Source organism: Anser brachyrhynchus, assembly GCF_964034855.1.
Source record: "Anser brachyrhynchus genome assembly, chromosome: 1".
Taxonomy (NCBI): Eukaryota; Metazoa; Chordata; class Aves; order Anseriformes; family Anatidae; genus Anser; species Anser brachyrhynchus.
In genome coordinates, this window is record NC_137694.1 from 145047037 (window position 1) to 145119125 (window position 72089).

At 37.2% G+C, this 72089-nt stretch overlaps 1 long non-coding RNA gene across 1 annotated transcript; it reads left to right on the plus strand.

Annotated features, from left to right (window-relative positions):
- The first annotated feature begins 6815 nt into the window (after positions 1-6815).
- LOC308198949 lies at positions 6816-49681 on the plus strand. The gene is made up of 5 exons (XR_013954295.1): positions 6816-9074; positions 9403-9440; positions 25520-25559; positions 41571-41815; positions 49216-49681. It is a non-coding gene; the product is annotated as an uncharacterized lncRNA (long non-coding RNA).
- Positions 49682-72089: the final 22408 nt, after the last annotated feature.

A 72089-nucleotide genomic window follows, 5' to 3' on the forward strand; every position in this document is an offset into this window, starting at 1 on the left:
AGCTCAGTGATCTTGTGATTACCATGGTGCTCATGATGCTCAGTGACTATTTGGATCTTTCTTTTACAATATGGCTGACAACCAACACTGAAAAAATACAAATAATAAATAATAATAATTAAAAAAAACCACAGTGATCTATTGGCCGGCTAATAGCTTTCAAGAAGGTTATGTATAAAAAAAAAGACAAATAAAACTGCAATTGGTCATGCAAGGGAAATTTTTACAAATACCTTGTTTACTACAGAATTCAAATTTCTGGCTTGGGGGAACATATTATTCTCTACTACCAAAGTCCTTACTAGTAATTTCAGAATTATAAACAATAAATACCTATCAGTTCAGTTCATACCATAAATATGTATGGATGCATGAAGCATAAAGAGATTTGATGAAGTCCTCTGCTCTGTAGCATCCCTGGTCTGATAGTATCTTGTTTATGTTATGACAGGAAAACTAGAGTGGCTCCATGAAAATTTACCAGTCCCAGAAGACTTCATATAATTTCAGTAGTGACTATACAATAAAATAAAAGTTATTGTGAACCTCAAAAGGGTTTGTTGCCTCAAAGTAAAAAAGTAAACAGCAGAGAACTTTGAAAGTTTTTATTTCAAAAAGCAAGTAGATTTAGGATTAAGCTTCTCTGCCCTGTGTTCAGATGTTACAGTTCCTGCATTTCACAAGCTGGTTGTGGTGCAGTCATTCAGAACAAAAGCTTGGGCTTGACTGTCAGTCCCTATCCTTATAAATAACAGCCTTTTTTAAGATAATGTTCTCTCAGAAGTGCTTCTTTGCGATGTTTCCTATTACATTGGATTATTTGCATGTTTATAAACAATGCAAATGTTGTAATATGAATATGTTAAAAAAAAACTTCAATATCATATCAGGTGAGGTTCAAGAAAGTGTCTTCCTTTTAGATTTTCTGTGTGCGGTAATGCTTTTTTTCTACATTTGCTGGTAAATAGGGTAATAGAAGTCCAGTGTTTGTTTCCTACCTGAAATTTACTTGGGCAACTTGCCTTTCTATTGGAGGCTGTATTTCAAGTTAGATTTTGTCAGAAAGCCCAGAGCCTTTAGGCTTGGTCACTTGCCACATGTTAAGTAACCATCAGTTTTTATGAGATGTCTTTTTATCTTTGGATTTGTTTTTGTTTGTTTATTTCCTTCCTGTATTTTCTGCATCTTTATCTTAACATCATTAATATAGTTAATTAAATTTAAGGTATTGGTCATTATAATAAAACCAACAAAGAAGAAAGAGAGAGAAAAGATGGTTGATCATGGACCGGAAGTTGGATTCTGTAAAGAAAATAAAGCATGAATTTTCATGGCTTTATCTCTGCAATGTGATGTTAGAGCAGCACTAATGAGAGCTTGTAACTGTATGGGTCTCCTTTACACAGTTTCAGTGTGTTCTTGAGGATACTGAAGCATCAGTCCATCAGGGAAGGTTCTCCTTCTTAGGTAGCTTTAAAATGTGGCACAGCTAGTCATTGAGTTATGGGCATGTCACAGGTGGGCTAGAAAGGATAGGAAGGGACTACCCCTGATTTCTGCTGCAATGGCTTTCTTAGAAATCCAAGGGCGTAAATGTAATGCTCCAATAATTTACATTGGCTGTTAACTCCAGACTGCAGGAGGACAAATACAGCTTCTGGCTATCTTTGCTCTAACTTCCCTGCTCTTAATAGATAATAATATTTCTTTGCTTCAAAGTGTTTACTCCTAGGAGTAAATTCTGCGGAACAGAGAGCATTTGAAGGATAGGGTTTTGAGAAGAAAAGGTGTTCATTAGGGCAGAAGCTATGTACTTAGCTTGTCTTTTATAGGAACCTTGCACATCAAAATACCTCTGAGTAGAAAATAAATATGATCTATGCCGTATATTGTTCACATACTTGTTTTTATACATGTAGACACACCTGCAAATGTATGCACATATGAGTAGGAGAGAAAGATAGAGAAAAATAAAAGACAGGATCATCCAGATATTTTGAACCGATGGGTGGGTCAGGCACTTTTACACTTGGTATTTCAATTATTAAACTTTGGGTGACACCGTCTTAGAAAGAGATCATTTCAGTATGCATTTTCTTTATTTGCACTACACAGCACACCTGGTAGAAAGGATATTTAAGTAGTGAAGGACTCGCAGCATTAGTAATTAATAGGTCCCATTATGCTAACTCTCATGCAAGTTTAGGACATCTTAGATGCTAGATAAGAGATGAATAATTTGAAGTAATTTTCCTGTAATCATGCCAATCACTTCAGCAAAGTAGTTATTAAATGAAACAGTATTATGATGAATTATAGGACATCTATTGAATATCTTTTCTTATCATCTACTTATACTGCCTGATGCTGAAAAGAGGCAAACAAGTGAATGCTCTTTCTTAGTAAAATATGCACACTTCTGACTGTAAATAATAGTTTGTTTAGCAAACCTTGTTTTTTTAATGAGGCCTAGAGACAGATTTGTACTAGTCTCACACTCTTTGCAGCTCCAGAAGATCATGTAGTTTTACCTTTTCTTTAAAGGTAGACATTAGCAAGAATGAGTCACCACTGATGACAAGGAATTTTTCTAGTTCAAATTTGCTGAAGTGATTAAATATTATTTATCTAATTAAATGCTCAAAACAGATCATTATTGAAAGGAATAAATTTAGTGGATTTGTTGAGCAGTGTTAGCTGAAATGTAACTGCACATCATTTGACTTTTTAACATTTTATTATATCTAATAAGTCTTTCTGTGCTTAATTAAATCAACTTCTTTTTTACAGCTAATTTAACATGATTTCATTTTAGTTACAGCTTTTGCATCAGATATGCAGAAAGCCAACTGTATATCCAAATTAAGCTTGTGCTACTCAGGTGCTCTGCTGTACTTCTTACCTCTCTAGCTGTTGCTGAGGTCTCTGCTATTTTTTAGCATTTTCTTATCTTTTGCTGGAGGAAGGTTACTCATTTTTTAATTACAATCTATTTCAAATACTACAGTAAAAAAAAATACCATATGGTCATAAAACATTTAATAATTCTGTCATATGTAACAGGCTCTGAATATCAACTTTTTTCTTGGCATAAGACTTCGCCTTGTGTCAGAAAATGCCAAACAGGAATGTAAGATTAATTCCACTCATGGCTACCCCAGCAACTTAATCTGCATGTATTTGGGTGAAGGTAGGGGTGGACCTGCTAGAGTACATAAAGCTTTCATTTTTCCCCAGGTACACCCTGTCTTCATAGTTTGTGTGTGTTGTTCCAAGTCTTTTGAATCTGGATTTGTTGTTCTTAAGACTAAAAACATTAACAACTATTCAGTGTCTTCTGCCCTTTAAAACACCTGAGAGCTTTTGCCTCTTTTCTGAACAGTATCCTACCATGGGGGTAGGGTAGGGTGGGAGGTGAGAAATTCAGTTAGCCTGCCAGTGATTGCAGTTTGTTTGAATCGATGTCACTGCTTTGACTTCAGTAGGATTATGCCTGGACCACACTAGCATGTATGAGATCAGAACCAGGCTGAGGACATCTTTATATTGGTCAAAAAAGGCATTTTATGGATTTTGGTCAGCCTGTTCACTGACTAGCTGTTTCCACTGAGTTGTTTTAAATGACACTATCCATCCACCATCTAAATGAAGAGAGTGAAGTTCACTGAGTGAGTAGATGGGAGCTTTTGGTAGATCATTTTCTGAATACCCATTTTTTTTTCCTCCCAAATATCTGAAAATTTTTCAGAAAAGCTCATAGATATCTTTCAATCTAGCCCTGTAGCAGAATGGATTTCATTACCAGTTTTCAGCAGTGATATCAGCTTTTAACCTACATAAGAATAAAACTGCACACAGTTTTAAACTCCAGTGTGAGGGACTGTGCAAAGACACATTTTTGCATGCAAACATGTAGCACATAATTATTCTTACAGTCGCCATCAATAACCATTTCTGCATATAGAGAAAGCTGCCTAACACTTTGCCTTAAATTCCCCGGAGTAACTGTTCATGATCACAAATTTGGCTAAAGGATTTTTCCCATTACCCTCAAACATTTCCTTTCACCTCCAACCTCTAGGCAGAGCCACCGCTTTCCCTTTAGAGCAGGGAACATAAAGCCATGGGGCCATCGGGGCCGGCTGTGCCTGACCCCGAGGGCCCTTCTGTCAATCACTGCCTCCCCATCCCTTGCTCTCTTTCACACCAGGCAGCTGTACCCATCGCTGTCAACCAGGTAACAACCAGCAAACAATAGAGGCCTGAATGCCTGGTCTAGACACTCTTTTAGCCACTTATTTGCTGCTCTTGGCAGCTGTTGAAGCATAAATAAGCAGTTTGTAATCAGAAAGCTGACATCATTGCAGCTCAGCTGAGAGGGGGAATTGTTGCTGTGCACTGAGCTGCTTTCCCCTTCTCCCCCCCCCCCCCCCCCGCCCCGGCCCCCTCCCTCCTTCATTTTGTGACAACGGATTCTGGGGTGGGGACGCAGATTTCTGCCGTGCTAAGCTGGCTTTTCTGTTTCTTTCTAGGCTACAATGATGTAGGGAGCGGAAAACGACATACATGAGGCTGTGTAGTGTGCTACTACCAAAATTGAAAAATACAAAAAATCAAACAAAAACAAAAACAAAAAAAAAAACATACAAGCATGAGAGACCTCACCTACAGATACATGGTTGAGTTCTTTCCTACACATTCAAGAGAGCCTTTGGAGTCTTGCTCATATTTTAAATTTTAAGGGTGGTAGTTTAATAGACTGACCATAAAGTGGGCAGATGGACAGAGAATGATTCCTGTTCCAACCAATATTTTTGCCCTTTCCCTTTCTTTTTCACCCTCTGGAACAAGAGAGGAGTTAAAAACAGTCTTACCAGAGACTTTCTGACAAACTCTGTTTTGTGCCAGTGTGCCTCTGTTCCTGCCTCTGAAATGCCCAGCCACACATCTCAAATCAACATTTGTTGTTCAAGTACATTTCATACACTTTTAACACTTTTTTTTTTTTTTTTCCTACTTTACAGCTTGATCATAAACAAGTTCACTGGGCAAATCTGACACAAGATTTGAAACTCAAGCTGGGTCCCTCAGATGTGATTGGCCCAGTGAGGCACGTGGAAGTGCTTCTGCTCACTGACTGGGTGAGCAGGGCAGCATACCCAGTGCAAATATTTGCACATGCAAATTTAGAATTCATTTTCCACAAACACTTGCACGTATGACTTTCAAATTAGCTTTCTGTGAGCCTTCATGCTGCTAAGAAACTCTAGTTCAAATATTCATGGAAAACGAACATAAAAGGGCCACAGGTTTAGGTGTTTTCATTTTAAAAGACAAAAAAAATAAAATAAAATATAAATAAAAATCGAGGGAATAGTCATGCCAATGTCCTTGCAATATTTGTCCAGTTCAATTGTTTTCTGGCTGTCCTCCTTTAACTTTGAGAACCAATAAGTGTTTGTGTGGTACTGAATAGCAACGGCGAACTACACATCCTTGAATATATAGTTAAAACATAAACTTTACAATCTGCGTACATTTGCTGCTGTTTATCAGTGGGAAAGTAAAGCACAGCATGTAACCTTTAAAATACATAATCCATACCAGGTCCCAAATCTTTCCCTTGTGTTTCATTCAGCTCATACTGTTGATGGCTGTGGCAATAATGGGAATGAGATGAAGGACTTTGGTGGGGGCTTTTTTTCCCCAAAGTTGTTTATGTATTTATCTGTATGCACTTTGTGCATGTGGTTGCTGAGGGATGTCAGCTTCCTTGCTGTAGTGGAACGGAGCGCATGTTCAGTCTGCCATGTGCCCAAGCTTGCAAGAAGCCTGACTCAGCTGCCTCCTGGTACGTGGAGGCAAATGGAGCACCACAGCATCCATGGGGTTGGCTAACTATCTGAAATATCTTCAGGTACTTAGTCCATCTCCCATTTCAACAAGGAAGAAGGACGGTTCAACAAAAATACTGACTTCATATCTCCCAAAGGCTTTCTAGTATTAGTTTGCTATAAGTAGCTCATGATTTAGAGTACAAAGGCATTTCCAGAATGCATGTTTAACAAAATGACATAGCAGATAATTGAAATTTATTTGCAATTTTCAAACTACAATAAACACAATTCTCCTTTTCTTTCATTAATAATCGCACGGCTAATGCATAACAATCCCTCTGCAGCTTTTACAAGCAAACTTGAGCTGCTGTGTTGTAATAGCTGGAAAAGTTAATGTAGCTTGAACAAGGTTCCTAATTGTCCCTGTCTCTGTCATATTTGTCTACTTGAATGGTCCTAAATACCACAGCGATTAATTACTACAGAGCAGGTATTACAAGATGTTATCATCCTTCCCCAACTGTCTGGGTGAATGGAGAGAGGCAGTAGATTGTTGCAGTGTTTCATCTTTGCACTTCCTGTAAGGCACTTTAACCAGAAGATTTAATGTGTCAAAGTTAACTGCGTTCTCTCGCAGATATTCACATTCTAATTAAAGATTAAGAACGTAGTACATTACACTGTGATTTGTCATACATGGCTTGTTAAATAGGAAACCTACCGGGATTCCCTAACATTTTATAAACATTATTCAGGGCTTTTAATGTGGGCAAAGGAAAAGATTATTCAGCTGCTCGGCAGAGGAGGAGGCAGGTCATTTCTTCCCACCCTCCCCTTCCCAAGCTTCCCCCCTCCAAATAAATAAATAAGAAAATTCAGGTACTTTTGAAACTGGAATTCTGCTGATATCTCTTGAAACTGTTTATCTTCCCAGCATGGTATACATGCACATGAATATATTTATAATATATATATATGTGTGTCTTAATTATTTTTTGGCATTTTTCAACTTTTCCTGTCAGCTATGTAAACTGAGGTGGGAAGCCTTTGTTTGAATCAGAGTGGCAAAGGAAGGAAGAAAGATGAAACAGTTTTTCAATATGCAGAATGTGCTTTCAGCTGATTCTCGCAATGCTGAACAGCATACCACTTCCAGTATTAGTAGCAGAGGACTGGTTCACATTCTTTGATTGCCTGAGGAATAAATTAATGAGGTTACTGGAGACATTGAACATTTGCATATTCACGGATGCTTATTAGGTATAAAGTGAATGCCAGGTGCATTGAATTTTGGGAATACTAGCTTTGGTTTTGGTCTTCTATTTTTAAAGCAATCACATATTTCTTTTTCCCTGAAGTGGGAAGTTCTGTGAGAAAAAAAAAAAAAAAAAAAAAAGCACTTATAAAAATAATAACACACACACACAAAAAAAAATCGAATTAATTCAATGTAGACAAAGCTTTACTAAGAGATATACATCAGAATAAATATGATACAGCATGAGGCTGGGGACTATCTGAATATCTTGTTTGGAACAACAGTTAGGATGACTACAAATATAAAAACAGTTGTTCCAAGACATAAGGAGAACAAATGTTATATTTTTCACTGTGCTCCTTATGGATTTCTAGCTTTAAATAGCAATAGGAAAACTCGTTATGAAGTTACCTTCCATAATGCCCAATGCTTAATTTTAAAGCACCAGTATTCTAGCACGTTTCGTTACACAGTCACAAACTCAGCCTGCAAAGCACAGAAGATAGAATTACAAAATTTGCTCGACTGTTTCTCCAAGGAGTATCTGCACATGGTTGCATTGTTGTCAGTGACTTCCGTCATTGCTGTGTGAAAGCACATTGTGTGAATGATTTGCACTGTATCTCATTATTCTTGGAAGTTTTTATCTGTATTGTTTATTTGGGATAGTTATCCCCTTTACATTCTTAAAGATTTTATGGTGCCTTTTTTTTTTTCCTTCCCATTCTTTGGTTGCCCATATGCTATAGAGTACAGTATTAGCACTGCTTGTTTTAGCATAGAAATATCTGTCAATTGAAAACGTGCATTGTTTGTTCTGCCTTTGGCTTTCTTTTACAGTGTAACCATCAAACATGGATATGTACACAGACTACAGCCTTACATGCACTGCACACAGATAAATACAAACACCCATGCCCACACAGACGTGCACATACAAAATTACTGGTATCACCTATTCCAAGTGGCTCGCGTGGCAAAATCAAGCAGTGATAAGTGTTTTCTTTGGATAATAATAGGTATTTACAAACAGACTCCATTCTGCCCCCTTGTCTTACAGAACACTGTGCTCAACTTCTCTTTCCTGGATGTTGCACTGTGTTGATCACTGTCCTGCCTATTCTATTTCAAATCCTATTTGAAAATCTCATTTGCAGCATAACTGACAACAAAGGCATTACATGGTGTATGCCCTGCATATTCTGTAGACTACTCCTTGCCTTTTTTCTAACTTCTGCTGAAAATGCTATTAGTTGATGATCTTTTTTATTTATTAACAGCCTGGAAAATTAAATGTGTAATCAAAGAATGGATCCTTTCCTAAAAGTGCAAGGTGGGATGAATTAGATCAGTGGTACAAAAAAAAAAAAAAAAAAAAAAAACGTTCTTTACTGCAGTAGGCCATTGGATACTCTGGGAAGAAGGGAAGAAGGGACTTAAACAAAACATTAAATTGAAGAGGATTCAGAGGTTCAATCACTAACAGCCACTGCAAGACAGAGAAATCCTCTTTAGATAGATATTTTCTCTGCATTTGTTTCCAAACTGTAATTCTGCTCCGTGATTAAAAAAAAAAAAAAAAAAAAAAGATTTTATATTTCAGTCTCTCAGGGCAGATTCCAAATAATTACATGCAAAATGATCTATAATATATTTATTGCAAATAGTATTGCAGAACACAAATGTGCATTTTATTCAGAAAGGTCATTTTTTAAAACATCCATTGTAGCTGATTCACTAACGTCCAGGGGTTTTTGCTATACACACAGCACAGATTTTTTTGATTATGTAGATTTTTTTTTCTATTGCAGTTTCATATGCAAAGCATGCATCAGCCACATCCATGCTATCTCCTAAAGCAGTCATTCTGAAACCCAATCTGGGGACAGTGCAGACTAAATAAAATTTCATTTTGATTTGGCCTCCCGCTGAGAATGGGACTGCTTTGTTTCAGCCGACAGAACCAGCAAGCCAGAAAGGTATGTCCTGTTTTGCATGGCTGATGGTGTGACTTGAGGATCACAATCAGGCCGTTCATGCTCTCAGGGCTCGGCATCTCATCCACATCCTGTACTGTCTTTCTCTTTTCCTTTCCATTTGCTTTCCTTCTGTGCCGCCTGCCGTCTACCTGCAGGGCAAAGCTATGGCAGACCCTAACACTATTGTTTACTTTGGCATATGTTTAATAGCTGCATGGCTGTTGGAGGGTAGGGTTTTTCTTTTTCTTTTTCTTTTTTTTTTTTTTTTCCGTTTCCTCCTCTGCCTTTTTTTCCTTCCCTATCCACATTCACTTTCCTTATTTTCTAGGTGTTGAATACACAAATACTGACTTAATGGACAATTATGTAAGTACTGCTTGCAATGCTTCAAAGATTTTACTAGGAGATTTGTAATGAAGAATTTTATTGTAAATCCGAGGAAACCTTTAACAGCTTTGAAGGACTTCAGTTTTCATAGCCCTTTAGAGCTGTTTAGGCAGAAAAGCAGTCACCCATTCTAGTTAGCAGAGGGAAAAAAGAAAAGGAAAAAAAAAAAAAACACCCTTAGGAAGGGGTCTGGCTGCTTTGCCATCTTCAGATGCAGCTTTGCCATCTACACTTACAGCTGCAGCATTTGGCTAGGGGAATATCCGTAAATATTCCTCTGTCTAAATATTAGTATTTATCCTAAAGCCTAAAGCATTCCAGGAGAGACTGTGCAGCACACTCCTTGCTGCTGCTGCCCCATCTATCAGAGGAGGGCTGGTATTTGGGGAAATGACCACTGTTTTATCCTCTGAAGCAGCTTTTGGACAGGGCAACAGGATGCCTGCAAGACTCCTCTCGATGTGAACTTTCTCTTCTAAGTGTGTTTCTTTGCCAAAGAAACTATCTGTTGTCTGTGATTTTTGATTTTTTTTTGGGGGGGAGGGGTTGTCACATGAAACAAAATTAGCATCAAATTTACTTGAAACAAAAGGCAAAAGTTTTTTTTTTATTATTTTGTTTTAATTTTGATTATTATGCATTTTTATATGTATTATTCTCTTTCCTTACTGAGTTAGAATACAATTGTAACACCATAGACAAATTCAATCTTTCTACCTCCAGAATTTAACCAAAATATATATATATATATATATACCATATTATATAGAGTGCTGACACTTTGTGGGAATTTATGTCTTCAAGGTGACTTACAAACACAAAATTACTATTGTATGCAACATCCCTTTGTGGCAGGTAAAATTAATAAAAGCAACTTGTTCAGCAAAATCTTAAAGAAATACATGGTCAGTTATAACACTTTCTGTTCAGTTTAGCAATTTTTGATTCCAGATTTTATATGTTACTCCAGCTTTCGTCTTACAACCCAATTCATATTTCAGTTTCTGACTTTCTGAATTGTCCTGTCGCACAAGCCCTTGGCATAACCATGTGGGTCTTCATGGAGCAGAGGTCTGGGACTTGAAAATTCATTTTCTTCTCATATCCCTTAAATTAAGTAATAACAATAATAGTAGTAACGAAAAAGAAATGTGGCAGCTGGAGGGGCAAAGGCTTGTCCAAGAAAAGTTTGGAGAAAAGAGAAGTAAAAAGAAGATTCCCCACTGGCCTTCCTGTAAATCAGGGTAGGCCAAAGCTTAGTTTCAACTGCATGCATTAACCAGAGTGAACTCCAGCAGAGTTCTCTGAATGTGGGAGGGGGCAAGATCTAGCCCTGCATACTGAGTTGTTTTGAGATGCTTACAAAGTGAAATGCAGCTTGAGGAGACTTTAAAGAAACTATTTGTAGTGGCGTCACATTCCTTTTAACAAATTTGAGGCAGTAAGAAAATTGCAAAGAGGCTACATTTGGAAGAAACAAGAACTACAGCTTTTTAAATGGATACAGTGGGAAAATGATCACTTCTGTGTGTTTTTTCCTCAGTATATCTAATCCTCTCTCTACACCCCTCAGGTATCATTGGGATGTTTTCCAAGTCACCAACTCTGTAATGTAATCAAAGTTTATAAAAATGAGTTTTAAGTTCGAATTTACCATAATTCCATTTTATCAGTTAAATATAAGTTTTAAAAGAAACTAAACTCTAGGTATTGTACTACAGTGTACCCAGAGTATCCTGATTCCTTTATAAAATTCACAGTCCTAGCAGTCTTTTTGTTGCACAAAGTGTGTTCTACATTATGTCAATAACTGTATTAAATATATATATATATATATACACCCATGAATCACTTGAAAATAAGCAACAGTTTTATATAAAATACTCAAGGAAATTAATAGAAGCACTGTTTCTTTATTTCCAGGAATTAAATATTTTTTGAAAAGAAAGATATTCACTCCAGTAAAGGAAAATAATGTAAACTCAAGAATACACTCCCAGTTCTTGATATAGTCTATTAATTACATACTTGCTATTACAACCAGAAATTAATGCAAACATTATTTCAGTGGACTTAGGAGATCAGAGTTCCTTTTTTAGATTGGTTTATTAGAGCTATGTCTTGCGGTCATTTTCTGGATCAGTAAAAGAACAGGCAATGGATTTTGGAAGTTTGGTTTGCATTTATCACTCCAACAGAAAGAAAACTATAAAAATATTAGTCCAAAGTCCAGGAAGAAAGACCTCATTCTTAGATAGTTTTAATAAGACTGCACTCACTGGACTTAGCAGTGTTTCTTCTTATTTATATTTGTGTGTTTAAGAAAAGAAACAGAACCCAAATCCTAAATCAGCTACTTCTTGCACTTTATAATTGTAAAAAAGCCCAAGGTACTCATTAATCTAGCATATTTATATATGTATTCTTCTTATTTTTTTTTAATGGAAAGTTCGTTATTATTCTCAGTTCTTTGACCTTGCTCTTACTTTTTATGCTTTACCTGAATGAGGTGACATGATTGAGACAAGTCAGACCTGTGTCCAGAATCCTATGGGAGAAAACAGATTATCTCCAACACAGAATATATGGAACCGGACGAATGCACTCAGGAGACCTATATTTAATTTTATATATATAAATACATATTTGTATGTATATTTGTGCAAATATACTATATGATGACAGTATATATACATATGCAGATATAACTGTGTCTATATGGGGAGATATATATATATATATTTGGAGAACACTGTCACCAGGGTCCCTGGGGTGTACAAGTGATACATGGACAGATACAGTTATTGTGACCATATAGAAGATGAGGACCTGTATGATTGGTGTATTTGCTCATCTCCAGATATTTGGAAATTCTCATCAACTCAGCAACCGGTAGAAACAGATAGAAACATTCCTGGAACAAATGTATAGTTGTCTGCCTAAAAACTTGCTGAGGTCAGTGTCATCCCAGATATGAAGATTTGACTGCAAGATCAGGGCCTACAGATTTGGCAGTAGCCCCTTGCCCAAGCCAGGTCAGACTAATCAGCAAAATTTTGGAAAAAGGGGCAGAAATCTTTCATAAGGCTAGACTTGGGACCAATCAGCAGAATTAGTGGACAACTGATTGTTGTTCCACTCAAACTCCTCATACTGATGCATTATACACCTGATTTAGCCAGCACCAATAAAAAGGGTCTGAGAAACTGGTAGCAAATATTATAAAATTACATATCAAAGGGCAGTTGACTATAAGCAGATACTGTAAAATTACATATCAAAGGAAAGCAATAATATCCTGTCAATAAGTAAGCATATGAACCAATTGTGTTCAAAGTCCAAAAGAGGTGAAGTGTAGCATTGGTTTGGTTTGGGATATTTTTACCCAGTAGTCTCCTTAGAAACTATATTAAAAAAAAAAAAAAAAAAGAGAGAGAGAGAGATTAAGAGAGAAATATTAATCACAGACTTGCTGTTCAAGTTCACTGGAGCAACAGTATGTTGTAAAAATAAATGCCATCACATAAACTTTCATTTGATAATGTTTCAGGCTTTCAGAAAGTTGTCTTTCTTGACCACAAAAATAAATTTATATTTTTCTCAGCTTTAGGTATTTAAGAGGTATTCTCCACTCTAAAGAGATGTTCTTCCTACAATTCATTTCTAAAGAAAATCTAATAAAATGATATAAGTAACTGATCAAATAGCTGAGTGTAAACAGAAAACTGGCTTTGGACCAAAGCTAAAGAAGCAGAGCTAATAGGCAGGCATTAATTTGTTTAGGAGTAGAGGTAGAACCAAAGAGCTTAGCCCAGCAACTATATCAATAATCTACTATTTCCTGAGCAGGGAGAGGAGAAGAGAGTTTGGATACTGAAAAAAAAAAAAAAAAAAAGGAAAAAAAAAGTGACCAGAAAATCAAAAATCATGTTATTTGTGACATATACACAGTAGTGGAAAATACACCACTGAGATGACTTTATTGAAATTAAGATACACCCAGGGAATCCACAGTTTTAGATATGTTCAAGGAACAGAAGTTTTGAGTCTTGATAATCCACAAGTTGAAAGATTTTCTCAAAACAAAATATAAGATGACCTCCTATGTGTTGGGGCATATACATTTGTTAAGACTTCAATGATTATATTGCAAAAATAAATAATGTGTGTTAGTTAACTAATGGTCTTTCCTTACCAAATGTTGGAAAAAGAATTTCATCTACAAAATAAGGGGTGGGTGGAAGAAATTACTAGTCTAATGAATATTATATAGCACAGAAATGGACTACAGATTAATAAAAGCATCCTCTCCTTCATTAAATGTTCTTTACCCTATAGGGGTGGGGAAGGTTAGGTTATAGCAGCATTATGTCCTCACAATAAAAATATGTTTAGTTTCCTAGCATCTACTGCAATTGGTTATTCATTATATATAATTTTCTTTATTTTTGCAACCCTTTCCCTCTACCAGCTGTCTAACAAAGAAACGCATGAGACATTCTGAATATAAACTTTTGGAATCATTTGCATTCAGTGGGAAAATTCCACTAGTAAAATAGTATTCATTAAATTTCTCTAGTGATGGACACATCTGAGAAGATTCTGATGAGTGTTTCATAGAAGTATAAAAATGTAAATGTTTGTCTACAGCGTTTTGAAAAATCTTCTCTACTGCCATCATACCAAGGAACCTCCAAATGATCACATACTTTTGATTTTTTTTTCTTTTATGACTTCTAACTTTTCTACTGTCCCCTTCTGAGATTCCTTTACTTTACCAGACAACGTAATGTCTCCTCATGGGTGACAGATTACATTTCAGAGGAAATTAATTCCCTTTACCTTCTCTAACCTACGTTACTTTCAGGAGTAACCCAGAAAATCTTCTTGTTGCAAAGAGCAGCCACAGGAGGTATTAGGAAATATTTTCTTCCACATATTTCTTTCCCCTTCTTCTCTGTCATCTGAATTAAAATTTTCCTGGATATATGCATTGTTCTTTGGTGGGGAGGTAATAAAAGGAGATTCCTACACCTTCAAATAGGGACAAGAGAGAAAACGTTGTGGGAAGATTTATGGTGTCTTCTCAATCTCTTCTTATATTTACATGAGAAACCCAAAGTGAATAGAAATAAGTAAATTTAAAGGATAAGGAAAAAGAAAAAAAAAGTCTAAATGAGGTCCACCAGTACACCCATACTCTTATCCATACTTTAAAGAGCATACAGATTTTCATCTAATGGAACTGAAAACTTAGAGCTACTTTTTAGTAGGTTAGTGGCAAAAAGGGAGAAGAGGATCTAATTTTGAGATTCTTTCTCTCTCTCTCTCTCTCTCTCTCAATTCAGTTAAGATCCCAATTTGCACTTTAGGAACGTAGGATGAAAAGACTAAAAGCTGCTTCAGTAGGATCAGCTAAAAGAGCAAAGTAGATCTGGGTGTTATCAGGTTAGCAACGATAGCTCACGTTAAGGTCCCTAAAAATAGAAGTGAAAAAAGCAAAGAAGCACATCGAAGAGCAAGGGGGACAGAACAAAATTCTGAAGATCCCCATAATTAACTGGCAGAGGGTCAGGTGAACACTTATTAAAATGCAACAAAGCACAACAGGGTGTCTCAAAGATGGAGTTTCAATCTTAATGGTGAAATTCTTGGTTTTGTCAGTTCCAGACCAGCCTGTTATGTAATTTTAATGAGTTCTTTTCCTATTTCCTTTGAGAATTTGGGGAAAACATTTACGGGGAGAGTTAAGATGCTGGTTTATAGACAATTCAGGGGACAGGCCTCCTTAGAAAATACACAAAGAATGATATTATTGTGATGTCTGAAGATATTTATGTATGTGATATTTGAATTCTGTGAGATAAATGCATCAATTTACCCTCCAGTTTCAAAGGCAATGGTAAGTCTTTATTAAGAAATAGTGTTCTCTCAGTGCAATATTCCTACACCACCCTAATGCTGCTAAATACTCTATATTGTCAACCCTACTTTTAACAATATCAGTATGATACTCTTAAGCTGCCTCCATCAGATAATTTTGATGAGAATCAATATTTCACTTCACAATTTACCCATACCAACTCTCATCTCACCGTAATGCAAAACCAAATGTCCAGGCAGCAAATGTAGAAAAACTGTCTTGAGAGAAGGATTTTACAGCTTTCTTGGCCATAAATTTTGTCAGCACAAAAAGAAGTCTGTTTTAAACCATATATTCTACCTAATTCCACCTTGTTTAAACACCATTCTAATTTGGATGATGTCTTCTGTTTCCAGGTTAAAATTTATTTTCCGAATTGATTGATTAAAGATAACTGAAAATTAAGGGGAGCTGTGGGTACCTCTGACAGGGTCATAAGATTTAGAGGAGTCAGAAGAAAGGTAGGATAGATGAATACTTCCTCAGCTTCAACAGCAGATGGAAAGCTGAACCCCATTTCCTAACACTTAGATATGTTGTATGCTATGTATTTACATATTGTTTATTGAAAGCACAGGAAGTTTTCTGAATGGAATTTAATCCAAAGTAAGTTATTACATCAGGATTTACAGATGTTCTCTCATAGAGTAATGTGTTGGCAAAACAAGAGACTATTACAAGTAGCTTATCTTGCTGAAGTCCTCGAGTACATTGTTTTATGGTGGTGTAAGTTTGTTAGTGCAATTTTATTTATTTATTTTTTTTCCCACAGTTGTATTTTCAAGTAGACTAATGTTTAGCTGTTAACATGTGGGAGGAGTTTTTGGTTTCTTTTGTACTTTAGTAAGCAAGATTATGGCATATTGGATTTTGTAATTCCTTCATAAATTATTTTAAGTTTTCTTTGCATATGTGCATACCCACACACACATATTTACCACTTGGAGGACAAGTTGGATAAAACTGAAGTGTAATATCACACCTTCCCTCTCCCAAATAAAGGACTGGCCGTCAGCAGGTTCCCAAAGTGGTGTGTGTTCTCCAGAACACAAAGAACAAAATGCTCTAAAAGGCAACTGTCAATAACATGGCCTTAAATCTTCATTGCTGGGTGACTCATTGTTCTCCTGCAGTAGTCATTCAAGTAAGCATCAACACTGTGGTGCACTGACAAACAGAACCCAAGTCTTCTGAAATCCTGTGTTCCCAATTTATTATACTGAAAGGCATTCAAAAAAACTCTGCCTGCAAATGTGTAACCATAACCCATGATGAATGCAGTGTGTGGTTTTGTAGTGAGAAAAACAGTGGCTGTAGGTTGTTTGCTAAAACTGACTGTTTTTTCTTCAGTGAAAGAGGGAGAGAATTAAGACAATAGGAGCAAAGACAGAAACAGTTGTGCGAAGGACACCAAGACAAAGAAGAGACAAAAGTTCTTGGCACCAGGAATTGATTACGTGGGTAAACTAAGAGAGCTGATGAAGGGAAACCCTTAGATCCAGTTTCTCATGTGATCAAGGAACATAATTTTCTGCAGCCTCTTCAAAAGGATTACAGCAAAGGTTATACCATATTCGTGCTAGCCACAGGCCAATGGCTGTAGTTCTACAAGGCCACAAGTATTTGAGGATTCATTTGAACAAGAAGTATAAAAAATATAAACACCTGTCTGAATTTCACCTCTTCTCTGTATTGCTCCTGCCTTTTCTGTTCAAAATATAAATCTTCTCATCCTTATTCTGTCTGTGAGCCCTGCTCATCTTCCAGTCTGAGGTCACTAAGAAGGGAATGATAAAGAAGCAAGTCCTTGTTGTGGTTCTGCTAAGAGCACAGGAGTGGTTATAGCATGGGTCTGTGAAACCAACAGTCATTACTTTGTGTGGAGGCACTGGCTCTTATGTCAGTTTGCTCTTTGACCTTCCAAAAGCACATCAGATCTTCCTTTTCTTACCCAAGCAGAACTCATAGACAGCAATCATTTGCTTGATATTTCCAGGCATTCAACAATTCAGTGAGAGCAATGAGCTACCATCTAGATATTCTGGATAAATAACCACTCTCAGTGTACAGGCTAACTGTACACTAATCTAATGATCCTGGATCCACTGGTTATGCGGTGACATCCAGTATCCTTACAACTCCCCAAAAACCAACTACCTGTCCATCCTCAGATGGGACCCTTTCCCACACAGAAAAATATGACAGAACCACCTCCTGTGAGGCTTCATACTCCTCCTGGAGCATGAGTTCACCACCATCTTGACCCTTCTACCATCTGTGCAGTCTTCAGAGAGCTCCTTTCCAACAGCTGTGTGTAAGTGGAGGGAGAACAATTCTGGGAAAGTTATCCTGCAGGCTTGGCTACCACACAGAAGGAAATTTCCAAGGAGAATTCATTTCCTCGTCCTCTTCCTGTCGGTAGACCAGGATTCCTTCAGCAATAGGTTATTGCCTTCCCACATTGAAATGCAGGTGAATATTTTTGGAAGATTCTTTAAGCTTGTTTTTCATTAATGGCTTCCACACATTAAGTGTCTGGTCTCTGTAGCTCACCAAAAAATAAAAAATAAAAAAATAAATCATTTTTCACTGTCTGTGCAGACTGGATGGTGAAACTTAGAATCACAGGAAACAGGACTCTCTTCATCAGTGAGTCCAAGAAAATGGCAGGACCTTGGACACATCTGACAGTTATCTGCCTAACTTGTTCTTGAAGTCTCCCAGCAGTGGAGATCCCACAGTCTCACCAGGTGAGGTAAGTGTTCTTCTCAAGTGCTTAGCTTTTCCCACAATTAGACTTTTTTTTTTTTTTTTCATAATGTCTAACCTGAATCCCTCTTGCTGTGATTCAAGATTTACTTCTTGTGCTATCCACATTGGGCTTGTCATACAGATAATTCTCCTTCTCTTACATATCTCTCAGCTGCTATCATTTCTCTCCCAGTCTTCTTTACTTTTAGACAGAACAGCTGTATTGCCTTCATCATTCTTTCATAGGTCTTATTTTCTGATCGGTTTCATTGTTCTCTTCTCACCTCTGCTCTTGGTCCATATTTGTTTTTAAGGACAGTGGTGAAAAAGTGGACGCAATACATTACTGGAAGCCTTACTACCACCAAGCAGAACTCAGATCATGTGTTTTTTGTTTCTTCCCTAAGAAAATTGTGAATTATTGGTTTGTGGTATTTTGTTTGTTTGTTTGTTTGCTTGGTGTCTTTTTGTTTGTTTTTTTTTTGTTTGTTTGTTTGTTTCCTTTTTTGGGGGGGTGAGAGGGAGAGGGAGAAGAACTTGTTTTAATCCAGGGTGCATCTGCTTTTCTGGCTGTAAAGGGTTGCTACATAATAGCAGTTAGATTTTTAATGTACTGCTTAGGAAACTAAGGAATTACTTTTTAGCATTTCTAGCATTTTAAATACTCTCCAAGCATTTCTTGCAGAACATTGTCATCATTAGTTTTTGCAATACAATTGCAAGGCAGAGAAAAATGATTGTCACCATTTTTTTCCAATGAAGAGGCTGAAGGACTGCAAAATGTGCTTTGCAAAGGGATATTCTGTCATGTCTTGTGAACAGAAAAAAAGAAACACTGCTTCAGTCTTCTGTACAGGATTCTGCAATGTATTTGAAATCTCCTTCCACAAAACATGATTATTCAATGAGTGTGTTCATATTGCAGGTTTCCAAGCCAAGTCTCTCTTCTTAAGGACTCTCAAAGGTGCTTAACTGTAAGCTCAAATGATTAATATTTTGTTCATTTCTGCATTTTCCATTTAAGTACCTAAGTTTTGGTCTTTCCTGTGCTCCAGAGCACTTTGCCAAATGCTTTTATCCCTCTTGGGACAGTTGGTCAAGGAGAAAGGGAGGATGGCATTTGTAGAAGATGATAGGACCAGAAAAGAACTGGGGGGAGAGGTTTCAAGTGACAGGAGAGAAACTATTACTCTGAGTAGAGATGAGGAAGAAGCATTCATCTCAACACTCTATACCCACAGAATATGGATTTTTTCCAAGTTTTTGTATTTTATGATGTTCCTCTTAATGGTGGCAAACAGATGAAACTCACTTAAAAATGTGTCTTACTCCCCCCTTGTGGCTGCTCCACTACAAAAAGACGCCAATCTACAATTGCTACTAAATTCTCAATAGTTCAAGGAGCAGTCTTCATTGCTCAGAAGAGGTTTTCATACCCCAGAAGACATATGTAGAAATAAGAATGGTTTTACATAACCTCATTCATGTCATATCTATTTTATTTTCCCTTGTTTTTAGAACTTTAAATAGCCCTCTTGTTTCTATGTATAGAAACATATATGTTATATGTACAGATATCCATTATAAAATGTGATATAGCATCAGTTTCCAAAACTTCTCGAGTTTTGTGCATGACACAGTCTGATGCTCCAGTGACGTTCTCATATGGCATAAATTGAAATCACAGGTGGGTCATAATGCAGCGCAACAGGTGCACCAAAAGATTTTAAATGATTCTTTTCTGGATTAATAATAATAATAATAATAATAATATCATCAAGAAAAAATGTTAGCCATTAAATTAGTTCTGCAAATCCTTGCAGGCAGAGCAGCTGGAAAGAGGACTTTTTTACTATGTGCAAGGAAGATGCAAATTCAGTTGTGCAGTGTAAACCACAAATATTTTTTGTCTTTCATGTATGGTGATAAAAGTAGTTTTCTTACCAGTATACCATGTTTCATTAATACAATGTTTAAATAATTAAGTACAGTAACTCTGGAGGCGATGGCTAAGATAAAAGTTTGTAGGCAATCCATTATTCTGATCAGACAGTACTTCTTAAAACCCATGGAGATACAATTTAGTAATTTAACTTCCAAAGTCAGTTGTTTAATAAACTATTACATTTTAATATAGTTTTGTTCTCGTCAAAGGGAATGATTCATTTCCCCTCTGTCAATTGTTCCAGCTGAAGTTATTAATGGTTCCAGGGTTGAGGGGGTGCTGGTTCCTGTTTGAATATCATTACCATGCTGCTCCCACTCTCTAGATGTTGTCACTGTAATGTTACGTGTGTGATCTTTACTGGTTATAATTTTTTTGTAGGGAAAATGACCGCCATCATTTGAGTCTTCAACATTGATATATTTCATTAGGTCTAATTCTGTAGGCAGAAAGTAAGAGACTTGTTAAGGGGGACATTTAATTAGTTGTAGTAGGATTAAGTGAATATTAGCATACTGTAATAATGGATGTCCCAGAAAGAAACCTGGCAAATACATTAAACAAAAAGAATATAATAGCAGACAAACTAAACATTACTTCTGCTTATATCCAAGTTTGTCATATTTTTAAATAAATTCTCTTGCTGAAGTTTCAAAATACTCTTCTTGTTCATTTTCCTTTATTAAAAAATCTTTTATTAGAAATATATTCTCAGAAATCAAGACCGTGTTTCTCTGTATTTGTCTGATTATGTAACGTTGGGTTGGAAGTTTGATACTGTTCAGCTCTTTTTTTTCTTTTTTTTTTTTTGAAAGTTGCTGCCATCTGATAAAATACTGTTAAAAACAGTTTTGATAATCACTTAAATCATTCTCCATATGCCCATATCGATTACTGGTAGCAGTCGAGGGTGGTGAAGATTTCCATGCTATTTCCATACAGCAATGCAAAGGGATCAAAGACTGGGATGGCCATACCCATTGTACCTTCATGTGGTCACTGCAACTCACCTGCTGTGGAGACTGTCTCAGTGTGACGTGATGGGTCTGTGAAGATTAGGGAGCAGGGCTTTTCCGCAAGCATTTGCTTATCACCAGCTTTGGTGACACATGAGATTATTTATGGCTGAGTCCTTTACCACAGCACTTACAATTCTGAGATAAAAAGCACGCACCAGAGTCCCCACTGCCTCTCCAGCTGAAGGAATGGAAATTGGCATTATTTGAAATTCAAGGAGTTTTTACCGTACACAGGAATAATCCAAATGTGGAACAGGATTTGTTATTAACTGTAAATCCCCTTTCCCCTAAGAAAACCAGAGTAAATGCAGGAAATAAGCTCCCATTTATATACTATAGAGACAATGCTTCATTGTCACTTATATTTTAAAGTCACAAGTGAAAAGTAAATGGGAGCAAATAAAATAAAAAATAAAAAAAAAGGTAAGTGGGAGCAAATATCAAGATGTTAGTGGGATTGACCCTTCTTCAGTGAAGTCAATAGGAAATTTTGTAGCTTACTTGCAACCAATGAGAAAAGCTTTACGCACACTGAGTATTTGACGGTTTATTCTTTAAAGCATGCTATTCTGCACCCAATCAAGCAGAGAGGAAATGTCTTCATCTTTTTATTACTATTAGTTCTGCACACTTCAGATTTATTTACTTTTTACATTATAGTATTTGAATAAACTTTTAAATTCTCTTTTAAACATACACAGACAAAAACTCTGCTAAAACAATTGCAAGTAAGCATTTTCATAATGCCTAAAAGTTATTGTTATTAGGTACTTGCAAGGCATGTCAGATTTAATAATCTAAAGGTGTCCAGAATTTATTTATACATGCTTTATAAATTTTGGTCACTCTGGCTTACCTCCATCTTCAACTTTCCTCTCACAGAGGAGCACTCCCTACAAGATTATTCTTCTGTAACAGTTATGTGCAAACCCTAACAAAAATGCTAACTTTCCTTCCTTGAGTGTATTTTTTTTCTTTTAATTACACGTAGGATGACCTGTGCCATAACCTGTCTGGGGTCCCAACTGTTTAAAGCCAGTCTGGCTATCTCTGCATTCCAGCACAGAATCCATTGTAGACATGTTGTGCTTTACCAAACCCACACAGCAGTTCAGATTTCCTTAAATATGGTCCCCAGCATTGCCTGTTCCACTCTTCTGTCATTTGCATTCAAATGATTTTCCATTTTCATGGACAGTAGGCAGAATGCTCGTGCTGTACAATTTTTGCTCCAGGCTAAGTGGCATCTTTTCTGCAAGAATATGCACTAGTTACTGAACAGCACCTTTCCCACACTAATATTATTTTCTCTCTCTGTCTTGGTCATGATCTCACAAACTGTTTCACCCAGATAGATATTTCCTTCCAGCCTCTAAAGTACCTGCACTAGAATCATAACCACATTGAGAGTTTCTCTTCCAGGACTATTTGCCAATACCATATTTACTGTGTTTTGCAGTTTTATCTTTCTTCTTGCTCCTGAGATTCTGCAGTGGAGAGCTACATGCAACCTGTTGCGTGTTGCAAAGAATGAAAACCTAGACTGATTTAGATGTTCTCTATTAGCATTTTTTTGTTTGTAATACACTGTGAGCTCTATGAAGATAGTTTTTCTACAGGAAAGTAGGTAGAGGGGAAGGCTAATATGCTAGCAATATGGTAGTCTTATTATAAATGTCTTCCAAATTGGATCTCTCTTTTTTTCAAATTCACTTTGGATATATACACATAAATCTTCTCAAACTAATATATCTTGCGTGTGTAATGGTGGACGTATTGGTTCTGTATATAACAACAAAAGCTTCCTTCTTTTCCATGAGTAGATGTGTTAAAAAAAGTGGTGTTCTTGATACCTATACATCACTTTTAGCATTGTGGTAGCTTAGGCGCAAGCATAATAGAGGCATCAAATAAAATAATAATTCTCAAATGATGTTTGCAAAGTTGAGCTCGTAAATGTCAAAGGTGATTTGAAGTGGACAAGAGTGAATCTTAACAAATCAACTAGGGACTGCTGGCAATTGTTTCTGTTCTCGGTTCTTATTGAAACTAATATTGGACAAATTGAAAGAGTGATTGCCTTAGAGCCTTCACAATGTCTTCACCAATCTGTTGCCCATTTCCATAAAAAATGGTAGTGAAAATGGCAGCTGACTTCTTTTGACCTCTCCCAATTTCACTGTGGCTCCTGTCAGAGGACTGAAAAAACAGATTTTCAGGCAGACCATTATCTGCCATAGCAAGTTAGTTTGCAAAGAAATTGAAAAATAATAATCAAATAATCTAGTTAAGTCTGCTTTTTCTGCACGTTATGTTTTGAAAGGTAGCAAACCAATAAAAAAAAAAAGAAAAAAAAAACTTAATTTGCAAGAAGATGAAAAAGTGAAGATAGCTCCTTCACTAGATGTTTTATTCTGTTATTTCAAATTCTTCTGCCTCTCTGTCCTCATGATCTGACTGTCAGTGTCACTGTAAGATAAGAAGCTACCCAAAGTGCCTGAATCCTAGTCCTCTGCAACTTTTAACTTACTTTTTTTTTTTTTTAACTTACTGTAATTCCTTATGGATCAGGAGCTGTTTAGATCCACTTGCCGTACCAACTCATTCTTTTCCTGTCTGGTGTCTTTCCTTAGATTCTCCAAAGTGTCATCATTTTGTTTCCATAAACTAGTTGCAGAAACCCCTCCTTCTTCTAAGATTTACTTTCCTACTTAGAAACCTGCAATCTCAGTGAACATGTTTTTCTCAGCCAAGACCTGTCCTCTATGCATATCAGAGGTATACTGATATTTCATTTCCCTCAACTTCCTCTGTTCCTCAGTGTCAGAGAGCTTCATATCCCGTGAAAACAGACCAACCTACCTGGTACAGTATTTACACTTAGGAATTGTGCTTCTCTTCCAGCAATAGTTTTGGAGAACTACTCTCCTAACTTGCATTATCTTTTAAATATTTTAAATCAGGTAGAAGAACTGGAAGTCCCATGGTTTTGGGAAGCCATTAAAAAAAGTGTCTCAGGACCCTAGTCTATGCTGGATATAGCTTGGCCTAACGGTACTGGGATTACCCATTAAACACCTGACTGAATCAGGTGAACAGTTTGGACTCTATTTCCATCTCAGCTGTTTTCTATCAATCAAGCTGATTCTTTTTACTGCCTAAACCCTGTGTTGCTAGAAAGTGTCAAGATAATTACAGGCCTTTCTTCCTTCCCACATCTTCCAGGATACAACTCCTTTAGCTTTTCCAAAGTTATCTGTGGGTTTCAAATGTTCTCTCACAACTGCTTTTAGCTATTGTTCTTTTGGGGTATCTAGTCATAGTTTTTCCTGCCTGTCGCCTGGTCACCAGCGTCTTCTTAGCTTGGAGAAATAGATATCTTTCACTCTCCTCTCTCACAGAATCTAGGCACTTTGTAGAAACAATCATGATTTCATCTAGAAAAATAATTAAACCATTTTGATTAACCTAGGCAGTCACAGAGGATGCTTCTTGTCTTAGTTTCATGGCTAGGAGAGCCAAGATGCCCTTTCTTAAAATTTAATTTGTCCCTGAACATAACCCTTCCAAATTTTCCTGCTGTGAGAATTAAAAAAAAAGACATATTATTTACTTTTGGAATATCTTACCTAAAGAATTCAGCTGAAATTTCAAGGTTAGTTTGCTGTTATTAAAATTAAGTTTCTCTTGTGCTGAGTTCTGGGCTATTTCATGTAAAATGTGATTACTGTATCAGAAGCAGATGCACAGTTTTTCAATAACAAGAAGAAAAAAAATCTTGTTTCCTTTTGTATGAAAAAATAGAAAGAATACAATTATGAATAGAAAGAAACAATTTAAACTTCAGAAAATTCTTCTCACTTCTCACCATCTTCCATTGTGAAGAGCCACTGTATTAATTAAGGGCAAAATTACCAGATATATTCAGGTAAAGAGTGTCAGAGCCTTTGGTTCCTCTCAGCAATCATGAGACGATTCTAGGGAAGAAACTGCATGAATAATAAAGACACTGATGTAGCAAATACACAAACAGTTATAACTGCCGTTCTGAGACCCATTGGACATAAGTTACTGACTGACCACGTTTTAAAGTTACAATGCCATAGCAGTAGGTCAGGCTTGTTGCAGAGCTATCCTAGTTTCCAGTGGAGTTAGCATATAGCTACCATCTTACTGGAAAATGCTCTCCTGTAATTGGCAACTCATTAGATGATGTGCTGTAGCATCTGATGCAGTATCATTCATCTGTTTTGTGATTTCAGAAAAGATTGTTTTTATGTAGGTGTAGAGTTTAAAGGTACATAACTTTGATTACTAGGTTCAAACTTTGACAAGTTTTTACCAGTTTGTCATTACTGCATAACTTTTCATTAACTGATAATTTTCATTTTGTAACATTTATTTTTATTTTGGTTTGTAGGACTTTAGGACTCCAGGGCAACTACTCATAATATTACCAGGTAAGTGTAGGTTCCAACTAACAGTGCCTTGGTGTTGTTCTACAGAGCTTTTAGACTGATTATCATTACTTTGCTTACAGACTCCCTCTTAATCATATGAGGCTATTATGTTAACGTCCACTTATTCTCTTATTCTGTCTGTCCTTTTTCAATTTTGATTTTCTATTTTTGTTGTTGTTTTGTTTTGCTTTGCTTTTTTTCTTCTCTACTGATGCTGAGAATCATCCATTTCTGATCAGATGTTCTCAGTAGTCAGGATCTAGCTGTGGCACCATTAACATGTGTCAGAACCTAAATGTGACTGTGGCTTGGTCAAATTCCAGAGGAATGACCAAAACAAAATGTATCTTTTTTTTTTTTTTTTTGCCAGTCCTTCATCTTGTGCAGGATTTAAATATCAGTGATATGCAAATCCCTTATTAAAGATCTACCTTGATATTCAAAGCAAAAATTTGGGATGCAACTCAGTCACTTTGGAATTACAGAATCATAGAATTATCTAGGGTAGAAAAGACCTTCAAGATCACCAAATCCTACAACATTTAGGAGATTCCAAAATATCAAAGGAGACTTTATGTCCTCAGAAAGATGTTGAAGGAATCAAGAGTGCAGGTAGTGTTTTTCTCTATCCTCCCAGATGAACAAATCAGGTGAATGATTGGCTGCATGGCTGGTGCCACACTCAGGGTCTGGGATTCTACAATCTTGGATGCACCTTCAAGAGACTGGGCATGCTGTTACCAGATGGGGAACACCTTACTAGATGAGGCAACACTGTTCTGGGCAACAAGCTGGTTGGATTTATTAGTAGAGCTTTAAACTAGGTTCAGAGGGGGAAGGGAATGCACTTCTGAGTAACAAAAAAGAAACAAGGAACTCTGACACCTTAGGAAGCAACAGGGGAATACCTGTGAATTGTCCCAAAGGAATGAGGGAGGGCTCCTCTAAAAAGGTGGTGCAGCTCATAGCCCAGATGAGGTACCTCTACACCAGTATATGCAGCATGGGAAGTAATCTGGATGAGTTGGAAACCACAGTGCAATTAGAAATCTATGAACTAATTGCTATCACAGAAACATGGTGGGTTGAATTACCCAAGTGGAACAGAATTGAGGGCTACAAGCTTTTCAGAAGAGACAGACAGAGAAGGAGGGTTGGGGGTGTTGCTCTCTGTTAAGAAATTGATAGGTTGCAAAGAACTGTCTCTAAGAAAAGAAAAAAAAAAAGAAGAAAAAGGAAAGGAAAAAAAAAAAAACAGGATCAGCTTGAGAGCTTGTGGGTAAAAATTAAGGATCAGACCAAATACAGACACCTTGTGGTTGGGTTTTACTAAAGGCTGTGTGATGACAGGGAGCATGTTTATGAGACCTCCTTGCTTCAGCTACAAGAAGCATCACACTTGTAGGCTTTCATCCTGATGGGGGATTTCGACCACCCAGATATCTGCTGGAAAAGCTACACAGCAGGCTGTAATAAATCCAGTACACTCCTGGAGTGCATCAAGGGTAAATTCCTGGTCCAGTTATTAGACAAAACAACCAGAGAAGAAGCGTTGCTGGACCTGGTGCTCACTAGTGAAGATGAACTCATTAAAGAGATCAGAGACAGTCTGAGCTGCACAGACTACATCCTGGTTGAGTTCAGGATCTGGAGGAATATGGGCCCGGCAAAAATCAAAGTTGAGACCCTGAATTTTAGAAAACTGAACTTCCAGGTGTTTAAAGAACTAGTGGTATGATCCCCTGGGACACTGTCTTTAGGAACAGAGGAACTGATTGGAACAGGCAGCTCTTTAAGGGCACTTTCCTTAGAGCACAAGAGCTCTCTCCATTCCTATAGGTAAGAAAGCAAGCAGGGAAGACAGGAGACAAGCATGGCTGAGCAAGGACCTGATGGTCAAACCAAGAGGCAAGAAGGAAATACACAGTCAGTGGATGTAGGAACATGTGGCCTGGGAAGAGTACAGGGATGCTGTCTGGATGTGCAGGGATGGGATCAGGAAAGCCAAGGCACAGATGGAGATGAGCTTGGTAAGGGAAGCAAAGAACAAGAAGGGATTCTATAGGTACCTTGGCTAGAAAAGAAAGGCCATGGAGAGTGCACCCCCTCTGATAAATGAGAAGGGAGATCTAGTAATGTCAGACTCTTTAGAAGGCTGAGGTACCCAAGTTTTTTGCCTCATTCTTCACTTCCAGTCAGTCTTCCCACATCTCTCAAGTCCCTAAATCTTTAGACAGGGTTTGGGGAAGTAAAGTCCCTCCCATTGTAAGTGAAAAGCAGGTTCAAGACCAAGACCACCTGATGAATGAAATGAACAGGTACAAGTCGATGGGACCCCATGACATGCATCCCAGGGTCCTGAGGGAACTGGCTGATGGAGTTGTCAAATCTCTCTCTATCATATTTGAAAAGTTCTGGCAGTCAGGTGAAGTCCCTGGTGACTGGAAAAAGGGAAATATCATTCCAATTTCTAAAAATGGTAGAAAGGATCATGTAACAGATCCTCCTGGAAGCAATATTAAGACACATACAAGACAAAGACGTGATCCAAGACAGCCAGCATGACTTCATCGAGTACAAACCGTGCCTGACCAATCTGGTGACAAATGACGGAGTAACTGCCTGATCAATCAGGCATTGGAATAACTATATCAAACAACAAGGGAAGACCAGCTGATATCATCTACCTGTAAGGCCAACTGATATCATCTACCTGTAAGGCCTTTGACATAATCCCATACAACTTCCTTATCTCTGCATTGTAGAGAAATGGATTTGAAGGGCATCCAGAGATTTGTGGTCGATGTCTCTATATCTAGGTGGAGTCTGGTGAAGAGTGGTGTCCTTCAGGGGTCCACCTTGGGACTGGTGTTGTTTAATATCTTTATCAATGACACATGCCATGGATTTGAGTGCACCTTCAACAAGTTTGACACTAAGCTGAGTGGTGCAGTTGATACAACAGAAGGAAGAGATGCCATCCAAAGGAACCTGGACAAGCTTGAGAAGTTGTCCAACATGAACTTGATGAGCTTCAATAAGTCCAATAAGAATGAAAGTGCAGGGGTTGTTCAGGCTGGAGAAGAGAAGGCTCTGGGGAGACCTCATTGCAGATTTTGAGTGCTTAAAAGAGACCTATAAAAAAGAGAGAGGAGAGACTTTCTAGACGGGCAGATAGAGATGGGACAAGGGAGAACAGCTTTAAACTAAAAGAGGGGAGATTTAGATTAGATGTTAGGAGGAAAGTCTTCATTCAGAGGGTGGTGAGGCACTGGAACATGTTGCCCAGAGAAGTTGTGGATGTCCCAACCCAACCTTGGAGGTGTTCAAGGTCAGATTGGACGGGGCTTTGAGTAACCTGGTCTGGTGGGTGGCATCCCTGCCCACAGTGGGGGGGGGAGGTGGGGGTGGGGGTGGAAGTAGATGGTCTTTATGGTCCCTTCCAATCCAAAGTATTCTATGATTCTATGAAGTCCAACTGTCAACCTGACCAACAGAGTCCCATTACTAGGTTCATGTCCCTTAGTGCCACATACACTCATCTCTTTCATGGCTTAGGAGATGCGGACTCCACTACTTCCCTGGGCTGCCCATTTCAATGACTGCCCACCCTATCCATGAAGAAATTCTTCCTAATGTCCAATTCTAAGCTCCCCTGGCACAACTTGAGACCTTTTCCTCGCATTTACTTTGGGGCCAAGTTTTTGATCTCGGTGCTTTTTTTTTCCCCTCCAGATATTTCTTTGCATTCACAAAAAAAAAAAAAAAAAAAAAGACAAAAGATATTTCTGTAAGACATAATGTGATTAACTGTGAGAATAAAACTGGACTCTGTTAGCTACTGAGCTACTGCAGGCAGCTGGGCTGACTGAATTGCTCACCTTCCAGGACAGTTGCATTCTGTGTCTTTGCAGGTGCTGGGAAGCTAAAAATAGCATGGTTCACTTCTTGGGCAGACATGGCATTAGATTTCAAAATCCTCATCCTTAGCATGAAACCAGAATAAAAGGGCATTGTGGTAGACAGCAGCACAGGAGGTAGAGCTCAGACTGGTTGGAAAGTGAGCCACCTCTGTGAAAGTATTAACCATGACCTACTGTCCTCTTCTTCCATTTGCAATGCTTTGGTCCAGCAGTTTTGCAGTCTCCAATGTCATAAATTGATGCATGGATATATTTCCTCCATCTGAGCAGTCCACTTTCTGTGAAACTCAATTTTTGCAGTTCCTCCATTGATCTGAGGGAAGTGGCTGATACTGAGCAGTAGCAAACTGTGACCACTGACCTGATGCAGTAGTGGGTGCTCAGGGGCAAAGCAAGTCTGTGTGCTTCTTCTCATGTGCTTGTGAAAGGGTCAGTGCACAGTATTCTGTCCACACCACTTATGGGCACCAGTAGTGACGACATGGGCCTTCTTTCCTGTCTGCTTGCAGAAGTCATGACTTGCCTCAGACACAGTTTTGATTACTTTATTCTGGAGCACTTTGTGGGCGACAGGCTCTTTTCCAAAATGCCTTTCTCACGCAGACATCTCGCCTTTCCAGACATGCCACCCTTCCTTTTTCTATTTTCAGAATATTCCTTTTCAGGGGTTCAGTGGCAGTGCAGCAATCCCCTGAACCTGGCCTATATAAAAGAGCGGAAAAGGGTAAAAATTACTCCTTTTTGCTCTGTCCTTTACTGTGCCTTTGTGAATTATAAAGAAAAAACAGCCACTGAGTTTTCTCACTTTTATCTTTGCTTTATTTTTGACTTTGGCAGCATCAAATCTTGGTACACTTCCCCCCTTTTTCATGAAGACTTTCTAGAGAACTTTGCAACTGGCAGTATTCAGAGCCCTTTCCTAAAGGGCCGACTGAGCCTTTTTCCCATGTGTTTGTCGGGAATTTAAGTCCTAGAAGTGCTAATAGAAATAAAATGACAACTTTTAAATAGTATAATGTAAATGTCCCATCCTTCTGTTATTAAACAGCTTTCAATCTGTTGTCCCTTTTGATGTCATCATCTTACCAGTTCTCCAGACTACTGAGGATTTATCTAGGGAAAAAGTGGAAAGCAGTACCTGGAAAACAAATGGTTCTAAAGAACAGGAAATAATTTTTGATGGTTTATTTATATGTTTAGAAAAGAGACAGAAAATGAGTGCATTATAAATGTATATACATAAAAAATCACTGTTAACTTCTATACTTTGCTGTTTGCAAATAGGAATGAAGAGGTTGTTTTATTATTGTGTTTAGCAAGAAATGGTTATCAGAATTCCAAGGTGTTTTGTTTTTTTATATATATATTTTTTTTCTGTACTTATGCATGTTTATCTGGCACAATATCAAATGCTGTGTAAAATTACATAGATCTGAATTGCACTTCCAACTTACGAGTCATGTCAACTTTGAATATGACAACTTTTCCCTGCAAAGTCTTACTTTTAAAATTTGTATATAAAATAGCAATTATAGCACTATGTCAATCAGTGACCACTATTTCAACCTGCTACATTCACTTAGAGCAGCTTATACATTACACTCTATTCAGGCTGTGGAACCACCATGTCCTAGAATGAATACAAACTAGGGATAAAAAGCTTTTTGTTTCAAGGCTACACAAATGTGGAATCAGTTACCAGTCGATTTAAGAACAATTGGGAGCTTTTCCTGTTTTAAGATGGAACTGAAACAATACTTCGTGATGACTAGAAGTTGTTGTAATTGTTTTAATTGATGTTATTCTAGTGTTATCTTGGTTTATTGTTTATTTATATGCATTTGTTTATCACAGGTCATGCTTGAAAATGGGCTTTCATCTCAATTTACATAGTCAGCTAACAAATATATGTGTGTATGTGTATCAGATACACTTGTTTATATCTGACAGCAAAACCATATGTATTCTATGTATATTTCTTGCCTTTATGTTTGTGCTATCGATTAAGACATCTGAGTTTGATTTCAGCTTGACTTTTAAGTTTGCAGGACAAACCATGCAAGTATGTATCTAATAATATCAGTCAAATTATTGTTCGGCTCCCAAAGCACAAATCAAGTTAAAGCATTGGCTAAGCATATGTTACTGTGCTTTTTAAAGCAGTTCACTCTTTACTTGTAGGGTTTTACTCCTGCATTGTGTTGGCTTTAAGCAGCATTAGCATTCAGAAATTATTTCTGTATCTCTAAAGGCAAATGAGGTATTAAAAACAATGATAGCATCACTAGTAGGGAAATATAGTCTGGCATCAAGCATTTGTTATCATAGCTGATAAAGGAATGGCATGTTTAATTTACACTCTGTGAATGGTAAATATCTACATAAGTATTCCTACCTGTCTTTACATACCCAGCAAGTAAACTAACCTATATGTAAGAGGAATAGAGAGGAAGAGCGAGTCATTATTTCATCTGTTCCATTTACAAACTCAGAAGTCACAAATGTGCAGCTGGGAAATGTGTTTGTCTCAAAGCTTCAAATCTGTGACATGTTAATTCATAAATAATTGCAGTCACATGGTCTTCCTCGAGGGCATTAGCTCTGTATTCCCAGTACAGTACACTTACTTGTAATAGAAAAGAGTAGAGTGGACAAAAGTGGCTTTCATAAATCAGATAAAATTGCTCAATAAATCCTAAACATCTTTCATTATTTCTATCAGAAAAAGAGCTTACTTAAGTAAGCAACATTTTTTACATGTGAGTGGTCTTTGTAAACAGGCAGGTGAGGAAATAAAGGGCCAGGATGCATTATTTTTGGTTATGGAATCTGGCAACTAAAGGTCTCACAGCCCTGGCCCAAATCCTGCTCTGACTTGCATCCCATTCTAATCCATGGACCACCTTATATCCAGATACTAAATACTTCAGATAAACAAGAGCACTTCTCTATTGGGACAGTCATATGATAACATCGCCTGTGTCATTGTCTACATGCAGCTGCTTGCAAAAATATAGGCTTTTTCCCCCAAAAATTGTTTTTGCTACTCTGACTGCAGAGTGAATAACAGAGTATGAAAGGAACCTGAAGGAGCCGTTAGGGTCCATTGTGTCAATCCAGCTGCTACACACACATATTAAGTCCACATTTAAAAATGCTTGTGAAGCTTTTTCTATTTGTTTTGTTTTGCAGTCCATTTTTAAACAGTCGTACTTCTTCTGTTTTCATTGTCAGAATACCTAAACCATTCTGAACTAGTTCTCGGACAAATTCCAATTTAAATTGAAAACAATTTTAGTTATGCAAGAGATTTGTGGTTTTGTGTTTTTTGTTTGTTTGTTTGTATTGTTCTGTTTTTTAAATCAGGTGAACTTCAGGAAAAAAAAAAAAGATATTTAATACCAAAAAAAAAATAGTATTTTCATTGGTTACAAAAAAAGCAGCTTGCCTCATCTGAGAGCTCGTTTTCGGGCTCCAGTAAGCCTTAGGTTTAGTTTCCTGAAAGTATGAATTAGAACGGAAAGCTGACTGACCCTGACTGTAGCTATTATGATCCAAACCACCACAAATTTCTCTTGTTAAGAATAGTGTTCTGTTCAAATATCAAATTAATTTGCTGTAGACATATGGTTGTCATCAAAATTTTCATATTTCTAATAATTCATTTGCTAGGATACTTTGAATTCAGAGAATCAATTTTGTGAGTATAGCATAAGTACAGCATCACAAATGAGAATGCCAAATTTAAACTGTTTAGTCTGGGAATTTATTGCTGGCATTGGAATGGTTGTTGGCAGGAGATGTCCATATAGGGGGTTCTTTCAGCTACTTCATTTCCAGTCTATGTCATTAAGCAGTGGTTTGAGGACACTTAGTATTTCAATGCAGTAGACAACAAAAAAGAAAAAACAACCCACCCCACTACTTGTTTAATGGTGTATTGGTACCTCAGAATTTTGGCTTAAATATTAACCTGATTTGCATTTACAAATCAGTGATTTCTTAGAGTAATTGAATAAGCATGTCAATAATATAAGTTGTTTGTGTTCTTGATTTTTATACTCATCCTAATGCTCCTTTTGACGATGTTGTCCCGGTTTCAGGATGTGCAATGTTTTTATCTTGAGTTTTAACATCCCAATCTACATAAAGGATGTTGAGTGATAGGTAAGCACAGGGTTAGGGATACTGTGTTGTTCAGGAAAGATAATTGCTTTAGCAATTGGCATACTCCAAGCAGAGAACATATAGGTTTATGGTGTGAATTGTGCTGTTACTAGTTAATGGAAAGTGTGAGGATGAAGGTTTGAAGAGGTTTCAAAGACAAAGACCAAACAAAACCTTGTCCTTACCTGCAGGAAGGTGTCAGACACAGCTTAGACCCAAGAGTTACCCGGTGGCTGCAAGGCATAAAAGCTTCTGTTTCCAGCTGACAGTCTAAAGGCACCCCATTGACCAGCTGGCCTGAGGATGGGAAATGTGGTCACATCTCTGAATGCATAAGGTGGATAACTATAAGGATTAATTTAGGACTGGAAAACGTGTCTACATGTTCTCTTTCAGATGAAGACAACGATTATAGACAGGGAAAAAATAACAATAGCAAATAAACCTCTGATTGTACTGCATGAGGTCAGAGATTCATAGAGCTACTTACCAGTAAACACATGCCATGAAGGCCATTTAGTCCAGTCCTTTTTCTCCTTCCCTCATGTATTGTGTCAGGATATATTTCATTAAACTTAAACTATTGCTGTTAGACTGACATTAAGTCTGGCCTTAAATTCCTCCAGAGGAGAAGATTTTGGAAAACTGCTTGACTGTTTGTTCCACAATCTAACCATTCCTGCAGTTGTAAACTTTTTCTTAATGTTAACCATATTATTTATGCTGCAGCTAAAATCCATTACTTTTTGTTTTCTCCCCATTGACTAATGAGAATAATTGGTCCCTGTCCTGTTTGCAACACCTTTATATAGTTATAGAAAAATACTGTGTGTCCCTTTTGCTTCGCTTCTCTAGACCAAACATACCCCAGTCAAGCTTTCTTCTTGGGGCTTATTTTTAATACCTTTTACTATACTTTATATTATTAAGTCTTTCTAATTTGTCTGTATCTTCTGAAAAATGTGGTACCCCACACTAAATTCAGCTCTCTGGTTGAGGCCTCTGCAGTGTCAAACACAGCGGAAAAACTGCCTTCCTTGTGTTATATACAATACTCCAGTTAACAACACCTAGTGTAGCATATGTCTTTGCTGTGACAGCATTGTCTTTTTTACTTGTTATCATTAATATTACCTTCTCTGGAGTTTTCTAGTCTGACCGGTTATATCTGTAACTTCATATTTTACTCTTAAGTGGTTCCATCATCTGCTTTGAGTTTCTGTATGGCCACATATGTTTCCAATCTTCGTACTTTCCAATCTTTGAATCTTTTGAATCTTCCAATCTTACTTTTCCAATCTTTGTACTTTCTAATTTGTATGTGGCTTTACCTTATCTGAGTTTTTGTCCTACCGTCATTAATCTACCCTTAGCCACTGGGGCAAGTTTACAATATTGTCAGTTCCATAGACCTTTTCGACCAACTGAATACTCTCAATAGCAATGCCAAAACCCCATCAGAAGTTTATCTCCACAGCATTTCAACTATTGCTACTGTGCATGCAGGGATTAATAGATTATATAACCTTATATACTTGCTATTTCCTTGGAATAGGAATATCTTTCTTTGTAATTAATCAATGATCTATGAAAAAGGCAAGAAGGCTGGACTAGAACTCTCCAAACTCTCCAAATTTTCTTATTTGCATGGACTTATGGTATTTTGATATGGCATTTCCTTCCATCTTAATTATGAAATCAAATATTCAGCAATTTCCCACGTGCTAGAATTTCAAAACCTCATTTCAGAAACCCAGACACATGATTTTCCATAACTGGGATATGCATCCATCCCCAGCCCACATGGGTGGCAAGCAGGAGAGAACGCAGCTACTACTGAATCCCAACCCAGTGCCACTGCTTTTGCAGGACTAGGCTGGAGGTGTGCAAACTCAAGATGGCAAAAAAAAAACCTACTGAAACCCAGGTACAGGAAGCTGCAGCTCAGGATTTTGAGGCTTCTCCTTCTTCAGCAGTAAATATGGAAGACAGAGCCCCAAGATGGGCCAAACAAGTGTTCTTTAAATAGTGAAGTCTCCCTCTTTGGAGATCTCCAAGAGCTGCCTGGTTATGGTATGGTAGCCTGCTCTGGGTGGCCCTGCTTGAGCAAGGATTGGACAAGATGTCCTCCAGAGGGCCCTGCCAACCTCAGCCATTCTGCCTGTGTAATTTTGTGATTCTGTGAAATTAGATCAGTATATAGCAATCTTTAACAAATTTGAGGAAAACTTTCATGTTCAGTAAACTGCTATTTTCTCATAATACTGTTTTGTTAGGAACTCTGTGCATGCACTAGCAACGATTCTTGAAGAACTTTGGTTTAGCTACATGGAAATAAGTATTTCTAGGGGTTTTCATGGGATTCTTGCTGCCGGGGAGAGCTCAAGAACTCCTTTTACTCTTACTTACCTTTTATTTCTTTTACTCTTTATTGTACATGAAAGAATGCTCTTCTCTCTCACTGGGCTAACGAAGATTTATAATGTTTATTCATTTCCTTTTTCCTCTTAACCTGAACCGGAACAGTTTGCCTTACTCAGATTTCCAGAGGCATGTCTACCTCACTTGCTCAAAATGCATTCCCACAGGGGCAGACAAGGGTGCATTGTGTCGCCAGGCAATCCACGCCAGGGCCTTGCGTGCAGTCTGTGGGCAGCCTGCCCAAACATGCCTGGCAGGGTCCTAACCACCTACTTACATATTAACACCACCTAAGAATGCCTGATGTGTTTGGGCCCACAAGGATATTGCAAGTGCTACAGAAGAGTGTTTTCTGCTCATGCATTCACTGAGCACAGAGGCAGATCTAGCCCAGGGGGCAATCATGGGACACCCCTGGGAGGAAGATTTATTCATCCTCTCAGGGGTGAAAGGACATTTCCAGCATGGCAAATCTCAGGCATTTGACAGTGAGGAGGTAGGTTATCCAAAATATGAGATTTTACAAAATATTAATAATTGTATATAAAAGAGAAGGAGTGCTTTTACTTCCACATGAATTTGAATCCTTATATATAACTTGATTTATATTGGGCAGGGGCGGGGGGGGGGGGGGGGGAATTTCTAGGGACAGAGAGAAACCTTTACATTTTTATTTCTTTTTGAAACGAGAAAAGGAGAAAACAAACCTTCTCCTGCTGTATTCTCACTCTAGGAATCACAGAGCAGCACTAAGTACTATGATTTTTGCAGTACAATCATGATAATTCCATATGGTAGAATGTCCATGTAAACAGTGACTTTGAACAGGCCACACGTTGAGACAGTGACACAGGGTTAGTGTAGCTACCCCCTCCAGCGCAGCTGTAGCTTATATCAGCAATAAGGGCTTTCTGATGGTATGTTATTGACCAATTCAAAAAGCAAAAGAATTTTTATTAATGACAACATTTTTAAATTAATATAGTTGCTGAAGCATTAAAGCTTCTGCAGCATAGCTTTTAACAGCATAATTAAAACTAAAAACATGAATAAACACCCCATCTCAGATTGACATTATTTTATGAGCCATTCCTAACACAGATCTAACCATTATCTTGCATCTGTCTATGCCAGTAGTATTGTCTGTACAAATAAAATGTTTGGTTTTGCAGTTGGTCTGTATTTCAGTGCTGAACCTTGCAAAGGAGCGGGACCTAAACTCAACTTACTGAGTCATGGCAAAATTCTTGTCAAGGCCAAGGGAAATGTAACTCGTAGAATAAATTACCGTACACAACATTTTCTTTGGGGCCAGCTACCACTTTGTAAGAATCATTCAAGTGCTCTTATCTCCTGTTCTAAAAGGCTTGCTTTGACATGTTCAAACGTTAGTTCCTTGTTACAGGAAGACTTACTTTCCAAGAATACAAAGATTCAGTCTTTCATCAAACCCTACGTAGCGGTACATTTACTCTCCCTGAAGAAATTGTTTCTGTTGATATAGTTCAACTACACTGAAGAAAAAGAAAAAGTTCAGTTCTGAGCAGATGGTTAGGATGACTGACTGCGAGCCAGGGCTAAGAAATTACTAAATATTGCTTGTGTTAAGAGCAGTGTAATTTCTCAATATATCTCACTTCCAATTCTTTAGCTGTTCTCTTCTTCCTGAAGAAAAATAGGAGTTAGGAACTATTTCAAGATGTTTTCTATCCTTTTACCATGTTTTTACAATCTTCTATTTATTATTGGATTTTTCAGCAACAGGGGAGCCACAAAAATATGTGGGAAGTATTTCTTCAGAAGCAGGAGCAAGATAGGAATTTCCCCTTTTTTTTCCCCTTACAAGGCTCTTTCCCCCTATAAGGCTCTCAAGATATAAATGATACTCCTCATTCTCTAACCTTTCCTCTGACTCATTTTAGACAGCTAAGGCTATAAGTCTTCAGCAATGTCACTGTTTGGAAGTTTTGATCTTAATGTATTAGCACTGATGAATAAGGCATGGGACATTCCACAAGATCCCAGCTGGGGGATTATGCAGCTGGACAAAATTATCTCTATTAGTTTTGTTGTTTTGTTGTGATTTTTTTTTTTAATTATGATATATCTTTTGATAAACCTTCTTGTTATAGATGAATACTAGAGACATTATAGGACATAAATAGAGACATAATAGGACAAAATAATTCCATGGAAATAAGGATGTTTTAATTTTGAACAACTGTGTCTTTAACCAGAATGTTTGTGAGATGCCTTGTGATTACTGCAAAATGGGAATAGAAAGTGAATTTTGAATTCTGAAATATGATGATTTACAACAGAAAACCTGACTCTAACTTACTTTCACTCAGAAAAAAACACAACACGCATAGTGTTCTGCTCTGACTAACCAACGTAACAATATTGAATGCCAAATTTTGAATATCAAGCACTTGCAGTGAACTGCTCATAAATGATACACCTTCATTCAGGGAATAATTCTGAATAATAAATCTAAAAAAATCATAAACTGCTCTTGTACAATTCACAAATAGAAAAGGGAGGTGAGATTTGTATAACAAATTATCCAGAGTGAATTATGTATCCAGCAGCTACCTTGAGTTCCTGATCTGTATTTTCTAAAATTTGTATGGGATGTCTCCTCTAAAGATTTTGCAATATAATTACCTAGATCAGTCATTCCCCAGCTGGATCCTCTATGGCAATATCAGTGTGTTCGTATATTTCTGGATAAGAATGCTTATATACCCTTCCCTTATTCCTCTTCCACATTACCTTTCTAAGCAGATTTGTCACCTGTTCCGGGTGAAACAGTGGCCTCCATTTCCTTCAGTGACCTAAAATAATTAAGAGCTAAATCTCCTGTCTTCAAGTATTTTTGCATATTTTTAAATTTATGCACATGAATAGTTTCTTGATTTCAATGGGCCTCATAGGAGTACATTTAAGGAAACTTGTTTGCGGGTTTGGGCTTCTAAGAGATTTGCTTCATAGTGTTATGTGCTTCCTATTTTATCAGTACGTGGTTCATTATCATTCAGCAATGTCTGAAACATGCAGTACCAATGAAAGGAGCTACGAATTGTCTGTACTAAATGAGGCTGAATTTGCTTGCATTTATACCATTATCTTCAGTAATATGTGATTACATGGAAGTATATGAAATCAGAAAAAAAATGTGTTTGGAATCTCCTTTTGCTTTTGAAAGGTACATCAAGTTGGATTCACAAAGAAAACGGGGCACTTAAAGTGCAATTTCAAGAGGTGCTTGCTAATGAATGTGGTTCTGAGCATTAAGAAAAGTTGTATTTTCTTCCATCCATTTGTGGAAGTAACACTGACACTAGGACAAATATAAATATAGATGGCTGTAGCTCATTTCACTGCTCTAGCCAGTGAAATAACTAATAACTGCAGCAGTCAGCTGAAGTAGCTGGCTTTTGGAAGGGAGAGAGTGAAGGAATATCTAAATGGGTTAGCTGTTAAGAACAAGAAGCTTTTGATTTAAGAAATATTAAAAGTGAGTTCTTGGATTTTATTTCCGACATACACCCAATTAATATATTTTCCAAGACTGAAAGAGTGTATTTGCAGGATTTCTTTAATATTAATGGAGGCATTAAAAGGATAATCCAGTACCTTTAAGATGCTTTTTTTCCCCCAGTTTTGTTTCAAAAGTACAGAAGCTGCTTCTGACCTAATTGATCAAAAATGCTATTCTTCAGGAAACAGTGCAAAATGTCTTGTTTTCAAGGCAAATGTCTTCTTTTCAGGGCAAAATTGGAGACTGGTGAGAGAGGGAGAAAGGTAGTATACACTAGAGAATGTCCCAGGATTTTAGTTGGGAATAAAATGCATTTTCATATTGTTCATATTGCCATTCAGAATTTGAATTTCTTCATTTGGTTGTACACAACAGGTTAAAGATATCTGTTAAAAGTCTCATCTTCCTGCTAATTTTCCAAATTTCTTGGAAAGGGTATTCTTCAAAGTTATCTTATGATTGCTCTTTCGAAATTTCCACTCATAGAAAGCCTCACACAAAAATAATCTTGCTAATTAAATAATTTCACTAATTAAAAAAATGATTGGAATATTGGAATAAATTATATATTTTTATTAGGGATTTGCAGAGATAGTTCTAGGTAGTTTATCCCAAATCTACTTGAAAATTTCATTTTTTTTCCAGCTGCAAATCTGCATCATCTTAGAATGTTAACTATATTAGTGTATTAATTACTAGACAAATAGCTAGAAAAGATTAAGCTTATTGAGGAGAAAAAGTTGTCACCTGTAACTAATTTGCTTATTTTTTTCATTGAAAAAAAATCCATTACAACATTTTTTGACTGTACACAAATACATGTTTCATAAATGGATGGATTACTTTTCATACAGTTAAATTCTGGTTTTGTCCTTTACTAGAGATCTTTTTCAGCCTAAATTATTCTATGATTTTATGATTATCTCCTCTTAAAAAAAAAAAAAAAAAAAGAATATCCACATTATCTCCTGGTTCCTTAGATCATGTACTGAACAAAGAATACTGAGACCCCCCTTTCTAACAGGTTGACCTTTCCCTTTGTGGTCTAAACCTCACTTTCTCCTCTTTTCTTCTTTTTATTAACTCCATGGACACCATTTACCATGCAAGAGGAATAGCTTACATAATGACATATAACCCAGGACTCATTTTAATATTCATGAGTTTGTCAGCTTTATTAAAGAAATTCAAGTAGCTAGTGAACATTAGATTGCATTTCTCCAACATATATCATTTATCTGCCTGTTAAAGTTAAGCATTACTAATGCAGTTTTAACTTCTCCTTTGGAATTCAACTCCTTGTCAGACATCTAATACATGCTCTAGATTCTCCAGCAGGCATACCTACATTAGCAACCACAAGTATTTGTAGTTGTGACCAGGGTCCTAAAGACATGAAAGTTCCCAGTCCCAGCAGGTTAGCTTTGAACTCAGTGAAAGAAAGAACCAAAAAATTTAGGAAGTTCTCCCCTCAAGTCAAAATCTAGAGGTTCATTCACATCAGATTTTTTTCAAAACTCTCTAGGAAAGTCCAGTCCTAGGTTTCAAAAAAACATAAGGAAAAAAAGAGCCCCTTACTGATACTGTTTTTTTATGATTTTTTTTTCTGGCCAAATCTTGGAATTTTCCAATTTTATCTGCATCCAAAGCAAGAGATCAGTTTAGGAATAAAAAAAAATTACTACATGAAAGGAAACAACATTCAAATGTTGTTAATTAAATGAGGGAATGGATGTCAATGTTAATGTGTAGGTACATAAAAAGAACCTTATTTTGCAGATGTATGACAGGGCTCCCTGAAGAACACAAGTTTTTCTATATTAATTCCATGGTAGTTGAAAGCTACATAATCAAAAACACCTTCTAAGTTTGGCAGAAATATAACACTGGCTGTTTAAAATAAAAGGTCTGTATGGAAAGTTCAGTTTTGTTTTGTTATTTTTTTTATTCCCCTAGGGTCATTGTGGTAGAGGAAATATTTTTATCTGGGCGTCAGGAAATGGTGGTCTGGCTAGTGACTGCAGTGGTGTGGATGGTTACATGAACAGCATTTACTCAGGGGCAAAGCATGCCATCGTTTACCTCTGCTCCAGAAGTCCTGGACTACAAGAACAAATCAACATCAATGCCACCTGGAAATATCCATTGAGGAAGGATTGTGGAGTCTAGTACCCTGAAACAACCCTTCAACCTGAAGCAAGGTGAGTCTGAAATTGGCAAGTAAGATATTGATGTGAATAAACAGAACCCTCCTGAGTCAAATTTTCATAAATGGAAAATTTTCAAAATTTCCTGAGTCAAAGTTTCAAACAGAAACTCTACAAGAGGCCATGACGTACCCCACTTTCTTGAACAGATGATCTAAAACACCAACGGGAATAGCAAGATTTCTGATGGAGCATGAACTTGAATCTTCATACTGTGCGGGTGAATATTTATGGTAGAATCAATGTGGCAACCTCAGGCTAGCAGAAATCTGACAGGTTTTCTGGAGGCTGTTTAACCAATTTTTCACTCCTCTCTTCAGGACTCTGCAAGTATTTCTCACATGCATGCCCCTTCTAATACAAGGCTCCATTTCCTGTTCCAGATCACAGAATTGATGTATATAAATCTATAGATCTATCTGAGTTCTTTTGCTGTAGTTCTGCCCATTCCAGACATTTTAAGAAATGGTTACCTTACCCTTGACTTCTACAGACATTGTACAGGAATGAAAATGTTGACATCAGCTGTCAGGATTAGAGTGCACGTGGTTTCTTAATTTCTAAGCTGTCTTCTATACATAAAGTTCATTTAGTGCATTACATACAAGGTTAATCAAAGCTTTGCACATCTTTGATAATCATTCATAAACAGTCAGGCAAGTATCTTCCCTTGCTGTCCCTTTATTCTTCAATACCGGTAGAGTTCGTTTAGGAAACTACTGCTTTAAGCTACTATATTTTAGCATTTCTGTACTTTGTGTATTCCATTTCTGAGATACTTCCCATTATGTTACATCCATGTACAGCTCAATTATCTTCTTATTCATCCTTCTCCCAGAAACCTCTAGTTACCATGATGGATCAACATAGCTGTATCTTCAACTTTCTATGTTTTATAAAATATGACAAAACACACTCAATTTCTTTTTGTTCTTGTTGTTAGTGGTGATATTCTATCTGTACTCCTAGATGTAGCATTGTCATAATTTTCTACTGACTTTGGTAGACGTTACCACTCGTCTCTTAGCTAAGTGCTACATATTTGGAAATATTAAGAGGATCTCAGAGGAAAATCTTACTGATTTTCTTTTTAATACAGTTATAAGAATTCATCTGATTCCAGGCATAATATTTACAACTGGCCAATACATTAAGTTATTAATTCCATACAAAACCACTTAAAATACATAGTATGTTAATAACAGATGATAAAATAGTATAACAATATATATAGTATAGTGTAACAGTATATAGTATAGTATAGTATAACAATAAATATAACAGATGATAAAATAGTATATTCTGATTTACCTCTTGATTTGCCAAACCATGGTATTCCCACTACAAATGAACCAAGTGTTTGGCAACTTGCCTAGTTTACATCATGTAATGTCTATCTGGCATTATAGGGAGCTAAATTTTCACTGTAGTTGTGATTGACTGTCAGCAACTTCAGTAGCACCGATGGTAGACCAGTAAGAGTCTGAGAATCATACATTTTTAAAAATTCACTTTGTCTCAGATCTCATTTTCCTCTCTTCAAATATTTCAGGAAAAAAACAACAAAAAAAAAAAAGAAAAAAAAAACATACTACTAGTATGCATCGATGGGCCCAGAGAGATAATCTTGTTTTGTACACATTTAAAAAAAAAATGGTGGCCTTTATTTTGAAGTGCTTTAAGTCTTCTGGACCTGAGAGCAAAGGCTTGAAATTTTAAAAGGACATATAGCATTGATATAAACCTAAACACATCCTAACTTGGAGAAGCAAGGAACTTTTGGGAAAATATTTTCAACGGAGATATCATAGAATTACAGAATCCTGTATGTGGAAAGGTTCTTCAAGAGGTCTGTATTCCAACCATCTTCTCAAAGCAAGGACAACACTGAATTCAGAATTCAGTTTAACTCAGGACTTTTTCCCATCAGGTCTTGAAAACCTCCAAGGCTGAATTCCACAGCCTCTCTAAGCAACCTGCTCTTGTACTTAATTTTCTTCACAGTAAAAAAAAAAAAAAAAAATCCTATATCTAGTCAGAACCTCTCCCATCCCAGTTAAGTCCGTTTTGTCATGTTCTCATGCAATGCTCATCAGTAGTGAATTTAGCTTTGCCTTCTCAATAGATTACTCATAATGTTGGAAGGTGGCTATGAGGTCCCCCCACATCCCCTTCAGGATGAATAAACCCAGTTACCACAGTCATTCCTAATAGGAAATGTGCTCTAGCCCCTGGATGAGACTGAAAACACTGCTGCATTTGCTCCAGTTTATTTATGTTTTAGTTGTATTGGGGTCCCAAAACTGAATCTCTATCAGTCCCAAAACAGCATCTGGATATGGCTAAATAAAAGAGAATAACTGTTTGCCAATATACTGTTAATATAGTCCTGTCAATACAGCTCAAAATGCCATTAGCCATTGTGACTACAAGGGCATAGTGCCGTCTCATGTTTTGCCTGCTTCCTGCTAGGACCCCCAGATCCTTTTCAGCAAAGCTGGTCCCCAGTAGGAAGTCCCCAGCCTGTACCATTGCAGGGAGTTAGTCCATCCCCGTGAGGAGCAGTATGGAGAGCAGGGAGCCTTGTTCTCTTTTTTTGTACTCAGGGCCTCTTGCCAGCATGGAGACAGGACATACCATATTCTAATGTGGAGAGAACGAAAGAAGGGCTGTAACTTAGAGGAAAACAAAAAATTCTGCCTGGTAGCCTGATAACCCTTTGAGAAGAACAGATATCTAGAGCAATAAGAAGTAGAGAAGAGGTGACTTGAGACCTCTTTGTCAAACGAGGCATTAGAAGCCTGGAAATGATCTGGTGAGGAAGATTGTATTGCAAGTTATAAAGACCTTGCTGGTTTGAGTAACAGCAAACTAAATTCTGATGAGGAAAAGGAAGAAAAAAGATCAAATGAACAAGTAGATTAGACTTTACTAAAGAGTGCATGGAGCAGATATATGGAGGGAAAGAGGAAAAGGCTAGAAAAGGGAACTGGTATGGGATTTAGGAATTAGGTAGGAAACCCTGCCCTTATAGGTAGCGAATCAGGCAGTGGGCATTGCCAGTAAAATACAGTGCAGAAAAAGAATGAAAACAGGTTCATTGGTGATCTTCACAGGCAAAGCAGAGATCAGAATAGACTGTGACTCTAATCCAAAATAAAAAGTCTGAGATGAGGCTGTTGTTCTGAACAATGAATCTCTTGATGGAATGACAAAAAGATTTCACCAGGATGAGTGGAAATGGAACTGGATTAAGGGACTACCCATGAGGAAGGCATTGAACTGAAATGTCTGTTGGACGCTTGGAAGTTACAGAGGGCATCAAACATGAAGGGGAAAGTGGCAGGTGACATCTGTAAAAATAAACAATATGTGAATATATATGCATATAAAAGCTTTATGCAAATTTAAAAGGCAGAAGTTTTTTAACTGTTCTAGTTTTTGAGTTTTTGGTTACATCATAGTTTTTAGCTGTGTATAATATACATACGATTACAGTCTGTTTTTTTTCTTCCACTTACATCAAACACTGTTGTAAGCAGATGAGTTTAAATTCTTAGATAAAACTATGATTAACCTATTTCTCTATCTTAGTTTTACTGACAAATAATACAGTACGAGCAGGGCTCTCTGAAGAAAACTCAAAATCTCAGAGACTGTTCAGCCTTCAGTGTTCTTCTTAAAGCTGAGATTTTTCATATCAAGGAAACACTGAAAACAATTTTTCTCCTTTTCAGTTCCCTCCAGCTGGAATTAGGAGTCAGAATCTCTGGCTTCTTGAATAGCAAAATTTCTATAGACTGTTCACAAAGCTTACTATTTTATGCATGTGAGTAATGCAACCTCTGTAAGTTGAACATGATGTTATCTCTAGAAATGTTACTCACAAGCTTTATCTTCAAAGATATTTCTGAATTTAACTTACGCATATCCTTTACACTCAAAGTTGATTCGATAACCTGTCAAGTAGATCTAATTTTTTTGCATTCCCCAGTACACTTTTCCATACTGGGAAGTATATTTTGCTAATCACACATTGGTGAAATGAATATTATGTTAATTAGTGCTATCCACCTTTCCTAACAAGAGGGAAAGAGAGAAAACAAAAAAAAATTAGAAAAGGGCAGGGCAGGGCAGGGCAGGGCAGGGAAGGGAAGGGAAGGGGTGTGATATCTGACTGTAAGCCTGTCAAAATATGTGGGGTTTTTTGCTCAACTTACAAGATTACAGAAAGCATTGAAATATATAAGCAAAATGAGGAATAAGCATACACCCATAGTTCAGCTTTTCTTGAAAATTGCATAAGCGGATGTTGAGAAGTTGGGTTATTGATTCCACACCTTCTTTTTCAAAAATTGTATTTTTTTCTATAAAACATTAATTTGCTAGCACTCTGTCAAAACTGTATATACTTCTTTTATAAGTATGCCACTTTGATACCTCACAGAAGTTGTAACTCAGGTACTTCATGCTTCCAAGCTCATCTGACTAGTGCTGGCTGCATGGTTGGTTCATCTTTTGTGATTTTTCATCACCAAGGAGATCCCAAGAGACATTGCCAGGATCACCAACAGAAGAAACCTGGATCAATCATGGAATATGTAGTCCAGGAAGAAACTTTGCCCTAAAGGGAGGGTTGGAAGCCTGAAGCAGTGACCTGTCACTCCCGTGAGGCCACATGTCACTATTTCGACACAGAAGTATTTTCTTTCTCAGCTGAAGTATTTTGGGGGTTGATTTTTTTTTTCATCAAAATGTCAACATTTGACACATATAATGTCAATTTTCCAACACTTCTACATTAAATTGCACCTGATACAAATGTATGTGTAGCTTCTCTATTTCTCTGTAGTAGCTGTTTTTTCAATAAGAAATTATGGAAAAAAGTGGAGATCTGTCAGAATCTATAGGCTCTAATAGTGGGATTCATCTGGCCAAATACAAAAATCTATAACTGAGACATCTACATCTGAGGTTGTCACCCGGGACTCCTTTCATAATCAATGGAGAGAAATAGGCACTTTTAGGGTGTGATTCATCTCATTCTGAAATGGATGGCTAAAATAGGTCAGCTGAATCATATTTTAAAAGCACCTATTTCTCTCCATTGGCAATACAGTGAATCTATGGCGACAACTTTAGACGTTGACAGCTCAAGTTAAATAAAATGACTTCTGCCCTAAGTGACCATAGAATTGTTCTCCAACATGGAGCATTGCCTTAGCAGAATCTTGGAGGAAAACAAACAGCAATAAATCTGACTTTCCTCTGGGTAAACCCTGCAAAGGGATATAAAAGAGTAAGAGATGGGCTATGGATTTCACTTCAATGTACCAGTAATCTGATTGGGCTAAATCCGGGGTGGAGGACTCAGATTAACTTCCAGCTACATACTGCGGAATTTCAAATTTTTGTGGTGTAAAAAGCAAAAAGGAACTCTTAGATCATCTAATCTGCTTTCTTCTCGATCACAGGCACTTATCTTTCACAGTTATCCCTACCTTGAGCCAAATAGTTTCTCTGCAGCTAAAGTATATCTTCCTGAGAGGCATCTAATCTTGATTTGAAGATCTCAGGAGATGGAAAATCCACCACTTCCCTCTGTAATGTGTTCTGATAGCTAATAGCTATCAGCATTAAAAGTGTGTGCCTTATTTCCAATTTGAATTCATCTGGCTTCAGGCTCTAGCCTTTGGTTATTATTATGCCTTTCTCCACTAGATTACAAAGTCCTTTCATATCCATTATTTTCTGCCTGAGAAGGTATATATGCCATAAGCAAGTCACCTCTCAATCTTCTTCCTCATAAACAGAAAGATCCAACTCTTTAAATCTCTCACCAGAAGGAATTTTCTCCCATTTTCAAAACATTCCTGCATCTCTTCTCTACCCTATCCAATAGCTACACTATGTCTTTCTAAAAATTTGGACTGCAGAGTTAATGCAATACACCAGCATTGGTCACACCCAGTTATAACAGAAAGATCCTCTGACCTACTCCCTAAGTGACCATTCAGCAATAGCGCTGGTTTTTTTTGTTTTTTTTTTTTCACTGTATCATCCCATTCTGAGCTAGTGTTCAGCTCGTTTTCTTATACAAACCCTACTTATTTTCAAGTCTCTTCTTTCAGTAATTCAGTTTTGTGGTTTCATCCTTGTTTCTAGAAAGGTAATTTAGGATTGGCCTGTATTAAAACGCCCTGTTTATAATAGTTTTGTTTACTAAGCATTCTTTTTTATCTCTGCAGTTTGTCTTTGTTGTTTACCACTGAGTTACCCATAAATGCTACAAGAAGTAATTTCATGCTAACTTCTGGACTGTTAATAAAATCTTGCAATCATTCCTCTGGTACCAGTTCCTATGGAATCAGAGGGGAAACATCCCATGTCAGCTTTGCATTGTTTGCATGAGAGTAACAGCAGATGAAGGGATCTGATGATAATACTGTCTGGTCATCTTGTATAGCTTTCCTTGTATGTCAGGATATTTTAAATTATCACCAAAGTTATGAATATTTTTCCAGCTGTTCTTAGGAATCTTTAAACACTGGTTACCCAGTGCTGCTGAATTCAGAATGTTTAACATTAGTTTCTGTCATTTAACACTATCTTTGATTGCTACTGGTGGAATTCTCTTCATTATTTTTACGTGACACTAGTATGACAAAACATTTTTTCACCTTGGAATAGTTAACGCATCTAAAAACATTAGTTTCAGTGGATCTAAAAATATTCAAAAATCTGGAATGAACTGGATAGTAGTAAAGTGAACAGGAATGGAAGGATTTAAATTTCATGCCAAAATCAGAAAAGAGTTATGGTTTCTTACTCACCCATGAGGTGGGAAAGAAAGGCTCAAATCTCTCTTTTTGACTAGGACTAAAAATGTGACACTCCTCTCGTCGCACAGGAAATGTCTTAAGCACTGAAATAAAGGAATTCTGTATTGAACCACTTCTGAGGTTACACTGCCTTGTCTAAGTGACTAGTTATACATTGGACAGCTAAGAGTAAATGCAAATGAATGCCAAAGTTTGCTTCCTTTTTTTCTGTACTCTGAACATTTTGAAAACTTCTATTTTGATTTATCCAACATTAAATATATCCCTTCAATTGCCAATCACCCGCCCCATGAAATCAATTATTCAGACAGTACATGCATACATATAAATCAATTTGCTTTTTCAGATTCAAACTAGAAACTTTTATTCCGAATACTACTCTTTCAATATCATCATGAGCAGCTTTACCACCTCAAATTTCTGAAAGTTCTGCATTATATGTAGATCATATTGTTTGTGTAAAAGTTAAATATGCTGGTTTTATAGCCCTGCTTGTCATACATTTTTGCCTTGTTTCTCTAGTTTCTTATATTAATTTTCTGCACTTTATAGGTTCTACTGGGATATACATAGCTTAAGCCTGTATCATATTTATCAACAGAAACTCTTGCATTATTGGTAGTCATTCTGGATTGATCTACTCTTCAACCAAAGACTGTACCTATTCCACACATGAGACGGAGCCCACTCTGTGCAGATCCTTTCCCTAACAGAATGGGGTCCCAATGTCCCAGTGTTCCACAACAGCAAAATCTACACCATCAAAAGTATTGTACAGCCAAGGTTTCAACAGCAGTATCTTTTGTTTTCTGCTTTTGCTCTCGGGGTCAGAAGGATTTCCCAGTTGTTCATGTTAATTTTCTTCTTCACAACTCTGTTTTATACTGGCACTGCCCTGTAGAGTGCTATGTTATTTTATGCAGCATTGTTATAAAGTTTTACCAAATGAGTTCATAACACTTCCTGGTCTTGATATGGTTAACTAGTGATCTGCTCTTCAGGGGAAAAAAAAAAAAACGTGTGCAGCTGAGGAATACGTAGCAGTGTTCCTAGCTTGTGTCTATACTGTTAATTAAAAGAGCTTCAGGAACTAATCTCTTCCCCACAGTCCAATGGCACTGCTGAGGACTGTTCCTTTTTGGGGATAGATTTGTTTTTGAATCATTTCCAGACAGGTTCTGCCAAGAGTTGAGCAGAATAAACCTCCACCATGAGGTTTTTAAGGCCACAAAACCTTATCCACACAGAGCCAAGCAACTAACACACACAGTCATAACTCATTAAGGCCAGCAGAAATATCTAAAGGCCTACTAATTATTTAGATATCTAACCTCTTTTTTTACAGGCTGTTAATTTAGATAACTCAAAATTTGGACCCTAAATGCTTCTGCTGAACCAACCTCATGTCACTGGATAGCTTAGACTCCTGCATCCCTTTTATCCAGGCATTTGCATAAATGTCATTGCTTAGCTCCATTGCTCCAGTGGCAGAAGTCTACACAGATAAAGCTGGTAGGATACAACCTCTCATTGTCCTTAAAATGGGAGACCTCCAGTCAAAGCAGTTCAGATTTAAGTACTGCTTCAGCCAATGAGATGTACTCACAGAGTAGGAGCAAATGCTCACCAGCACTGATGAATCTGGGGGCCCACCAAAGTGAGGAGTTTGTCACTGCCACTCTGCCGCTCTGCACTGCCTCATAGAGCTTTCGTCAGTGTTCTGGGAGCCACCCAGGCCAGATGCCCGAGGTTAGAGATTGTGAATGATTTACATGCAGTGGAAAAAAATAAAAAAATAAAGACAACTAATGTGGTTCAATAGACCTTTTATCCTGGAATGGCTGTGCATTCAGAAGCTGATGGCTTTCTCTGAATCATGAGGTACTACAGCCGTAGACAGAAAAGCAGATTAGATAATATTGACAATCAGTGCCTATTCAAATGCCCATTTTAGCTGAAAGAAATGCTACACATATCAAAGAACAATATTTAAGATACAAAATTTCACCTTTCTCTATTGTTATATAACGTAATAGATATAAATAAGTATACTTCTTAACTAAATAAAATGGTTATATATCTTGCTTTTTATGAAATTCATCACAGAAATCTTCTCAGTGCAGTCCAGTACTGTGTTAGAAAAATGAGAGAAGCACTTATTCTTTCACATTAGTTAACATGTCAAAAGCTTTTTATCTCAAAGTGATTAAATGGTAAGAACAGTGTTTCAACTTCTAAATTGTCATACATCAAAGATTTTGGAGGACTTCTTTTTTAAATTGACAGTTGTCATTTAATATACAATATGATCCAAAGCATATTATTTCTGAATGTTACCAGGGAGATTTCATTGGCTTTTGTGACATTTCCAGTCTTTGTTATAATTGGCTAACAGCTTTTTTAACCTAATGTCGTTTTAGAAATAGTGTACCTGGTGGTCTGGGGTATCACATCTTCCTGTTTTCTCTTTTCTTTGTTGTCCAAAAATGTTACTGTAATGATAAAAAGTGACATTATTTTAAAAGATAAGAAACACCAAAATTATTTTCTGTCTGACCTTTACAGTTAGCAGAACAAGCAGCTTCTGTTAGCAAAATAGTTCAAGCTTTTTATTACAAAGGATATTTGGCAGTATTCCATAAGAAAAAAAAATACATGTAGTTCTTGTCAGGGGAAGTCATTAAGCCCTCTCTCCTTATGCCAGGTTAACATTTTAGCAAAACTAAAATTCTGGATATTTTAAGATGGAGGAGGAAGTTGACTATAAGAGGCAAGGATATTTCACATAATGCTCTTTATGAATCTGCTAATGTAGTTTTATGTCTTTGCACCACACTGAAGCAAATACAGTGGGTTTACCAAAGAGTTCAAGGAGATTTTGGTGACCTTCATTTCCCAGCTGCATGTTTATGTATTCAGAGTTTTCTTTTTCACCCCAGCGTGTTGTGTGATTAGACCACTCCATCTTTATATGGGAAAAAGAAAAAAGATAAAATGACTGAATGATTCAGTGTGGCTAAGTCACTGTTTTTACGGTTTTTAAAATAGTTATGGCTACTCCTCAGCTGTGTTGTTTTTTCCAGGTAAAGACTTTCAAATAAATTGTTTGCCCTACTCCATACCTCTCATTATCAATTTTACAGGTTGCCACAGAACTTTAGAGGTGGAAGTGTTTGAGAATTCAAAGACATCCTGCACAAATCCTTTCAAATGCTGTTGTTGTTTTGATTCTTCAGCCCAAGTAAGGATGATACATGTCTTGCTTTCAGTTCACATGACAAAGATATGACATTGTTGTCACTGATCCTTAAGAAAACTATATGAGTCAAATTACAGTAGAGACAAAAGTTGGAACAAAGCCCTCTTTCTTGTTGAAACAGTTTGCTGTTTTACTGTCTTTTGCTCAGCTGGTGGTACTGTATGTAGTCTACAAGTAGATTAAATACATTTTAGGTGCATGAAAGAAAAGTTACTATTTAAAAACATAAGATTCCTTTAGGAAAATAATTGGAGGCAGTAATAGTCATTAACTCTGAAATACATTATTCTTCCCACAGTTCCTCATATAAAGCAAACTCTGTTGCATGCCACAGTATTAAACAATATATGAGTTAAATATCTTCTTCAAAGATGCATGGCCTAAAACATGAAAAATTAGAGTATATGCAAATCATCATAAAGGACTGACTTTACTGACCATTTCTTTGTGTTTGGGGGATAGATTTCTGCATGGCATAATATTTCCACTTGCATTGGTTTCCTGGCATGAAAATGTTTATTGCACTCATTAGCTAAGAGGATGTCGGCACTGGTCCAATGAACACAGATCTGCCTTCTGATTTCAGCCATTAAATTGCAATGGGATTCATAGGCTTAACATTGTGGGTGTGAGAATAATAAAATGGAACTCCATCTTTAGCCCAGTTACCATGGATGCAGTTAAAGGTCATAGTGGCAGCTGCTAACTAGTTGCCTTTTTAGCTGTATTTCCCCTCCTGCTATGTGTTTTTGTGTACCTTAGTGTCTGCAGGTCTGCCTTAGAGCAATTCCATTTCCTTAGCTTGGCTTAAGAGTGTCTTCCTCAACATGACGGGTGTATTCCCATAAATATGGTTGCTACAGGCATCCTTTTATTCAATTATTCATGTTTTAATGGGAAATAAATGTATAGACCTTAGCAAAAAGTAGAAACATAGCCTGTTCAGCATCCCACATTATTTTCATTTCCTGTACTCTGCTTCACATTCCTAACTTGGAAGATGGGAAGAAAAAATAAATAAAAATAAAAATGTATATAGTGAATTCCCATCTCCATTTAAACTCATAATGGGTTCAGGCACCAAGGTATTCACAATGTGGAACATCAGCTACTACTTCTCCATTCGGCTCCAAGTCCTAGGAGTTAATTCCCTGTACTGTGTGAAGTGTCAGAGTAATTACCACTGATCAGCCTTATTTCTCAATATTCTGTCCCTCTTCGAGAGGCACCGTGTTTATTGATGCACCGCCACATCATCACAGTGCTTTCATTCAGGCAAGCTGCTTAATCGAAAGGCTTTGGACAATGCAGGATTTTCAAAGCGAAGAAGTGGAAAAAAAATTAAAGTAGCCAAGTAAAATAAAGTGAATGGTAAAGAAACCTGAAAGCTCTACAAAATATTTCCTTATGTCAACACTTCATTTCAATAGATGTTAAAACTCTCATTCATTTCCAAAAGAAGGTACTGTGAGTCTTTTCTGTGGTGACTCAACGACGTGATCACATCCTTTCTGAAGATTTTTAAGAGCACAGGGCTGGAAGCCCTCCTTGAGAAAAGTTTATTGTTTTTTGTTCTGCTTATATACAAGCTATAACTGTGTCAATCCCTATGAACCACAATACAAAGAAACATCTTTTTTTTAAGTTTTTGCCTCTCTGTTTTAAAGGTACATGTATATAACTTGTCATTTCACAAAAATAAATTAAGTATTATATGAGCCAAATGTTTCAGTTCCAACAAGGATGGCTTCTATTTGGCAGGATGCCACTTTACTTATTTTTATTTCAAATACAATGTGAAACTTTTAATTGTAATATAGTATATAAGTACAATGGCTATAAAGCCTACTCTGTTACTATTTCATGCTTGTCCTCTCCTTGCACTTAAGAGAATTTTAGAGGGTGGCAGAAAGTTGAGTTGAATTGATTTCATTTCATCCTGAATATTCTTAGGCTTTGTGTGTTAGAGAGAAAAGATTTATTTGGGCCATCATTTTCTCTTTGGATTCAGTGTTTACCTTGATTAAGATGCTCTTGGGCAATGTTCTTGTAGGTCTGTGGCTACCCAACCCATAGTGAAACTTTTAATTCATTCTCTTTTTCCCAGAGAAGTGATTGTCACATGGAAGAGGAAACACAGGTAATGACAAACACAAGTGCAACAAATCCATTATCTAACTGTTTGCTGAGATTCTTTTAATGACATCACTCCCTTTATGGTATTGCTCCATTAAAAAATAAGTTTCATGAGTTGCTCAGCAATGTTGTTGAAAATATCAGAATATCACTGTTAAGACTTCAGTGTCTTCAGTTTTACTGTTTCCTCCGCCATATTTTTAATCAGAGAATTTCTTCTTGTGCCTTGTTTACTGTTGATATTTTCTGGCTGATTGGGTAGGAATGACATTTTGACAATTTACTGTAGCAGTAAGCACTGTACAAACAAAAGGTGCTGATGAAAACTCGGAACCCATTATTATGTAAATTATGGCTGACTAACACAGATTCCATCTCCCAGTCACCATCATTGAGACCAGTTTTACTCAATGATAATAATTTTCATGATTGCAGTCTTCAGAGAGATCAGAAATATGCTTTAGCTGTTGCATTTATCTACTGCGGGTACTTGACCCTTAATTAAATTCTGAAACTTTTTTATATAATAAAGTAAAATACAGCTGACACTTCTATTCAAACAAAGAGCATCAAACATAGATCTACCAAATAAGATAAAGGTGTTTCAGACTTACCTTATTGTAATGCTAGTAAACATGAAGACTTCAACATCTTTTGAAAGAGAGCTTAAAGTTTAAAATGAAGAGAAAAAAAAGAGAATTAAAAAAAAGCATACTGTTGAGCAATTTAAACGCTGCAGTTCAGTGCTGTGTTTGCTGAATGCTGGGCTTGCTCTGCAGAATGGTCTTGAACTTTATATTAAAATATACAGGATAGGGAAAAAAAAAAAAAAAGGCCGTGAATGAGCTTCAAGTTTATAGGTGGTATTTGGGTGTTTGTCTGTTCCCATATATTATCGTGGTCATAAGTGCAAAAAGATTAGAAAATAAAATAATAGATTAGTTAATGTTCGTCATTAACTTTCATAACACAGTACTCTCCAGAATCTTTCAAACTGCTTTGCAAAAGCATTCCTCTCAGAAAGAGATTGGAAGCAACTCAAGGTGCTGTACTACTGAGCTAGTATTCTGCTGTTAACATATACAAAAATGATGAAACATTGCACAAACAGATCAGCTAATTGGTACATATATATTCATGAATATGTTCCAAAAACAAGACTGGGGAAAAGGGATACACTGTAGAGAAACAGAAGTGAGACTTTTCATTTAATATTCTCATTTTTTTAAGACAGCACTGCAACCTTTCAATTGATGTTTTAAGTGCTTATTCTCTTCTTTCTTTCCCTTCTCTCCTTCCACACCCAGTTTTCTCCTCTCCTCCCAGTCTGCTGACCAGTTTCTTAAATGAGAAAATGGCCATTCCATGTAAGCTGTAACATTCAAGCTTAAAAAGAGGTAAAATACTATAAAAAATGGAGATTTGGTATTTCTCTAGACATAAGGCTTTGCTAAACTGTCAGTTCATAGAACCAATGAGCTAAGAAAAGTAATTACTTAAGTGGATTTCATGAAGAGTAGAAAGATGATTGTGCCACATTAAATAACAATTGTATCCTTAATGATGTGTTGGACTATAATACAAACATCCTTCTACCATTATATGCACTACAATATACCTTTCTAATTACTCTGGTGGCTTCCTGTTCCTTTATTAAGACGCTATGCTTTCAGAGACTATGTAAGCATTATGTGAGCTTTTTTTTTTTAAAAAAAAAAAAAAGAAAAAAACTTCAGGGAGTGCAGCTGCATGGTCATTGATAAATTGGTTATAAATTACTGACATATTGTATATGAATGTAATCGTTGTTTTATTCCTTTTTCTTTTTTTCATGAAGTACATTTTTTTCTTAGAAAGGATCTAATGAAATTCAATAAAATTACTTCTCCAGGTTTCTTTGGTATTTCTAGATATGCAAGCAGTATAGTAATATAACTCCAGATAATTAATGAGGCAGATTGATGACAACATGGCAGACTTAAGAAACAAAGCTAGAAGGAGGTAGATAATTTAGTATTATTCATTTCAATGATTTCTTGCTTATAGTCTGTGAATCCTTCGGGACCCTTTGGCTTCCTGTTAGTGTTTCCTGGAAAAGCTGTTTTATTATCTGCAAGCTTCAATATCCTACATGGGTACTAAAAACATTTTTAGATTGTCTGCAAACTCAAAAGGTTGAAAATCACTTCTCCATTTCATTGCTTATATTCTGCCCCTTAGAAATGGAAACACTATAAATCAATATGCTGTCTATGATTTCTAGAGTAACTTTTGTGCACTATCTGACCACTCATTAGAGTCAATTTCCAAATGTTCTGTCAGCATATGGAGTTTACACTGGGACCCAGTTAAAGTTTGCACACAATAATAGCCCCTGTAAAGAAAAAAAAATGAAAAAAAAATCTTCTATGTGTAAGAACTTTGTAAGTGCATAGAGGGATTGAGAAAATAGAAAAGTAAATTCAAAACAAAAAAATGGAAAATTCTGCATTACTTAAACTTTTACAATACAGATTTTCACACAAAAAGAAACTTAAAGAAGTGAATAAAATAAAACCCGGGAAGTATTTTTTTCTACTCTTTTGTCTCTTAGTATAGATGTACTTCTTTAACTCAAAACTCATGTCCTTCTGCTACCTATTAATGTCACATAACAATAATTCTATGAACAGTCCAGTCCATTATCATGAACATTGCACAACATCTTAAATTGGGTACTCAAAATCATGTCCTACGAATTTTATCAGTAAAATTGGTAGAATATTAGAGTATTAGTCCAAGTTATTTATCACTGTTGGGTAACCTGCAGTTAGACTAGGCAAAATAAAAAAAAATACTCTTGAAAATCAGGTTTGATCCTTCTGAAATATGGCAGTAGGAAAAATATGTTGCAGTACAACCTAACTATTTGGTAGTTCTCAGCAGTATTATATTCGCTAAAAACTAAGAAACATTATACAGTTAGTTTCACATCTGGCTGTTCACACATTGTCAAGCTAAGAAGTAACACTGTCCATAATTTAAAATAAAACCCATCTATACAACTTATCCATAATTAAAATAATTATTTTTCTACAAGCAACTTGGTATGTATATATATTCTCTTTAGTCCATAATTCTTACTGTTACAGTAAGAGCTCTGTACTTGGATTGCATGCTAGGCAGAATTACAGGAATCTTTATAAACTCTGCTACTTTGTTAGCTTAACTGGTCTTTGGAAAGTAAGCAGAGTAGCCCCCTGCTACTGCATTTGAACAGTATATACGTATACATACACATAGCCATTTTTCTCCAGTTGGTCACAAGTAGTCTGAGAAAAAGAAAAAAAGAAAGAAAGGAAAAAAATGTCACCTGGTAAAACTGCAAGTGAAATTTTTGCACATGGATGAGCAAGTAACAACTAGGAATACATTTTCATTCTTACCTGTACTCCTTGTCCTCTGCAGTTTCCATTACTCCCCAGAATTAGTACCCCCAGAATTAGGCCCACCACGAGGTCTAAATCCTGTCTCTCCATTTTCTGGGTGAGGAGGATCTACAGATCTTCTGCTTCATTCTGAGAGTTAGAAGTCACCTACCACAGTTTAAATTTAAAAAAGAATATCTTCAAAATTAAAATAATTTGGTGAAAATGCTTAGCTTATGGCATTTTCCACTATTTTCCACTATTTCCTAAGGAAATAAATACTGTTTGGAAAGGAAGAAAAATCTGAAGCTGGACATAAATGGTCACATATAAGGTCTCAGAATCACTTTGTGACTTAACATCGTCACAGCACATCACAGATCCTCCTGGCTGCTGCAGATGTTAGTGAGTCAGTTTCTCTAAGTTTGGGAAAACCTACTTTCTCCCAAATCAATAGCTCATATATGTGACACTTACAATTTACATCTGGGACACAGAGAATGCTGTTCAGTAAGAAACATCAACTGTATTTAGGCACCTAAGTGAAAATTTTCAGTCATAGAAATCTTTGGTCAGAGACTGCCTTTCTCTTCAGTGCCCAGACTCTGCTGGGACCTTGATTTTCAACAGGGAGTCTAATATTCCTTTTTGCCTGAATTTCTTGTGCCTAGAAATGCTTCCTGCATAAGAAGAAGAAAAAAAAAATTACACAATTCTCTCTTTCTACAATGTTAAGGAACAACCTTTGGTTTCCTTAGGTTTTATAGTCTTTCTGGTTATAAGTTATCTCCAGATCACCAGAAGAAGGGAAACCAAGGCACAGGGACATAAAGTGACTTGCCTAGGCAGGGTGCTCTGGAGTTAGGAAGAGTGCTGCACGTTTGCCAAAATCTCTATCTGAAACACAGGTCCATTCTTCCACTATTGAAAGGGGAAATACTATAAGAATCTGCTCTCCTGACTTGCTGCTTAGGCATATGGACATGATGGAATATATCCTTGCAAATTTCACTTTCTGCAATGCCCTCAATGCTTAGGCAGTGCACCACATCTACCATAGTATGTAGGTCTTTCTTTCCACACAGAGGGAAAACTGCATATAAACACCTGTGTGAAGGGTGGGCATGTGGTATCACTCTGCTTACAAGCAAGCCAGTGGATCTTGTCTTGCTGTGCTTAGGTGTATGTAGCATCAGGTCTTATAAGTTAATCACAGTGAAAATGGTGCAGAGATATATCCGTGCATGTTCCAACAGTGTGAGCTTTAGAAGGTGATAGAAGTATGAAACTGGAATTACAGTGAGTTATTTCACCTCAGGTTTGACTAAATTATCAGGAAGCTGATTCTTTTGACTGTCTGAAGGGTGTTGTTGCGTGTTGCATGCAGTTACCTGCTCCTCAGTGTAGGTCTTGAAGGTGTTGTGGAGTTTTTTCATTCCACCTTTGAGTGAGCTAGACGTATGAATGGGAATTGAGATCAGAACTGGCAGCCAGGCTCATGCCAAATTGAAGTTTTATTTATTTGATCATTTCATTGCAAGGTAGACACTGTGTCTGTGGTTTACATCTTTAAAATCAAATAAACTATTTATATATGGTGAAGAACTGTAAGGCACATAGACCTTATTCACTAATATTTTTATGGTTTCTTTACACTTGACGAGTAAAGAATTTGTGAAAGTGTTTTTTATACCCAAATCCTGCAGATTTCTTTTTGTTTATTCGTTTGTTTGTTTTGTTTTGTTTTGTTTTCTTCCATTAAGTAAAGATACAATCTGGATTAGTAACACAGAATCAGCTCCCTTTTTCCCTAACATGCAGCAAGGACGCATTTGAGTGCATTTTTAATACTTTTTTTTTTTTTTGGAATGCAGTTGATGAAAACTTAAGAAAACACCATCAACTTTTATCTATTTAACATTTTTGTGTTATTAAATAAGGATACCTCATGTGAATTTCAGGTCAGAGTGGAAATATAAATTAGCTACTGTTTTCCTTCCCATCCTGATAATATTGTTTTGTTTACATTACCATGGAAAGCTTTATGCTAATTTTCTTACTACACCATATCCATTATACCTTAAAGAGAAAACAGGCTAATAAAAATTCTCAAAACAGCTATTACTTGTAGGAAAGGAAACTGAAAGGTCTGCAGTCTTTCAAAGTGTCATTGCTATTAGCTCAAGCTTCAGCTTCCTCTAGCTTGAGCTAGAGGAAAAAATCAGAACTGTTCTTTCATAGTGACAAACTGTGCTGAGCTACAGATGAAGCCAGCAAAGCCATGGAAAGACTGTTTTTGTAAGTGAGGTCTGGGCTGATATTTTGGTCCTGTGGACAAGGGTCTCCTGGATGTTTTTGCCACCCCTGCTGAAAGTTTGTCAGGTTGCTCCTGCACACACCTTTATGGCTACAACGACTGCTGAACATGTTGCAGGACATGTGCAAGGTCATTAGTGGTTTCAGTCTGCATTATTGTCATCCTAAAGCACGATCTTGCCATGCACTTTGCACTATGAGGGCTAGGAAACCAGTATCTTTCGTAGTAATGACTTCCAGTTTACAGCCTTCATTTGTTATATTTCCTCAATAGCTGTTGTGTTGAGATTAACTGCATAAATGGTCTGCAGCTGGCTGTTATGAATTAAGGGAGTTTAATCAAAGTATTTCTAATGTACAGCATAATGATAATACATGGGGGAAGTACTATTTAAGAGATAATGATGGCTTCAGAAGATCACTGTTGTAATGTTTAGTGCATATGCCTTCAGCATTGAATTTGTTGTTGTTCTGAATATGCTTAATGGATCAGTGAAAAGCTGCCTAATGTGGGATTGTTTGATGGGGCTGACAGAGCTGGAATTAGCCCATTGCTGTTTACTGCATACAGCCATTAAGATTAATTGCTGCCAGATAATTTTGACTGTTTTTATCTTCTGGAAAAAGTGTCACTAATGGGTTTATAAATTGGTTCACTATTACTAATAGTAAGGCCAGTGTAACAGGAGAGGATGTCAGCAGCTAATTCTAAAGATAAAGGTAAAAAGTATGAAGTACTATATGACTTGCTAGTTTTAAGGGATAATGTTATCTAATAACAGACAGACTGATATATGATGCTCATTAATGCTATTTCTCGGGCTTTGGGTTGAACCTAATAGATGCTAATAAAGTCTTATTTGATGTACCATTAAAAAGCTCAATCTGTTTTCTGCATTAATGCACAATGTTGTTTATCACATTTTCAGTGACTAAAACCCAAACCCTCAATCTGTTACATAACTAAACAGTATCAGCCTAGTTATACCTATTTTTGTCTTTGTTTAGAGACACAGAAAAATTTATAGGGCAACCACATTTCTTTACGTACTGTATGCAATTCACATCACTCAGCTTCCTGTCAACAAGGACAATACTTCAGATTATATTGTAAGGTATCTTCTTTTACATATATTGTAACTGGTAAATTCTGCAAAACACTCTCTCTAAGAGAGAAATTGTTTTGCAAATGTTAGGAAATAGTGGTGTGATATGGGCAAAATATTTTCCAAGGAGGACTAATCCATATTAGAGGTTATTAGTCTGGTACACCACATGTACATGTATGTGCAGTGCCTCTAATTTGCTGTGTATTAAAATGAAAGTTTTTTGTGCATTGAGGCAAATATATTCCCAGTATCTAAGGACATTGACAAGGTAGTGGGAAGAACATACACCAAATAGCTAGAAACACAGACAAGGAATGTTTAATGAAGAAGGGAAAACCAGTAACTCATGAGTAGTGAAGTTGTTCTCTTCTCAAGTAGAGATAGTGTAAATTATGAAGTGATTCCCTTCTCAAGTCGAAAGAGCATTTATATATTTCATCACCAATTTTTATACTGTGCTGAGAACATCTTCAATTTTTTTGAGGGGCTGTGGATAGTAAAACAGCTCTTGTCTGAAAAAGAGAATCTCCAACAATACCAGGAAAACTCTTTGCACTATTATACCTTTTCAGAATGCTAGCACATGAAGATCTTTGAGGAGTAAAAAGGAAAAAAAAATCTAGGTGGTAAGATCTGTTCTACTGTATTTGCTCTTTCCACACTGGTATTCCAGGTGATGTCCCTGTTTCATTGCCATTAAGGCTATGAAGTCTTTATTCTGGTTTAGACACTTTTCCCATGCAGTCACTTTCACCTTCCATTCTTTTGACATGCTTATATCATCTGCCTGCCTATCTAGTAATGCATATTGACGTGTAGGGACCTTATAGTATGTAGGGGAGTGGATGCAATCTAAATGTTATTCCCTCTATTTATACGTCTGAACACTGCACAGTGCTGCCTGGACATTTCTATTCAGCTTTGCATTTTTTTTCTTTATGTCCAGATTCTGATTTCCTTCTTTCTGATATTCCCCACCACTGGCTACATTATCCATATTCAATCAATCATTTTCCAATTAAACTTTTGCCTGTACACAGATCTAGCACTGTTTTGACTTAAATCGATTTAAAATCGGTTTCATTAATTCAGTACAAACTCTATGTAGACACATTAATGTTGGCTTACAAGCAGCTTATTTTGGTTTACTTTTAACTCAATATAAGTTAAACCATGCTCTGTCAGGCTTATATTGATTTAAAAGAGCTGACACAACCTATTTTACTGTTTTAGCTACATCGATTTTAAATCCCATTCTTAGTTAAACCAATGCAATTTGCACATAGACAGTCCCAAATTTTGTTCCCAAAAAGTGTTGCTAATGTTCCTATGCATGGCCCTGTATAGATGTCCATTAGCCTCTCCTTTCTATTGTTAATGATTCTAAATAACGTCTTGAGGCAAACCTTGATTAGGTTGTTAACCAAGCACTCTGTGGCAGGCAATTTAGGATGATAGTTAGCACAAAAATTATTCCAGAATAAGGTGTGGTGTTGTTTTAATGGAGAATAGCTCTACTGGAACAGTTCCATGTAAAGACATTTGGGTGTCCTCGTGACAGCTTGAACAGAACAAGATGGATCCCCTGTGTTAGATCAGCCAGCCTAGGTGCCTTGGGCACCCCTACAGCACCTCAAAGGGCACAAGAAATCTGTGTTTACTCACTTGAATCATCCCTCCCTCTCATTCTGAAGTCAGAACTTTTTTATTTCTTTTCATTATTATTTTTGAGTTTAAATAATCTCCTTCCAAAGTAAATGGTCAGAAGGGGAGGGAAGGAGAGAGAGAGCAGGCAGGAAAGCAGGTGGGAAGGTAGGAAGGCAGGCAGGAAGGAAGGCAGGCAGGCAGGCAAGAAGGAAGGAAGAAAGGAAGATAGGAAGGAGGCAGGACGGAAGGAGAAAAGGAGATCTAAGGATATTTTAGGCAGAACTGAAAAACAAGCAAGTTAGAGTCACACACAGTGGTATCTTATTTCACTAAGAAGGATCTTTCCAGTCCTTTACTTTGCAGGTGCACCTGTTTTGGGTCATGCCATACACGCAATGGCATGCTTCCTAATCTGTTATTTGGTACAAAGCTGCTCTGATTGCAGATTTGCAGAAACAGCATGTTAATCCTGAACTCTTTTCCAAGCCAAGCATAGATTTTGGACTGCTTAATCTAAAAACAGCAGTCACTGAAGATACCTGAGTGTTTCTAAACTAATATCTGTTGGGTGAAATAAAATTATATTTTGCAGAATGCAGGGCCTGATCTTCCAGGTGGTAAAACCAACCTGAAAATTGGCTAGCGAAAAGACTTCGCTAGGTTTACATGGTAGCACCAGTGTCAAAATTAAGCAATCAAGAGGAACCTGTTTTTACGCTGTGGTGCAGTGTAAATACAACTTGATTCGTTTTTCCTGAAAAACTTGATCAGCTTTTTCAGGAAAGGAGGTCTATCACAATTCATGTTAATTCTCAAAATTACCATGAGTACCAGACCTTCCTGAACTGCTGAGCTTCCAGCTGTTTGTGACTGTATGTGAGAGGCAGCTGTCTCATTGGTGCAACCCAAGCTTCCACCCTGCAATCCTGGAGGAATGCTCAGACTCAGCATAGCCCAGGCCAGCTATCCAAAGACCCTAGATGAAGGTATCGGGCTATCATGAAGTTATTCTAATCACTATTTTTTCCTCCATACATGCTCTGTGATGAATGAAGTGAGGACAATGGGCCCTTCCCAGATTTTCCCCTTCTCCTAACACTCTGTAATTCCACATACTTGTCTAGAGCAAACCCATTCCCAGTGGTTTCCAGAGCAGGAAGCAGTTGTTGTAAAGTGTATATATATTTGCACAGATCCTGGGACACAATTTGTTTCCCTGGTCCTTTCCCACAAGTCCCAAGTCAGTGACCCTTGCATAATTAAGGTAACTGAGGCCAGGACTCAATATTAGATCTGCATTATGCTCCAGAAGGCAGGACCTGGTTGACACCAAAAGATGTCTTGTTCAGAAGAGTAGGCTCTATATGTAGCCAGTTGAAAGCAGAAACTTCACTAAGGTGCTTTAGAGGACTGCCTTTCACTTTCTATTGACTAAATAGGAAGCCTTATTAGACTAAGCTCCTACCTTAGGCACTTCATTTAAGTATCTGAATTTAGACGCTCCGAAGAGCCTTATGATTTTCTTTCTTTCAGGAATATTTTTGGTTTGATTGTCTTCCTTTAGGATGAAATTCATCCTTCTGTAGCAGCCCTATTCAAGATAGAGAACCCCTCCACTTCTTTGTAAGTTGTCATTCAAAGACTTTGTTTCAAAACAGATCGAACCCCATATAAAGCCCCATGAAGTCCTGCTCAGGTTTGGCTATCAAGCAAGATCACCGTCTTGGAAAATATCTGGACCTAGCGGGATGCATAGCGTTTAGTCTGACACATTGAGCAGGCATGAATTTGATCATACACTCCTCTGTCTCACTTTAGCCTAGACAAGAACTGTGATCCTGAAAAGAAATTCCCATGGGAAATTTGTCAGGCCTCCAAAAATTATTAAGTGTTACGTTAATAGCTTCTTTTCACTTGTCACCTTCTTGATTTGAGCTTTTACAGTTCATATTTTTGAACTTTCCTCTGCAGTCCAGACCATTAGGAATGCTTTTTAATTTTTTTCCCTTTAATAAAAACAGTGATTATCAGGTAATAACAGTATTTTTGAAGCTGAGGCATTAAAAATACTGATTGTTGCAAAATGCATGATTAAATCGCAAGTCTTACCAACACCATAAAGCATCTTTCTCTTCTCTTAAGACTAGTCTTCATACATGTGTTTGAAGCAATTTTGCAAATTAAACTGCATTTTTTTTCAATATACACAGAGTTGCATGGGTTAGGAAGAAAAATAGGGATGAACCCACGCCATGGATAAATGTTTTGAAACTGTGGATGGATAGATCATGCAGCCATCTATCTATCAATGTCAAAAATTCTTTGTCTGATTCATGAAATGTTATTTTTTCTTCACACAAAGATATATGGAGTGCTTTTTAAAACTGAAGTATGAATGTAGTGGATTGCAAAACCTTCTCTCCCTAAATTCACACTTGAAAATGATGTGCTGAAATTTTCAAATTGACCTAATTAAGAATATTGTGAAAAAAAATGCAGAGACTTAATACAACAAATGAAATAACTTGGATTTAAAAAATAAAAAGTCAAGGCATGGGAATATTATCCTGAAATTAAACTCTTTAACATGGAAGATTGTCTCAGCTTCAGACAGTTTCAGGCCAATTCTTCCCAGACTGCAGCTATTACCTCGAAAAATTACATAACTTGCCTTTTTTCTGCAAATCGCTGAAGCCTGACTGGTGCTCCATTATTAACATCAGAGCTGTCAGCATCTCAGGGAGGCAAGAGAAGAAAGCGAAGCATTCCTACCAGCAGCAACAAAACCATGCTTGCACTTAGAGAAATCTTCCTTCAATCCTCTTTACACCAAGCAGAGAACTACTTAAAGTACAGCTGAAGGTGATATTCATTTCACTTTCACTATCTATAAGTTAGAAGTTTCTGTTAGATGTCTATAAGTTAAAGTCAGCTTGACTCCCTCTCTAGACAATGAGAAGAGAAAGGCAGATCCAGAGGGTGATTCATCCCATCTGAAGACAGGTATCCAGGAGAAATAGAAGGAATCACCCTTTGGAGATGCGTATCTCTTTCCAGTGACTACAAAGGGAATCTGTGGTGAGTGGTTTAAACTTGACGGCTAAAGTTCTGTGAGATGAAATCTAATCCTAAGCATAAATAACACAGATGGAGCTTTACTCGTCAGTACTAAAGAGAAGGTTATTAATGATGGTTATTAGAAGCATTCTGCATTAAAAAATTCGCATAGTGGTGGGTGCTTATTAGCTAGCATGAATTAACCTGACTGTGTGTATTACTGCACGGCTATGTCATCAGTGAGCCTCCATAAAAAGTAGGAATGGCAAACTTAGGAAGAGACCATGGTTCCAAAAGGCCATCACACTCACGTGGGGCCCTGACCAACTTCCGAGTGCTCCTGTTTCTCTCAGTGTTTAACAACTGTCTCACAGTCACGACAGCCTTGGGCATCTCTTTTACCATCTTAGTGCCATTGTCCCCAGTCTAGTTGATATCCTAACAGCATGTCATGTTAGTTGACTTTTCAAATGACTGTGCATTTTACAGGAAGTGGGTAATAACACTTAAAGACTCAGAACATATTCCTGTCATATGATTTTCATTAACTTTCCAGGCCATCAAAGTAATACTCATTTCAGTTGTGGGTCTGAAGGCAGGCAAAAAATGCATTCACCTAGAAACCATAAGCAGTAGTCTGTGTGGCACCAACAGATTTGCTTTCACATTGCTTCAGACTAATCCCTTCTAGAGCAGATGGGGACTTGTGAAGTAACAGCTCTTGACCCTGACTCTCCTCTAGACTCCATACAATGTCTCTGTGACCCCAAAGTTTTCTTTATTTCAGTTCAAATACTTTAACATCAGACAGGGTTGTTCTGGAACTAATGAGATTGGTGGGTCTTATACCATGGCATGCCAGGGGATCTGGCGTGATAGGGTGGTTCGAGGGTGCAAAGCCTACTGAAAACATGGCTGAAGTAGTGGGACTAATCAGCATAATGCAGGAGCAGGATTCTAGGACATGAGCTGGTCTCTGGCCCTTTTTAATACAGCTGTGTTGTGATACTCAAGTAGACCTTATCTGGTCATGGCTTTGGCTATATTAACGGAGGAAAACAAATTTTAGCTTTTTCTCTTCTAGCCCCTACTAGATAGGATGTCAAAATAGAAAGCATTCAAAATATCTCTACAGCCTGGGTATTTGTGTTTTCCTCAATAGCTTCTTGAAGAAAAAAGTGGATGGACATAATTTTATGACCGTGCTCAAAATTTTAAAGGCTTTGTCAAATCAACCTTGCCACCATCCTCCCCTGAACTTTGCCATGGCCATCTATATAGCTAAGTTTCACTCCAGTAATTTTCCTCTGATTTAAGTCCATTTGAATAGAGAACAGAGTCCTCTACATGTAGTTTCAAGAGACTTCTTTGGAAGATCTAAATTCATGTGTGTCTGAGGATTTCATCACTACTTGGATGTTCTGTCAGCTCTGTCTTTTAAATCTAGGTATTTTTAGTATTCTTAGTGTAACACATGCATGAAAAAATACTGTAGCTGTGAAAGTCCAGATTGTGCAATCTACTAACCTAGAAGGTAATGTCACTTTTATGTGCCCTATATTTTATTCATCCATAACTCAAATAAATGCAGATTTTTTAGAAATCTATCATTGGGTCTTGTCTTGCTCTCCAGTCCTCAGTGTTTGGAATTTGAGAATCAGGTCATCTATATAAAAGCTACAGTACATGCTTGTATGCTGTGCACCTTCAGTAAGCAACGCTACACAAACAAATATTATTTTACATCTTCCTATAAGAAAATTTTCAAAATATTGCAATTGGGTGGATATCATTTCATTGTTCATAAAGATATCAATTTGTTTTTCATGGTATTCTCAACCTTTAGGAAAATAAAAGTAAAAATCAGTAATGCATTTAAATCATCCATCTAGACAAAAAGATTTATAAAGTACCATTTACTCTGAATCTTTCACTCTAAGTTATCTAATGGTTTTCTAAAATTAGATGCTACTTTCAAAAAATCAAAACTGTTAGAGTTATTAACATAGCACCTTTTTAGGGAGATTGTAAAATACACAAATATCTGGGAGAATATACTAGCGGAACAAGTTTTATCAGATTTGAATTTGTTTAAAGCAACACATTAAAAGTACTGGCAAGGTTACATTTGTAGGAAGAAGCAAATTGGTTGAAACCCTGACCCCACTGAAATTAATGAGATTTCACCCTTTGTCTTTACTATTCAGACATGTCTCTAGTGACCATGACCATGAGAAAGATTCTTGCACAAGGACATTTGAAATGGTAGGCTCTGTCTCTTGAAACAGTACATTCATTTGGCATTTCTGTGCTTCAATATTTCTTGCAGTCAGTACACAATATGTGTCCCAGCTTGAAGGCATCTAATAGTTGATAGAAGATAAAAATAAATGTTGCTATTTACAGATCCAAAAATTTTTAAGAGCAGGAGTGAAAATGTTTTGACTGTTTCATAAAACAAGCGTGAAAAATGGCCAGTGAATCATTTTAAAGGGTCACTATTAAATATGCATTACCACAGCTAAATCCTAGCTAGAAATTGGAGCAGAAATTCAGTAATAAATAAATAAATAAATGTGTCAGATCTGCATTCCGCAGGCTCAGTTTCTAGTCTCAGGTATTGGAGTGTTGGGTCTTAAATGTTCCTGCCTTCTGTAACGGTATATCTAGCATCTCCTAAGATCTAGTTATTTTCATGGGGCTGCTACTTTCTTTCAATCTCTTGATTTTATGGGGTCAAAAGTCCACAATACATTCCAAGATGCATCTGACCCTTGTAAGCACAATGCATGAGATCTGAAGACAGACTAGATTTTGCCTGAAAGAGGGATCCAGGTTGCCAGAGAACATAAAACCACCACAAAAGATAGAGATGGTTGATATCTGGGGAGGGAGTAGAGGAAAGAAAGGAATAATTGAAGGAGTGAGATGGTTGGAAGGACAGTATGAGAAGTGCTTGGGTTTTACTTTGTGAGGCAATACAGCACTAAGTACACTGAGAAAAAGCACATTGAGTTGTAAGACTTGAAGCTAGTACAATAAAAATGTTGAAAGAAAAGGAAGAGGGCTAGACCCAGGAAGACAGAAATGGACAAGGAGTTAAAAGAGATTTAGCAAAGTGTTGGAATGTTGAAAGCCTTCTGACATCTTTACTGAACAGCCAAGAGCCTGGCTGGCTCAAGGCACAAGAAACAGCAGGCAGTATCCCAGGACAGCAAACTGTTGGCTTTGCAGAAGTGTCCTGGGTCTGTGCCGGTTCTGCAGGAGGGCCAACTTGCTGCTTGCTCCTTCCCATGAGGCAGAAGCAGTAGGGACTGTTCCGTCTTTCCCCTGCAGCAGTAGTAGCTGAAAGGACACTTCTGCAGGCACCACAGCCCCCATCAGTGTGTCACCCTTACCCACCACATCCTGCAGTGGAGTAGCTCTCAACTGCTGTGGCATGAACAAAATTCAGTTTTGGCTCTAGTCCTGGAGAGCCCTAGTACCTCTGGTTGTCAGAAATACCGGTCATTACTAAATTGCCACCAGATTTAAGAATGATCTAGGGCAGCTGTCAGTGAAAAATTTTCACATTAATAATAAACAAATAAATAAATAAATAAACAATCAGATTCTTTGCTGATGACAAAATGCTCGCTGCCTACAGCCTGCAGCTCGGTGACCCTAGCTTCACCATGTGCCTAACTTAAAGCATGTAAATAGGATGTTGTCTTCAAGGGCAAGGGCAAGGTGTTTAAAGTTAGTCATATCTTGAAGTAATCTGCCAAAGACCTTCACTGATTGAAATGCTAAGCTTTAAAATCCTTAGCCAGCTATGATATGATTGGGACAAAGCAGCATGATTTGTTAATGGATAACCTATAACACTTTTCTTCAAGGGTTCCTTAAGTGCATCAGCAAAATAAGAGATTAAAAAAAAAAAAAAAAGTTGATTTAATGCATTTGGAGTTTCTGAAAGTTTTTTTGCACATTCATTTTCGGAAACTGTTAAAAAAGTAACAGCATGCAGGAGTACATTGGCTTAAAACAGTATATCATAAAACAGAAACTGCTTCATTTTCTAGTGAAGAGAGAGAGAGAGAGAGAGAGAGAGAGTTAATATAGGGATATTCCAAAGTTGTACATTGCCACCAATATTATTTTGTGTATTACTGATTCTGAAAAACTGTGTGAACACTGTGCTGACCATGCTTAGGGATACCACAAAGAAAGGTATTACAACATTAAAGAAGTTTACTGAGAGCTCCAGAGAGCTGAAAAAAAAAAAAGTGAGGTGAAAGGACAGCATGGTAGTAGATGAAATTCAAAGAATGCAGGTTAAAGTATGATGAAGGAGGAATCATTTGAACTACTGAGAGTTCTGAGTTTAAAGAGCGATGAGTTTAAAGAGCAGCGAGTATAAGTTAATGAAAGTACCTTCTGAAAGGGAGAAGTGGCGATTGCTGCTGTGTTATTTGCTGAAAAATGTTTGGCATTCTAGAAGGCATCAAAGAGGAAAAGAAAACAATAATACGGAAATTATTATAATGTTGGTATAGAGTGGCATAGCATTATTGGGCAAACCATCTACTTTTCAAAAGGTACTGTCTAAAAAAAAAGGCATAGGAAAAAAAAAAAGAGAATTCAAAAATATTTGTGGAAATCATGAAATACATGAAATAGGGAGATAAAAAAGGACTTTTTCAAGAGAAGGCTAGATTCTTAGTGCTTTTGCATGTCAACTTTCACTATTGAGAACCCTCTCAGACCAGGACCACTGGTGTACTAGCAAGAGATACTGGCAAGTAGAGGTAAGATATCTATGTAGGCTCAGCACTGGACAAGGCCAGAATGGCTATTCTTATGTCAAAACAACTCGCATTACGATTAAGAACAACTCTTGTCCCTTTCTATATTCCCTGTCTACCCCCTGTCTACCCTCTGACCTCACTGGCTACATCAAACTTGACAGAGGGGTGAGATCTAAGAGATGCTCCAGTTCTTACAGGTTTATAGAGATCCAGGCAGAGGTGAGGTTACCCCTAAATATTCTGGTGGATAGATATTTGCACATTCTTAGAGGGGAGAACCTCCAGTGGAGAGTGACTTCCTAAGTGACCAAACACGTGAAAAGTTTCTATCAGCTCTGACACCTTCTTAGGAACCACGTGATTCATCAGTCAGGAGACAGATTCAAAACAACCCAGATTTCATTAGCTCCAGGTCTCAAGGGACTTCTTGTTTCAAAAATCAACTCATCAGCCATACAGAACTAAACAATCAGGCACAAGGATATGTCTTCACCAATGGGTAAAGGTACATCTGGTCTGCTCATTCATGGAACTCTTTAGGTGTTTTATAGGCAACGTTTAGGGTCAGGATCTTCTCTGTGCTTCAGGATTGGCATTGGGCAGGTGTCTGGAGATTGAATCGTGCTGAATACTTTTTCATGGAATCATAGAATGGCCTGGGTTGAAAAGGACCTTAAAGATCATCTAGTTTCAACCCTCCTGCTTTGGGCAGGGTTGCCAGCTACTAGAGCAGACTGTCCAGAGCCACATCCAGCCTGGCCTTGAATGCCTCCAGGGAGGGGGCATCCACAACCTCTCTAGGCAACCTGTTCCAGGTTGTTTAGGTCTCTCCTGGATGCTGGACTTACTTACAACCTTTTTCCTGAGCAGTGTAAAACAGTTGCTGGACTACTTCTATTCCAATCCTCTCCACAATTCCACCGTGAAAAAAAAAGCTTCAACTTCCTTTAAATTCATGAAGATCCTAATTGATCTGAGCCTCCAAATCATGAGCTCTAGGTGTTTCAGTCTTAAACACTGTTTCACATACCTGTTTGTGTAGACAGAGGCATGGATCTGACTATCTGTCCAAAGACCATGCAGTGGTCATATTTGACATCCTTATAATCTATCCATCAGCCCCTGTCTCTCCATTCTTTTCACTGTACTCTCTTTCTTACCCTATCATCACTTACTGGCAAATTCCCCATCTTGTCTTCACCAGCCTTTGAAATCACTTACTCCTCAGCAGCTACTCATCACCTTACCACCTCTTTGACTCTTTTTTTTTTTTTTTTGTAAGTCAAGCTGTATCAATAATGATAAATAAATGGTCTTGGGGCTGTCCTCTGCACTGAGACAAACTGGCACAGTGACACTCATTCACATTCTCTTATCTTCTGAGATAGGCTGGCCAGAGCCAAAGCCCTAGAAATGGATATAGGTCTCTGCTAATTCCCAAACCCTGCCCAGGAACTGTTTGAAGACTACTGGATGACTCAGGGCAAAACCATGTCAGGACCATTCAAACTTCCTGAAATGGACAGTCAAGTTACAGTACCATCTCCGGTGCTGTTAAATTTATTACCACAGCCGTATTCACCAGCAGCAGAAACAACATTTAAGGCAGTGACATACATAACAGCTGACTCCTGTGGTTTGCAATAACTGTAATTCTAAATCAGAATCAAGCCTTCCCCGCCCGCCCCCCCCCACCATGTAAACT